The following is a 60948-nucleotide window of genomic DNA, read 5'->3' as shown; positions in this document are numbered from 1 at the left end:
ACTCTTCAATTACTGCATCGCCATCAACATCAACTTTAGTGGCGGCAACTTTGAACAAATGGGCACCCGAGAACGGCAGTGCATCTTGCGAGCGACTTTTAAAGAAATATCGTACACGCGCAGGTTAAAAATCACGTACGTGCCACTTAATCGCTGCGGAGTGCGTTTACAGCAAAGTCTTTTCGGGGTGTGCCGATTCAAAGCACGGTCTCGGCTAGTTAAAACCAGTCCTTTAAGCTTTTAAGCGGTCCACAGTGACCTTAATGGAGAGGGTAGCCGTATCGCGAAATCATGGGGGTCCGGGAGGAGGGGTTCAATTCTCCCCCACCCCCCTCGAAATGTTTACATTTTGAATGAATATGTATATATGCACACGTACAAATACACGCACCAACACATCTAAAAGGAGGTCGCACCTTCCCCCCTCCCCCCGAAAAAAAATTTCTAGCTGTAACCCAGCACTGCGCCCTTAAAACTTCTGTTAATCACAAGATGCCTAGCATAAATCAATGCAGGACACCACCTGTCAACCCAGCTCCATTGCCACGCCCCCCCTCACCCTTTTTAGAGGTTCCTAGCTACAGCACACCACAGGGACCTAAAGTTTGCTTGCTCCTTCAGCAAAACAAATAGCAAGCAAATTATTTTGCTGTAAGTGTACAGACCACAGTCCAATGTGGTCTTGAGCAGTCTCAAGGTGCCAGCTGGTCAAGGTGATACCTTGAGCACAAGTATAGGTGCTACAGGAAGAAAGTAAATAATGCAGGCAGACATTTTTTTTAAGAAAGTGAGCCGCTGCTCAGGCACCTTTATTACAAATTGCTCGTGTAAAAAAAAAAAACATCACACAAGTTCTTTGCAAAAGTTAGTGACAAGTCACTCGAGAAACTTTCTCGGCAAAAAAGTTAATTTGCAAGTGTTGGTTACAAGTGGAACAGAAGATACTCACAAAATGGAAGGAGGCTCTAGCAGCATTACTAGAGGTTCATATCTTTTTTTTTTTTTGGTCAACGTGCATTGCCACAACCGATGCTAGTTGATAATGATGACGATGCAAAACCGGCAGCTTCTCAAGCCACTCCACGGCACAAATGGACGTGCTTGTGAAGCACATAGAAAAAAGAATGCGCTGACCAGGCGTGAACTAGAAAGTTCGGGCATGTGCTAACCTGATGCCAAACCTCGTTTGGCATACGAGCCTTAGCAGACTGCTTGACAAGAGCCCGAAAAGCCGCGCGAAACAATGGCGCAGTTAGTGGCTGACTGATCACAGCCTGATGAGAGCGGTCGGACAACCGTATTGGCACGAATATAACACTTTTCTTTTTGTTCTTCTGCAGAAAGCTGTTATTTGGTGGGCCTGGCACCCATTCCATTTCACCCGTTCTTTATAATGGAGGCCAACTGCAACCGAATTCGTGACTGCGTAACAAAGCCTAGTTTCAGGTAATACACTAGTACCTAGGAGCATCGTGCAGCACTTTATTTTCCATCGATTTGTACTTCGAAATATTACATTAATAGACCGACTTGGTTTTATGGTGAGAGTAACCAACCCTTCGTTGTCCAAGAAAAAAAAGATGCGCACGCACAAAGTGTAGTGCACGAATTGGAAGACGCGACGAACAGTGCGAGGGAGTTCAACGAAATGTGTTCACCTGCGTGGTTCGATACGTTTACACACTCTAGCTACTCTGGCGTGTGCCCATTCGTTAAGATCTCACGGCCAAGTGAGGGCTTCGTACAATCTACGCTATTGCATCAATCAACGCCAGTGGCCTTACATTATGAGCCTACAAACGCGACCACATCATGTACTGTCAGTTTGTAACATAATCCTTATATATTACATTATACAATGTTTAAATTCTCAACAAGTCACATTTGTGCAAATACGGTACATTTCCGATATCGAAATGGCAGTGTATGAAAACGCACAGCACGAATGAAAATGACGTTTGCATGCGCACTGTGGGAAAGAATGTGCCAATGTGGAAGCAGCAACACCTCGCAAACGCGCGTAGCGAACGCGCCACCAATGGAAGTACAAAACCACAATGTTCTGGCACTATTTCTTCGAAAGAGCCACTTTGGGGGGCAAGATTTGCGTGAATCATCAAAACGTCCGTCAAGGCAACATGGCAAACAACAGGTGAGCAGTGTTTGTCGAAACTTTGGAAGCCACCGCACACGTCAAACTGCCCCCAGCGACATCTGATCATCCACTCTTGGTACACTTTCAAACTACTTTCAAACTAACGAGAGCACTTGCCACCACTGCTTACAGATCAAAGGTACCTGCTGAAACATTGCACTATTTCAGCTCCCCAAAAGTATGTGCTGATGCATCTCTGAACTTTAGTAGTGCTCTTGACAATTTAGACACAACTTTCAGTGACGTTCAGCTTTGAGATATGGCATAGGTTCAATAACAACACACAACTGCAAAGCCTTCAAGTACACACACCGTGTTTACCTCCAGAGCACTCCTCGGAAATGTGTCCCAGGCAGAAAGAACCCTCCACTCACAGCGTTCCAAATGAATGTCACATGTGCCCCATGACAATCGCCGAGGAGCGTTTATGAGACGTCTAGTTAAAGGGATACCAAAGGGAGATATTAAGTTGAGTTAGACTGAAACATTATGTTTGTGTAATAACCAGTTCGCTATTCCTGGCGAGAACAGAGCGTTTATGAGTGAGAAAACGTCAAAATTGAGAAATTGGAGGAGCACTCTCTCGCATCCTCCATGGGTGCCTCATTAAAATGACATCAGATCCTCAATCTTGATTACTTAATTACTACTACGGCTTAAAATGAAAATTACATAAATTTTGACAATATTTAAACGTGCAGTAAACCACTGTTGTGTCTATATATTGCAGCCACAGAGCTCTCGGACGCTCGCTGACTCACAGAAACAGGCAGCCGAGATGGTAACATCAAGCCCTCCGTTCGGCATGGACGATTCAAATGGAGCAACGGCACCAGGGTCTTTCAGTGACTGCTTTCGATGCAAAAAATTTGGTTTGTTGGTATGTAGAAAGCGCTGATGGACTTAAATGCAGAAAAATAATCAGTCTAACCTAACTTAATATTTTGCTTTAGTATCCCTTTAAGCCAAGAGATGGCATTGCAATTATTTGATGTGGCTTCACAACAGGCACGTGATACAATGAGAATGGGGATCACGTGACAATACGGTCACCTGTGCAGCGGCTTCAAAACGTTTTTTTGGCAAAAGCTGGATGCGTGTTAAGAAACGCGGAGATGCCAAGTGGGTCCGGAAGGCGCTTTATGAGGAGGGAGGGCCGCAGTTCAATACACACTCGAGGACGTAATCACACCTTCGCCCAAACCACACCGAAAAACACGTGCACGGGCTCATCCAGCATCGGAACACTTCTTCCAATCGAGAATCATAAGCTCTCCTTCCCCGCCTTACACACAAATGGCTGGAAGCAGCACAACCCTTTGGCACTGGTCAACGGTCCTCGAGATAAAGACGCAAACAAGGGGAATTGCATTGTTGATACATAAAAACAACTCTGAGCAAAGAACAGCGTGGTCTTCAAGACGGAAAAACCAACAGGCTAACCGTCGAGGCTCGCACCGCTCACTACAATCGCGGCCTTGCCGACTCCGTTGCCGCTTCCGCACTCGTCTCAACGTAACTTGTATAAACACTCGCGCAGCTGAAGACAGCCCGCCACAGACCGGTTGCATGATAAAACGATATGAAACACTACAAAATTCGTTAATGTACAAAGGGGAAGAACCCTTCTGGCACATTCCGTCTACGTGGGCAAGTGTGCGTGCGTTTGTTCAAACATCGCATAGCGTTTTCTAAATCGCACACACATGCCAGGCACGTATCACAAACAGTGGAAAGCAGACCTTCTCTGAGATAACGCAACAATTCGAGGCAGACATCACGCACCACGGTAGAGGCGGGTATCCACGTGGCAGCAAACTGGGGCAGTGCACTGCCTGAGCTATACAAATGTGATGCTAATGCTAACGAGATTTAAACGCAAAAAGAAAAACACGCGCTTTATGAACAGCGAGCATTTTCAAAATAGCGGCTACCATGATCTTTGCATTGCCAGGCAAAAAAATAAAGGATAGAAATACATGTAGAAATGCTATGTAAATTGCACCAGCTCAATCAAGAACCCATCTTTGGCATGTACAACTGAGTGGTCTATAAACCTTTCTCACTCGTTGGCCCATAACACAAACTGCACATTACTCGCTAACCTTGAGTACCAATCGATAACCTTGAGCACCGATTACCTTGGGCAAGAGCAAAACATTCCAGTTTGCAAATACAAGAACTCAATTCCACAAGAAGCAACTCATGTCACCTGCCACTAGACAAGATGACAGAGATGCCCCACAAGGTGTCCTGCCGTTCTCGTCCAAGATGTATAGGCCCCGCCTTCAAAGTCCATCTTTCTCGCAGGCAGACTGCTTCCAAGAAATAGAACGACGGTCCACGCATCTCTCTATCTCTCTATCACACATTCCTCAAAGCCCTGCCCACTCTATGCTTTGCGGTTAGCTGAAAGCACTGAACAGTAGACTGCGGACTACGACCTGTGCACTGCGATCCGCGGAATGCAGTCTGTTAAGTGCAATCACTGCACTCTACCGAAACTGTGAAACAACGTAACTTTTTTTCCCCCAGCCCTTGCATAGGATGTGCACACACACACACGCACATATGCACAGTCCGCCATCTTGGATTGTCCTTCCTTACTACAGGAATTGTACGAAGTGGTCCGCACATCACTCCAGAGGTCTTAGTTTGGCAGATCCAAGTTTGCTTCTTAGAAGCCCGAACGATGAACAGTCACCGGCACATAGTGCCGTACGACTGCTGTAGCGCACCCTCCGCACGCGTGCGGCCTCGGACGGTGCGTGGCGGAACTCACGTCGTTACGGAGCAGAACGTCTTCCCACTGAGTGCCGTTAGCGAGACACGGCGACACTAGGAGTAGAAGCTCTGTAGAACTCTGCTGATGCCGTCTGTCCGCGGAGTGGCTAGCCGGTCCGCCACGATGCTCAGGTAGATGTTGCTGACGATACGGCGCACCTCTTGCAACCGGTCACGCCGACGCTGCAGGAACTTGCTGCGCGGTAACGTCCGGTCCGGAAGGTCTGCAGGAGCGTCTAGGTGACGACTGCTTCTGGAAGGATAATAAACAAATGACACTGAAACTCACAAGCGTGCACGTGACAGCGGCTCTTTGCAAACCGCTGCTTCACATGCTAGAATCTGGCACTTACGCAATTCAAAGAGGGTGTTTCGCGTTCTTTTATTTTACATAAGTGCCATAATATTACATAAGTGATTAGACAAGTAAGCTGGATTAGAATGATGAAAAGTTCTGCTAGTTAGTAGAGATTTATTGTAGAAATGAAATTCCATGTGCAGACACAGACACAAGAGGGGGAAAACAGACAAGTGCCGTCTACCGATGGGACGTTCGCACTGTGGTGGAAAAGAAGGCAGCCACAAAACTTATAGTAAGCGCATGCTTAAGACTGGCAGCGCCTCTTATTATTCTGAGGCACATGTAAATCTATGTGGAAGATAACTGTTTAAATGGATACTGAACAAAACATGAAAAAAGTGGCGAAAGCGTCGAAATTCCACTCGGAAGATGCAGCTGTTACGATAAACAGAGTTTATTTCGCATATAAAAGCAGCTCAACTTTCACACTCAACGTGAACAACCACAGACGCTTGTCACATACAGCCAGCCAAGTTGTTGCATGCTTGGTGAATGACAAGCAAGCAATGAAAACATAAAAGCATGAGGGAAGTAAGGAAATGGTGTGTTGGCTGGGTGACCACTGCGGCAAGTCCGTCTGAAAGGTGCTTGCTCGACGCCAACGTTGCTACATACTGCAGCCATCAGCTTTAAGCCTGAGCCTGGCTAAACCTGCAAATTCCTCCTACGCAAGCCTCATTCTAAGAAACACTGTTGTTTTGCTTATTGCCCCATTGACATGCACATGCCATGGTTGGGAATCAAACCCATGACCTTGGAAAGGGGGGGGGATGGGTTAAGCAGCATGTAGTCGCTAAGCCAACCAAATGAGTAACAAGAGGTTAAGGATAGATAATGCAGAAGTTCAGGGGAACATGGAACTTTGAAGAGATGAAAAATTCTTGAACACGGGATGTCACTGCAGCCACATTTCCACAAGCGGTCTTGTCTTCTTCAAAGCAGCAACAGCGGAGCCGTTTCAACAAGCAGTATTTCCTTCAAGACAGCAACTGTGAAGCCATCGTTTCGACAAATGGTCTTGTCTTCTTCAAGGAAGCAACTATGGAGCCACTTCGACAAGCGGTCTCGCTTCTTCAAAGCAGCAACTGTGGAGCCCTTCCGACAAGCGGTCTTGCTTCTTAAAAGCAGAAACTGTGGAGCCATTTCGACAAGCGGTCTTGCTTCTTAAAAGCATCAACTGTGGAGCCCTTCCGACAAGCGGTCTTGCTTCTTAAAAGCAGCAACTGTGGAGCCGTTTCGACAAGCGGTCTTGCTTCTTAAAAGCAGCAACTGTGGAGCCGTTTCTACAAGCGGTCTTGTCTTCCTCAAAGCAGCAACTAAGGAGCCAATGTTTTGACACGCAGTCTTGTCTTCTTCAAAGCAGCAACTGTTGCTGCCTTCCTTGGAGAAGACAACACCGCTTGTTGAAACACTGGCTCCAGCGACACCCCTTGTTCAAAGATTTTTCATCTCTTCAAGAGGCTCACGAAGACAGATTGTGCACGAGAAAGGAAACAGCCATAGGAAACAAAGCACAAAGAACGGCAAGCAGGAACTACACCGCAGAGGAAACTGTAGATGGAGGATTATGATAGGTGCTGGGAGTTGATAAATAGTGAGAATGGCAAGCAGGAACTACATTGCAGAGGATGACAGAGATGAAGCCGTGTGGATGCTCTCGAAAAGTTAATAAGGAGAAAAGGCGAGGAAAACTTGAAAGGATTAATGAGAGGGAAGCAAAAGGGAGAAAGGGGGAGGTGTAGACGGAATCATGCTTTCTCACAGGCTACTCCGGCTGCTCGAAGAATTCCGGTTGAGTTCCCAAGCCGTGGGAGAGTCTCGGGCAGATGTTGAGCTGCGCACGGAGCCCGTCCCGTTGATGATCTGCCAACTGGCAAGGCAAGAAGAAAGGGGGGGAAAGGGGCCCGGACAAGCGGCAAACCAGTTTAAGGAATGCTGACTGTCAATGAACGAGACTGTACAGAATGGCAGAAAGAACAAGAAAAGCTAAAAAGACACATTGCAATAAAGGACAAATGATATGAATTCCAATAGAAAGGTCAGGAGACCAGGCACATGGTGTGGCTGACCTAGTACTAGCTCCTCTTCATCAATTTCCATTTCAGGTTCAGATAGATAAACTAGCGTGCATTTGGTGAATGATCAATCACATAAAATTTGAGCGACGGCTGTTGCTTGAGGCAATCCAGTGCACACATTTGCATCCTTGCCTGCAGTTTCCCTCCCCCCCCCCCCCCCCCGTCTCTATTCTCTGTTTTCTTTCCATGATTATGACATATGCATACAAGCCACGTCGAGTAAGATGACAAAAAAGTGTGAACACTATGTTTAACTTGCAAATTAGCAAATTAAACATAAGAAAAAGGGGGGGGGGGGTTGACAATGACACCTGGACAAAAGCTTCTTTTCGCAAATGTGCCATCACTTGAAACGCAAGCAAATGCACCCAAACTGCCCATTATCAAGAAACAGCAACCTGATGCTAGACGATGCAAATATTTTTTCTTAATGAAGAATGTAGCGTACAACTGCCTATGAAGATTTGCTAGATAAGGTGCATTAAAATGAACATATCTAAGCATTTTTTTTTTTCACATTCCTCTTTTACGTATTGTCACGACTGATAGTGCAAGAACTATGCCAGCTCCAACTATGGCTCATTCTCAAATTTGCTACTGTACCGTATTTACTCGAATCTAACGCGCACCTTTTTTCAGTAAAACGAGTCCAAAAATCGCATGCGCGTTAGAATCGAGTGCCGAAAAAAAAAAAAAAAAAGAAACTCGGTTATCATATTGCCATCGGCATTTCAAAATGGCCGCCTCCTACGCGCCTCGGCCATTGTTTCAGTTCGTACGTGTGCTGAGGCAGCGGCTGAGGAGCTCGTCATCCCGTTCTGCGTTCGCATCGACGGCATGGAAGTGCCGACTCCAAATACTCGACGAGTGCACCACGATGCCGCATTTAAAAGAAAAGTTATGGCATGTGCAGAGACGGACGGAAATCGGACCACATCGCGGTCGTTCGGAGTTCCCAAAACGTGCGTGTGAGACTGGCACAAACAGAAGCAGAAGGTTTTTTACAGCAAAGCTTCACGAAAAGGTTTCAGCGGTCCAAAGCAGGGCAGGCTTTCCGAAATCGAAGAGCGTTTACAGCGACAAGGTGTTGTCCGACAGTGACGAGGACTGATCCATTACGCGACTCATATCACCGCCGTAGTGGTGACAGTCTAGCGCCAAGGCCCGCTGTTTGACTTTGTGTTTGTTTGTTTTGTTTGGTTGCGACTTTGTGTTTGTTTGTGTTCTATTTTTTGAAACTTTAGTTCTTTAAAACCCAAATACTTGTTCTTCGGAATGTGCAAAGGTTGACTCCTTCGGACTTTTTTTTTGTTCTTTTCTCTCATGAAAAATGGGTGCGCGTTACAATCGATGTTTTACTCTTTTTCTTTTTTTCGGTCGCCGAAAACGGGTGCACGTTACAATCGAGGGCGCGGTAGAATAGAGTAAATGCGGTAATTCGAAGGGAAAAGCCTGGTTGGTCAGTATGTGCAACTAGTTAATCACATTAGCGTAGTTAATTGGGTATAAACAGACAGAACAAATAAAGAAAAGTATTAGACAAACACTAGATTCGTCTGACAAAATCTAGAACAACACATGCACATGCATCTACACACACACACACGCACACACACACACACACAAAAGAGAACTGGAATCATTGCACTTGAAAGTATAACAATTAAAAGTGAAAATGTGTTGTCGGTTTGAACTATTCATTAGGATACACCCATGAAATACTTTTCTTGGACTTTTTGTTCACCACTAAGAAAGTAATAATCAACTGATTTAATTACTTCCGAAGGTTCTACATGCCAAAAAGACGTTATGATAATGAGACGCACCGTAATGGGGGACTCCGGATTAATTTTGACCACCTGAGGTTTTTAACATGGACCTAAATACAAGTACACGGATGTTCTTGCATTTTTACCTACATCAATCAATCTTCACACAGCACTTCAAATGCTGCCGCCTGTGTGCTTTGATGCATCTGGTGCAGGATGTGGCGAAAGTGATCACATCACTGAAAGTGGCAGCTCGAAAATACCGCCAGCGGTAACCTACGATGCACGGCTACAATGGACGGTAACGTCAAATTCCTTACCTGCCGGCACTGACAGAAGAGGAGCTCTCGGACCGATGTCGCAATGATGTGGGCACCGCCATGGGGCTGCTAGGGGGCACGGAACCCCGGCCATTGGTCACGGTACTGGCCGCACTTTCGCTGCTGTTGGTCATCGTAGGAGGTGTGGCGGCCCCATTCCTACCGGGGCATACGTAGTTCCTGCAGACCATACAACACAACAAAACGGGTTACAGCAAACGTTTCGGTAATACTGCCATCAGTCTGGGGTTCACATCCCAATTTTTAGTTCTTGTATATTTTCATTTATGGCTGTACAAGAAAAGCACTCATTTTTTAGGTACACAGCGATTTCGTCTACTCTAATGCCACTCCAGTCCAGGGTGATTGAATGAATGAACGAATGAAAGCAGTACAGTGGTTATAACAGGCGGGCGACCCTTATTAACACCAAGCTAAATGTTTCATGCCACTTCACATTTAAATGTTGTAGTATGTGCCAATAGAAGCAACAGAATTCAATAGAAAATATTAAAGTTGGGCCAGCTAGTAATTCGTTCACACAGGAAAAAAAAATTTAAAAAAAGAGAAATATAGGGTCAAGAAAGACATGGGCAAAATGAGCACGGAAATCAACAAAAATTTTTTATTTGCGCTAAATTTGTCACAGTGATGAGACATTTAAACTGCAACAATAAGCTGAAGGCTTTCGCTTGAGATGTTGAGAAAACAATAAACATGTTACGCGCGCAGTGAAACGTCAAGAAATGAGTGATCGGCAACCTCCATTCCGATTGTGACAGAAATAGCGCAACTTTTACAAGAAAGCACATTAGTTGCACATAAGCAGAATGCTCCCTCAGACAATCGTTGAATTCACAGTGCTTGAAAGTGATGAGAAGGTCAATCAACTTGCCCATTGCTCAGGGGGTACTCGTCACCGGAGTCTACAGGCACCGGAAAGTAGAGCGGCGGCACGTCCTGGCTCCATCCGCTCGTCGAGCTGCTGCAGCTGCTGTTGAGGCTCGTGTTGCTACCACGCATCTCCTCTTCTGTTGGCAAAAAAATAAACAAGTAACACTGCACTCCCATATCTGAATAAGAGGCTAGCTGGAAACATGCATGGCAGCAGAGTGATCCAAGCTAATAGTAAATTGAATACACTCAAACCTCGATATAACGAACACGGATATAACGAATTATCGGTTATAACGAAGGAAATGAAGAATAGTCTTCTCAAAGCTACAGTGTTACAAATAAACGTTTATAACGAATTTTCGGATATAACGAAGTTATTTTCGTGACAGATGTGACTTTGTTATAATGAGGTTTGAGTGTATCAATACTACTAGTATCAACAGTGTTTTTAAAATTTTGTAGTGTTAAAAAAAAGCTATAGTCAGTTACAAACTAAGAGTACAAGCTCTACCCCCAAAACTGCAGTGCGCCTGCCATTCATCTGTGCGAGTTATACTAGGTGGTTTCCGTCGTAACAATGTGTACTTTTTCCTGCTAATGTAAATACTACTGCACATATTAATGATTTAAAATTCTGTCATCCCTACTTCAATTATTACGTTTCCCCATGAAGTGATGTCAGAATCTTTGCTGAAATTGGCCAGGAAGTTCAAGTTCTCCAACCGAAAGCCAGCGACACGAACGTGCGTCTGTAGGGCAAAATAACCTAACTGAAATTTGCGAAACGTGCTTGACATCACGAAAACCAGCAAATGTGATTGGATCTGGTATCAGCGCAAATTCCCTCTAGGTGTGACAGCGATGGCTATGGGCGGAGTTTACATTTATTCTTAGATTGCAACAGACTATACACATATACGTATTATGACGGACTTGCTTTAGCGAGATTCACCTACACAACACAGATGTGTCATGCGACGAAGCAGACTAACACCGGTGTCACACGATGCACTGCTGATCGCGATTAAGTCTGATCCTGATAAAACTGCTTAAGAGTGATTGGCTCCCTTCTGCAGCTCGCATAAAGAAGCCAATCACGATCGAGAAATTCGATCCAGATCCAGATCAGGCTCGATCGCGATCAAAAGTGACTGTTTGACACCGGTGTAACAGAGAGAACTGCTGTGCCATGAAACGTACCATATGAGACCTCTAATACCAGACTGCTAATATATATTGAAGCATTTTGTGCAGCCTTTCAGATTCAAAATATCTGTGTTCGACTACAGCATCACCAGTAGTACTACAGTAGTTTGCTAGTGACAGTGCCATCAGTAGTTTTGCTATTCTTGACAAGTGACAATATTTTGTGACACCTGACCATTCCCCCCCTTCTAGTGAAGAAAACATAGATCAGCGACGAATTGAAGTTGCTCTACACTTACCAAGAAATATGCTTTCAAGGTTGCTCTCCGACGTGTTCCTCCGTTCCCTCTGCATTTTTCTGCGAGATTTACGAAAGCAGACAGTAAGACATGAGACCTTGCACAAACCAGAGCACCAAAAATCTCCCCCGAAGTCAAGCACTTACAGTGAGAGTACGGAGAACTCTTCTGTGTCGAGGTGCTTGAGCATGTTGAAACAAAAATAGAAGATCTGCAAAGGATTGATGACAACAGCGGGTCTTGATATTGCGCCAATTGTGCGCTAACAGAACAGGCAACTAAAAAACAGATTGTGTTGCCTAAACACAGTCAACAGATGCCAACCAGGAAAATTTGCCAACTTCCAAACTATTTTTGCATTGGTACACATTGCGTCATTAAAAATTAAATTCTGTGGTTTTACCAGCCAAAGCCACGATACTAGTATCATTATGAGGCGAGCCATAATGGGGGTCTCTAGATTAACTTTGACCACCTCAGTTTTGTTTGAACGTGCACCAAAATCTAAGTAGTACACAGGGCGTTTTTACATTTTGCCTCCACTGAAATGTGATCGGCATGACCAACATACAGGAATGTGCACTTGTACTTAGAAGCTCAACTCTACGGCCTACTTGCACAACCTACCACGGCAGGCAAGTTTTCTTGCTGTACAAGTTCAGCACCTCCATTATCAAGTAAAAATTTTGCTGAAAGATACTGGTGTGTTTTTTCTGTTCATGTGTGTTGTATTTGTTAGTGCCACACTGCTCTCTTTCATGAAGCAATGGACTGCCTCAACTTTTGCACTGCTAAACTTCAGAACTGCAAGCCAGGTACAATGCAGTACTATTATCGCCAGCACCCCCACCCCGTATCTCAATTGGTTGCTACAAAATTGACAAACACTTGATGCAGAAAACTTCCAGCCAAGCGAACACGTCACATATGGTAATAAGTAAAGAAAGGAGCACAGTGGTGCTTGAGGACGACTCACCTCTTCTCCTTTGCTTAGCCGGTCACGCAAATCGTGGCTGCAATAAAAGAAAAAAAAAGAAAGAGAGATGCTGAGTAATGCTCATGTTGGAAGTCATGCTGCTGTAACATCACCCAACAATTCTGTCAAAGCTCAGTTCCTCCTGTTTCGTGTAACAAGAACCAATTAGAAAAAGTTCTCTGTTAACAGAATGCTTTCCAGTTGGTACTTTACACATTCCAGAGGTAACGAAAATTTCTGTGTGAGCCTAGCGAGGAATTCCACAAAAGCACAATTTTAAAAACAAAATGAGAAATGTTTTGTTTTTTTTACACAAGCCAAAATTTTCGGCAGGCAGGTAGCTTCCAAACTCAGGAGCGCTTGCCCTATCAGGAAAACATGAGCAAGCAAAGCTTGGCTAGTGCATGCCTGACTTATCACTTTTCTTTCTTTCCATCGCCCTGCGCAACGCTCCCAGCTAACCTTTTCCTTCATCCATGCTGAGAATCCGACCTTCATGCACGTGTTTAGCAGTGTGACACATCAGTTGCTACAAGCAACAACAGGCATGCATTTATATCCAGGCAACAATGAAACATGTCAACACGAAATGACAAGTGACCTCAGCCAAAAGATCAGACTGCCACATCCGAAACGGCGGCTGATCGCCAACAGTCGAGATTAGAAAAAAGCGCGTACAAATATGCACATAACCAGCGCACCTTCGAGGGCCGCATTTCTGTACACTCGCTGGTTTTTCGCACACGATGCCGTCACTGAAATCTGTGAGTTATAAAAGTTTCGCATAAAAAGGAAGACAAGCCATTTTGGTTGATGCAGTGCACATGGGAGGAAGAATAATTAAGAAGCACAGGACAGTGCCTGCCCCGTGTTTCTTGATTCTTCATCCTCGTTTCGCGTATGCACCATCAACCTAAGATGAGCGCGTACCAACTAGCTCACGTCTCCACTGTCATGAAGAAAAGCCAGGGCATGGCAGCCACGTACCAGAAGAGGAACCAGTCGTAGGCAACCGTGAGGTAGGCCATCTCGAGGGGCGACAGGTTCGGGTGGATCTTGTTGTCCGCCCAGAGCGAGAGCCGCAGCAGCGAGATGAACAGGGGCGTCCGGTCCCAGCCGGAGATGCAGTGTACCAGGAGACCCGACGTGCCTGTATTGTTGCGACACGCGATACACCGCAGCTTTCAGGGGCTGCACACACTGCACTGCACACAATCAACCTGCACGTCTGACAAACGACGCACGCATTCACGCAGAACACTATCCACACCCTACCCTCCGCCAAAAGGAAATTTATGAGTGGCACGAGCAACGAGCGACTCTTGTTTCTCTTCTAAGCACTTCCAGTCGAGCACTCACTTCCAATTTTCCAAATATTCAGAAAATTTGTTTTAGAAAATAAAACTGGAATTAAATGAATGGTTCTGGTTCATGAGTTATATTGGATACATATGATATGGGAGCATAACTTTACTTGAGGTAAGGGCCGATTAACTGTCAGGATAATTAATGAAAATAACCAAATGAGTTCATCGAAAGAGCAAACGCTTTTCCTGTGAGCAGCTGAGATCGTTGCGACACCTGACGGAGATCTCAAACACACGCTTCTTTCTACGTGGCCTCTTTGAGATTCGCTTTGGTAGCGCGCTAAACACAAGCTTATGGTAGCCGCTAAACACAAGCTTAACTCAAGGAATACTTCAGGGCACATGAACAGCAATGTGCGAGTGGGCAAGATTTTTAGGGTCACCTGCCGATTTTCCCGCAGGGTCGCCTGCAGGGTCGCCTGCAGATAAGGGTCCTCTGCAGATTTTTTTATTCATTCATTACGACAGTCCGCTAATGAACCCTTCAGGAATACCCCATTTAGAACCTTGTTCGTCCTACTTGTTAGTCCCGTCACATGCGCTGATAGTCTATGTAGTGTCTACATGCACCAACTGGCCTATGCCAGGACTCTTGCTAATGCACGATTTTCATGTCGCGCTTGATTCTAGTGCAAGTGTCATGTTTCAAAGAATTTTCCTGGAACGACGGGGCTTCTAAGCAGAGACTGAACATGGCAAGCGCGCAACACAGCCTCTACTAAAGCTGCGAGCAATGCAGCCAATACACTCGTCGTGTCCCATGACGGACACACAAAGGTTTGGCAGCACTGCATGCAAGTGTGGAATTTAATTGCATGCAGCACAATAGCGCACCGTTTCAAAAGACCTGAAGCCGAGCTCACCGTCAAAAGTGTATTTCAGGAGCAGTTTAAGGTAATTTCTTGTGAGCATCACGACGTCCCACGTCTGAAAGTGAATGAAAGAAAAAAAAACATAAGTCAATGCGTAACAGAATTAACTGACACAGTGGCAATAAAACATAAAAGCAGAAAGTGACTACAAGAAACTTAAGAAAAAAATCCATTGATTTAGCCATGAGGAATACCTGCACGACGTATACTACACTTTTTTGTACTTCCCACTTTCTTGAAGACAGCGCGTAAAATCTCTTCCAAAATATGACAACTTTGTTCATTCAGTTCACAAACTACAAGCGTTACAAACGTCAATACTCACAAAATCTTAATTTAAGGGGGAAAAAACTTCATATTGAGCACATGCACCAAGTGCCGAGTCATCTGCCTGACAATACTAAAAGCACAGCTTCTCAATATCTTTAATTAGGCAAGAACCTGTAATGAAAAGAAAAAAAAAAGAAAAGAAAACCACTTGCCTTGTACATTGTCCAGTCAATATTGAGCTGAGAGGTGATGGCGTCATCAGGAATGTTCAGGGGGGCATTCACAAAATGCTGCAAAGCAAAGCGGTGAACAAACGCGCCGTATAAAAACGCATAAGTACATACTTCATTTTTTGAAGCTAGTAACACTACCTTGCTTCTACCAATTTTTAAAAAAAAAGAACCACAATGAATGCTTATGATTCCTGGTTGAGAAAGTCACCGCACAAGAAAAAAAAATTCGGAAGCCCATGCCCAACCGGGAAAATGGGGGCAAGCGAAACTTTGCGTCTGCACGCCTGATGTACACTGAAACCTCGATATAACGAACACGAATATAACGAATTATTGGTTATAACGAAGTAAATGAAGAATAGTCTTGTCATAGCTACAGTGTTAAGAATAAACGTTTATAACGAATTTTCAGATATAACGAAGTTATTTTCATGGCAGATGTGACTTTGTTATAATGAGGCTTGAGTGTACTACATTTTCATGGTGAAACTTGTGACGCACAAAAAAGACATGGACAATGCGCATCGTCCAGTCGTCACTTTTTTTGTCCGTGTCTTTTTTGTGTGCCACAAGGTTGACCATGTATCACCGCCGAGAAGCCCATTCCTACGTCCTTTCTAGAACTACTTTTCTTTCTTTCGAATTGCGCAATGCTCCCTCCTAACTGTTTCCTTCTTCCATGCCGGGAATTGGACCTTCAGCCACATGCTCAGCAGCGCAACACTTGACCACATTCATGCATTCGCGTCCAGGCAACAGTGAAATGTGGCGATGCGAAATGACAAATGACCTCGATAAAAGACCAGATAGCTGTATCGGAAACGGCCGATTGCCGACAAGTCCACAATCGAGAGAGCATCAATTATTGGAAAACGGCGCGTCCAAATACATGCATGTGACCGGCGCACCTTCGAGGGCCACATTTCTGTACGCTCGACGGCGCCGGGTTTATCGAATACACCGCCGCCAGTGAAATTAGTGACTTATAAAAGCTCCGCTTAAAATTCGCGAGATGTTACAAACGACGGAAACGAAAGATCTCAAAATACCTGATCCCAGTCGTAGATGAGTCCCTCCCCACTGTAATCATTGTCTCGGTAATGCTTGAAGAACTCGCAACCTGAAAAAATATTCAGAAATTTGATTCTCAAGTCATTGAAGACACCAATTAGTACTACTACTCGCAAACAGCTAATGTGGATTTTTTTAAAATATTAACGATAAAGCTAGGCATAATGCTTGATAACATACCTGGGTAGGGAAGGTTGTAGATGGTGAACCCGTTGTACCTGTTTTCTTTGTCAACCTTTTCAGAAGACGTTACTCTGCAAAGAGATAAAGTTCACAGGGAAAACAGAAACCATTCAGATCACTTAGAACAACAGAGAGCTGAGCTAGTTGACAAGTATTCATTCTAAAAAGACAGGGCGTGCAAACACGGACACAAGAAAGAAGTCAGGACACCACAATCGCCGACTAACAGCTGAAGAGACGCACAACGGCGGAAAAGAAAGAAGGCACGAAAACTTATCCGCGCATGCCCATGCAATAGGCGAACCTATCAATCCGGCACGCGAGGAGGTCTACCAAGGAAGAGGCGAACCTATCAATCCGGCACGCGAGGAGGTCTACCAAGGAAGATAACTGTTAATGCAAGATTCAGATCACCTTTTTCTGGGAAGAATGATGCTGAGCAAATGCTATTTGACAGGTGTCTTTAAAATATTGCATCACAGCTTACTTGAGTTATGGTGCTTTATTTGGCAAACAGTACTGCATGCAGTGTATGTACAGTCACCATCAAAAGTTTAAGGACACGAGACACAAGAAAGGGCCTTGAATTCATATTTCTGGCCTGCTCTAAAACACACGAACACATGCTGCGCAGTTCGCCCGAATATAGTCACAAACTGCTGGGAAATTAAAAGTTTTCTCAGACCTAGTGGTCTCTAAACTTCTGATGCCAACTGTACGTGCATAGCAAATTGCTATATTGCAGTTTATGTAGGCATGTAAATTATCGTGCATCGAAAACTATAATGCTGCCCCAGTGGTTTAGTGATTATGGTGCTCAGCTGCCGAGCTGGAGGATGCGGGTTCAATCCTGGCAGCGGGGGTCGCATTTTGACGGAGGCGAAATGCTGGAGGCCTGTGTACTGTGAAATTATCCGCAGCCCTCCACTATGGCATTTCTCATAGCCTGAGTCACTTCGGGACATTAACAGCCATAAAGTCACCAACTAATCAAGAGCATAGTTAAGTTTCAAACATGGTGTTTAAAGTTACTATGCCTGCTTGCAATGGTTTTGTTAGAGACCAGTTGTAACAAAAATAGTTGTGCGCAATTTGTAAATTTCAGCAAGAACTGTTACATTTTTAGTCAAAAAAACATTTGGTTCCACAAGAAAGTGAAACGAAAAGCAAGAGCACCGAACACAATGTGCTTATATTTTGCATAAATTGCAGAAATTTGTAATAAATAATGCCACAGTTAAATACCGAACATACCAAAAAGATAGCTTACTAAATACTTTGCCCAAATCGAACACTCAATTTATTTAAAATTTCTAAGCTAGCCATCCATGCTTCAGCTCTGCGAGTGCACGTAACTTCAGCCCACTCACTTGAGGAAGAACTTGACCTTCTTGTTCTCGACCATGAAGTCGCAAATATGGTCGACAGAGAGTAGTCTCAGTAGCCGGATGTCCTCCATGCGCAATGTACTGAACAACGGCCAGTGGCTAAAGAAAAAAAGAGAGAAAGAAAAAATTGGAGGTGACCATTAATCCTTGACTAGTAGGTGTATGGTAGGGGCACTAGCACCTCGGCATTCATATGTCCTGGCGTATTCCTTGGGTTAAAGGGACACAAAACGAAACAATGAATCGGTTTAGTATGATAAATTGTACTCTGAGAAGTCTAATATCATTATTTTCATCATCACAGGTTTATCAATAGAGGAGGAAATCAAGATCAAAGTATCAAGTTTAAATTTCGCGCTGAAGTCACCGCATGTGACCTCAGGGATTTCAAAGCATATTTTTCGGATTTTGGCGACATTGACTCAACAAAAATTTTTGAAACTTGGTATGTTAAGTCTATGGCCCTCTCAAAAGACAACATGTTTCATTTTAACTGCTTAGGAACTAAGTAGGATCTAGTAGATGCTGTCAAAACCTATGACATCACGAAGTTTGGTGCGGGAATTCCAAGGTGGCATCGCCAACCACGTTTTCTTTTTGCGCATTTCCTCCCTTGCCAAGCATCTTCTAGCAGCAAGCGTGGTGCTTTTGGAATTGTCAAAGAGTAATTTACTAATACGAGAAAAATCGTTTTTCTCTTTAGTGTCCTTTTAACTTTTTGTTTAGTCACACTGCGGAAGCAGATCTCAGAGGCCATTTAGAGAGAAGCACATGGTCCAGGTCTGCTCCACCTGTTGTTGAAACGACCCCAGCAGCTCACAAGAAGAAAACCTCTGCTCTTTCAATGAACTCCTTCAATTAATTTTCATTAATTATCCTGACAGTTAGTTGGCCCTTATCTTGTTAACACGCTCAGATATCATATGTATCCAATGTAACTCTTACCTTGCACCAGAACCATTGACTTCATACCAGTTTTATTTTTAGAAAACTTTATGAATATTCGCGAAACCGGAAGTAAGAGCCTGACCGAAAGTGCTTAGAAGGGAAAGGAGAACGTCACTTGTTGCTCGTGCCGCAATGGGAACCAGCAGACCCAAACTTTCTCAAAGGCTTCCAACACTGGTTGCATTATTGAGAGGTATCTTTAATTAATGGCTTAAATAATGAAACGGTAACAATAAGAGCACCCTTTCCCACTTAAGCTAGATATTACGAACAAAAAGAAAGCAGTGCTAAGTTCGAGAAAACACAGCACCTTAAAAGGACAGCAGAGAAAATATAATCTGTCATATACTGTATAAAAAAGAAAAAGGAAAAACGAGTGGCAATTACTGCATTGGAGCTCTCGCACCCAGTCACCAAGACGTCAAAGATCGTAGATTTTGAAAGCAACTGCTAGGGTGCATATAATTATTCATCAGTAATACTGGATCAAATTGTGGTCTCAGAGACCAGAAAACCCAACGTGGCTAACTTAAGGGTGTTTTATTAACCAATGCATCGTGCCGACGTAACGGTGTCAAGGTTTTGGCAAGAAATTTTTTAAAAACCGATCTTTGACTTCAGCCTCCCTTCTGATAACGAACCTACGATAGTGAAATTAATGAGATCAGAATTCTCAGACAATACTAATCAGTTTAATAAATGGTTCTAGCATTTCCATTTGGCAGGCTGCAACAACCGCAGACAACGCCGAGGCACATTAGATGGTCCTGCTTCAAGGGACACTAAAGGCAAATAAAAATTTATGTTAGAGTGAAAGCCCAATGTATGACAATTTCTAAAACGGCAATATTATCAACAGCAGTGCCCTACTTACCGAGAAATTAAGCTAAATGTATCACATGACGAGCGCCACGAGTGGGACATTTTCGAAGTGATCCCGATGACGTAGGGAAGTCGGCCTACAATAAATCACTAGTAATCAAACTAGCAGCAGTAAAAAAAGAACATTCCGAGCATCAAAAGACGTAATAAAATGCTGTTTGTTCGTTTCCGCTTGATTCATGGAAAACAAAACCTCCGTGGCGTTGCCATGGGGAACGGCGCGCGTGGTTCAAAGGTTCCGTTTTCGCCGAGCTGTGCCTCGCCCGTCTCAGTGGTAGTTTCGGGATTGCGTACTGCCGTGCGTGTTTTGCGCGCTCGTGAAAATCGCTCTGACAGAAAGTTCGACAAAATGCCGCATGCGTGTGATATTGCCGGATGCCCGAATGGTGCACAACGCCAGTGCTGCAGCAAGGAAACCGGTGTGTCTTTTCACTGGGTGCCGCGGAATGAACCCTTACGCTCGAAGTGGTTTAGTGTCATGCCATTGCGCCAGTGTGCTAAACAGTCGAAACCTCTGCGTGTGTGCTCGCTGCACTTTCGTACTGAGGATTACGAGACCAACCGCAACTTGGTGACGGCTTTGAATGTGCCCATCCGAGCAAGTCTTTGCCGCAGCGCCGTTGTTGCTACTGTGGGTCCCGCTACTTCCGCTCGGCTGCTACTAGTGTCGGCGGCCGCGCAGTAAAAGCGGGCAACGTTGGGCATGGCAGCAGTGACGTATGAGAGTCATATTTTCAGGCGTGAGATTTGAAGCGCGCTAACGCGATGCGGACCACTAAAAACGTGATTTTAGTTCAAAATAAGCACTTCCTTTGCACAAAAGCGGCGCTACGAGGTTCCTGGACCGCTATTTCAACAATCAACGTCGACTTAATATTTGCCTTTAGTGTCCCTTTCAGCGTCACAATTTTTTTTCTTCCCTTCTCACTCACCCAGCAGTGGCTGGCGGAGCATTGTCCTTCGCCAGGTCGATGAAGTTCTCGTCCTCCGTGAGACTGTCAGCTGCCGCAACGGTGGCATTGGCTTCCGTGTCCGCGTAGTCTGACGGCAGCCCTACAAACATTGCAAGGCCAAAGAAACAGTAGCAGCGAAAGCTGTCAGGACCATTCACACAGAAGAACTAAGCTGAAGAGCAGATACAAACAAAGAAAGAAATATAAACAGCTTGAAACTGCAACCTGTTCCTAACAATAATATTAATAATAATAATAATAATAATAATAATAATAATAATAATAATAATAATAATAATAATAATTGTTGGGGTTTAACGCCCCAAAACCAAGTTACGATTATGAGGGATGTCGTAGTGGAGGGCTCCGGAAATTTCAACCACCTGGGGTTCTTTAACGTGCACCTAAATCTAAGTACACGGCCTCTAGCATTTTCGCCTCCATCGAAAATGCGGGTGCAGCGGCCAACCTGCTCCTAACCCCTTCCAGATGAGACCTAGATATTCCATTGCAAGAAAAATAATGTCATGATACATTGATTTATGTTTTATAGTAATTAATCTTCACAAAATTTTATTTACATATCTACTTATTCAGAAGTCCTTCGTGTTCTGTTTTTGGATAAATAAAATTAAATATCAGCCTAAAAACATAGCTCAATTTCGTTTTTGGTTATATTCGTTTCAAGCACAGAGAAATGATATTTTTGATGTGACTCGCGGAAAGCGGCATGTCGAACGGCGATCATAGGCAGCAGTAAACTGCAAAATGAAGTTAAATGAAGACACATTTATTGCGTAGGAGATTCAATTCATCCAAACCTCGGTGTATCTTGCTCTTTCTTTAAGCCACCTAATGGGCTTAAATAAATTGCAATGATCCCTTTCAACAAAACGAAAGGGCCACATGTGGGTGTGTGAGCATTCAAGACGTTTAATATAAATGATATTCTGTTATATTTGGTTCCTCCTTCTGGCGTTAAATGACCTTGTGACTTTGCAAAATGAAATGAGCTAAATTTGTGCTAAAAATGCAGCAGTTAACAATTCACAAACAAGTGTGCACACAGTCTCACTGTGGAGATGTTTTGAAAATTATGACTGCTGAAAAGTTTGAGCCAATGAAAGCAGACGAAGCTAAATAAAAAAAGCCAGAGGAACGCCTGAAGACATACAGAAGGGCTAGACAAACCTGTCCATTATCTATAATTCCCATGGCAACTAAATAATTGGAGCGCCACAGCTCCTTCTAGTGACTTTAGTCAAGAACTGTACGTCTCAAAATTTTTACCCTGTCCAAAGCATCGCACTAGGTCTGCTTGCGCCGTAGCAACACAGGGTAAAACGCTTGTTTACAGAAAATTTATGCAACAGACTTTGACCCACGCATTGAAGCCAGCTTACCTAAAGAGTGCGGCTGCAAGGGCTCCGTGTTGTTGGACGCTCGCGTGTTTCCATTGTCCACGTTTCTCCGGTTCTCCGTAGACCGCTTATCTGGAAACGCACAGCAATACGCAACAAGAAGCGAAGCTCTCGAGATTGCTACGGCGAGCAACATTGAAAGAAACGAGAACACTCTCCATTGTCTTCAGCTCTGGCTTCTCTGTTATCAATTTCTCTCTTTGTGATGGTAAAGTATGCATACAGTGGAACCTCGTTAATGCGTACCTGCCGGGAACGCCGCATAACTACGCACTAAACGGTAGTACGCATTAACCACCAAGTAAAAATTTGCATCTCCTCGCATACGCCATCGCCGCCAGCAAAGAAATAAATACAGTGCTACAGCAAATATTGCCTAAAGTACCCGCTGCAAAGCCTTTTCTTTCTTTTTCCCAAACTGGAGAAAAGATTCTGGTACTCTCGCACGACCGTCTGATAGTGCCGATAGCACGCGGTGGCGACGCCAAGGAGCATTTTGGAAAGAACGGACAGTATCGGCTTTCCGCGATATATGTGAGTGCGTCTGTACTGCGATCTGCTACTAAACGAAAACTGACACAGTTCCAGTGAAACGCGGTACGGCTGCGTGGAGCCGATCGTCTCCTGGCTAGTTGCGTGCAGCGCGTCGCCTTCTCGGCTCACGGCCTTACTGCCGGGCCGCTTGCTGTACAGCACGCGCGCATTTGTCGTGGGAGTGTTCTTCGTACCCACTTCGCTCCAGACCGTGCACAGATGCGGCGATGAGCACAGATGAGTTTGTTCGGTTAACGCGGCGATGACGAACTTCCTGCAAGCGATGCACACTCCGCGACGCTCTAGCGGTCCTGGCAGCGGACGGAAGCGCGTTTCGGTGGTCGCCCAATAAAAACGTGCAGTATGGTTACAACAGCGCTACGCTTGCTGTACCGTACGCGTGCGTTTAGCATGATAGCGTCTATGCAAAGAGGTTTCTCGTCGCCCACGACGAGCAACGCTCAACTCCGCAACAGCGAGCTGCTTTCGTTTCTACAAAGCGGCGCGCGCTTTGAACACGGTCCCGCACAACGAGGCGGCAGCGATCGGCGGCCCAGCGCGTTCAGGTTGTCGCCTATTAAAAGCGTGCAGTAGGCTTAAAGCAGTGCTGCGCCGCACGCGTGCCCGAACAGATATCTGAAGATACTTATTGTGATAAGGTTGTCGGCTATAAGTCATGCTGGCGCGTTCGTCGGTGGCCGCCGCCTCACCTTCGTTCTTTCCCGATGCTTACCCGCAAAGGCATCGCCGCAATCGCGCGGAAGTCGGAATCGGTGATCGACCGATCTACGCACTTCTCGAAAAGACTGAAAACCTTTGGCGGCACATTGTGGCGTCGGGAAGTTCAGTGGCGCAGTAAAATTTTATGGCACAAGACGTTATCGCGGTACGCAGGGTACGCACTAACCGGTAGGCGTAGGGTGAAACACTACGGCTTAAGCGGTCAGCGAATGTATTAGGCTCTATGAGACTCGGTCGGGGATTCGTCGCAACTACGTTTTAACCGTTAGTACGCTTAAAGCGGGTACGTATTAACGAGGTTAGACTGTACAAGATAAGATAGCACCTGACCATGTGGGAATGCCCCCTTTGAAGATAACGGTTTTTATTTACCCACTTTCAAGATTGTGCTACGTGCGGTACTTCTAGACTGACACAGACACATTACAACCCAAATGTTTACACCTGCTTTTAGCTCATGAGACTTGTCACGACTAACAATGATGAAAATAATGAAAACCAGCAGAAGGTTGTGTCAAAGAAACGAGCCCTCAAAAATTCCCTTAGTTCATTCAATGATGACAATAGTGTGAGTAATGACAAAAAGCATAACTTAACTCTCTTACGATGTCAAAATGCTTTGATATATCATCCATTTTGATGAAATAAGTGGAGAGGTGCAGAAGCTTACAAAACAAAATCGTTACCCATGGATCTGTGCATACATTTTTCACAGAAACAGACCTGGCATGTCTTCATGGACAGCATAGCTTAATGCTTCGTAGCTTAGTATCGGATCTGCTGGATGTCATTGCCAACTCTACTGTAGGTGCGTACATTTGCCCGTTTCTCTCTCCGACTGTTCAGTGAACTTCTCATTATACCTCCTATCATATTCTATATCGTGCCATTACTTCCTGTGTAAGGTCAAACCTTTGTTCCAATGTGGTTTAGTTGCAGCTGTACTATTGTAAACTTCTAAATAGGACCAACTGCACGATAACGAAATTAATAAGAATAAATGTACGTGCGCGTCAGCCGACACTATCTCGTACTCCCCAATTCTCTAATCCATCCACATTGTCGAACCACCAAAATTCATATAAGAAGCCAAGGCCTCGTATAATACAGCTAGACGTCACTATTACCGAGTCACAGTAAGGCGTCTGTACAAACTCACGGCGTCTAAATAAGCAAGTCCCGCTCCGCATATTCGTAGCATGACAGCATTAAATTAAGCCCTGGATATTGAGTCAGCTATACAACAAAGCCACAACAGTTACGCACCAGAAAAGAGGAAGTCAAAACCAGAGCGGCTGTAGATCTCGGCACCACCTGCCAGTGTTGCCGACCTGCAGATGTGCTGAAAACCGAGAAAAACAGAACACTTAACATTAGGGATGAAATTAATCAAGCGAAAAAACAATTAAAACAAGCTCAGCAATAACAGAAAAGCCTGCCTAAGAGTAGCCGAAAACAGGGAGAAATATTTCATCCAAACAATACATGTTACGATTCAGCTCGTTCTAATCGTCATTAACAGCAGCATATTAAGTAACAGAAAAACTGCTGCCGGTATTGCAACAACGAAAGCTGTTTACAGTTAACTAGGCATCAAATAATGTAGCGAATCGTAGTAGTTTCTTTTTTACAGAAGCCGAATTGCTTGGTAAACAAAAGTTCCTAAATTAGAAAAAAAAATTCAGTGGCAATTTAGCGGTGAACATGAAAGAAATGTGTTGGCATTGCCCTCAATTACTTCTAATAACCATCAATTACCTTGAATGTGAATAATAGTGAACATGGGTCAGCAGTGTTTGCATTATGATAGTTAATATGGCAGGCAAGCCACATGCGCACTGTCAGCTTTACGCAAGCTTATGCATTAATTTGTTTTCCCGAATTCACCTATGCTAATGGTGACACATTAACCCATTAAGGGGGGACACTGTACTTGAGAGAGAAATGCTAAATTTTTTCATATATTTAAAAACAAACTTAACAGTATGATTCAGTTTTTAATGCTGATTTTGAAAATGTAATTATTTTTTTCCTATGTCAATTAGTTTTTGAGATATCTTAAAATTAATTACCCATTGTTTCCAGGTACGGTACACAAAAAAATTTTATTAGAGAGCTACTATTGACACATGCCTTGATACTAATGAACATAAGGCACACAGGGGTCGGAATGCTTTTTTGATCTGATGATCTTTAGCTAGGTTGTAGCACCTTGATTTTCAGTGTTGCAGACACACCCACTTTATGCTCCAATTTTGTGCCAAATATAAAATGTTTGAAGATATTATTCAAAAATTCACAACTACCCCTGTGTGCACTACAGATAGAGCTACATGTCACAACAAAAATGACAGTCCTAGCTGCTCTGAAGGCAGAGATATCTTTCTGGCAAGTTTGCAACCGCAGCAAAATTTGAATCCTGAGAAATCGTGAAAAAACACAACAAGTCCATTTTGAGCAAACTCTAGCATGGAATAGTCGTGTATTTACAATAATTTACAATTTCAGCATTCTCGGTAGGCACCAGGCAGGTAGTCCTTCTGCTTTGAGTCCCCTAAATGCCTTTTTTTCAACGCCCGCTGCATGTTTTCTGCAGAGGCACGCTTGCGAGCTGATGCTGTTGATCTGCGACGGTCTTTTTCTGCCATGCGTTTTTTAGCCGAAGGTCCAGGTCCAGACACATTCATTGTAGCGAAGATCTCATTCAGCGCTGTTTGGTGATTGCCAGTGGTCTTCATAGCGCGCGTAGCAAGAATGTTCACAACGAACGGGTTACACGTTTTTCCGCTGTTCACGCGCGGCGAGCTCCACACCGGCGCGTTATCACCGCAGATCTCGCACGACGTAACAATCTTTACGGCGAGGCCGTATTCGCGCTCACCTATGCGCAGACACATCGCCGTCGCACCCTTTGCACTTCACGTTTGACTGCAGAGCGTTTAGAGCGTCGAGGCTCACCAGAGCGAAGCGCGTCTCCATCACGTCCGAGCCAGCCGCGGCGTCGTCCGTGGCAGTGTCGTTTGCACAAGCGAGAAGACCCGATTTTCGCGTGATGGCCGGCGTTTATGCTAGGTTCCGGAGTTTTACTTCCGCGTTTTTCTCGATCTTCAACAGATCAGCGGGCTCCAACATGACGGTGTCGCGCCGAAACGTCTGTCGAACGTGGTCGCTGTCAGAGCCGCTTTCACCCGCTAGGCCTAACCCACAGTCAGCGTCTTCGGGGGCGCTTGGCACGGGAGGCAAACTACCGTCGACATCTTCTGAAGGTGATCGGCGCTTCTTTTGAAAGTTGTACACTTTCCGTTTCTTTGTCCGCCCACCGAATTTGTACTTCGTAGCGAACTTTGGCTTCGAGTTCGGCATGGTTGCGCGTTTCAGCCGCGTTGTCCGACGCGAACTCCCGCGGCCCGAGCAGACGACTGTGGAAATCTGCCAATGGCGTGCGCGCTCACTGTCACGTGCACTGGTAGACCAATAGGACCGCGCATCGGGACTAGCTTTTCGCGGGCTTTTTCTGAGTGGCCGCTTGGCGTATGCAGTAGTGGTGGCGCGAAAAATAAAAAAGAAACGCGGCTCTTTCGAACGGGACCAAGATGGCCGCGAGCAGAAACGTAGAATGGCAGCTGCGCGTCCTGCAAAAAAGCCCATTTTTGCGCGTCCATCGAGAAATATTCGCGTCACATGCATGATATAAAACGCTACTGCGGCTAAAATATCAATCCAGGACGCGTGAAAATTTGCCAGATTATGCATCAGTCACTGTAAAATCCGAAAATAACATTTTCAAAAAAACGATTTTTTCGCGATTTTTCGGTTTCTAAGACCCGTGTCCCCCCTTAACAGTTTTGATGTTTTGAGGAGTTGTTTCCTTGAAACAGTTATTTATTTAAAAGTTGGTATTGAACATTTCTCTCTTAAAAAGCATGCTTTTGGTGTTGCAAAAAAAAACTGAAGCACATATGAAGGCCAATTCAATTAATGGTGTTTACAGCTAATTACTCATGAAAAAGAGGCCAGCTACCTGCTAATAACTAACAACAAAAGCAAAACAAGCACATAGAAATTTTTAGCGTTCTGAGAATGGTTTCATCATTCTGACAATTTTAATTTCTAACAAAGAAGAGCCCTTCTATCAAGCGGACTAGCTACACTCTTCCGAAACAGTTTGGGGACAGTTTGGCAAGAACAAGTTGTGCTCATTCGAAATGAGGAAGGGGTTAGCAAACACAAGTTTACCTTTCCTTCATACAAAATGACAGGGACCGGAAAACGTGTGCGACACCTTGCGATCCGAGCCTTCTGAATCTGCTCCCGCAAGTCCTGCACATCCGGAAGTGACGTCAGTCCACCAGCCAGCCTGCAAAAAACACGACAACACGACATCACTAATGTGTCGCACGGACAAGCTGCAAGCTGTAGCCGTTCACAGAAAGGTTAGCGAACTTGCTTCTATATTCGTTCGTCACCGCTAAAAAGAGGTGACCTCTACAGCGCAAAAGAAGACAATGAAAAGAACGCCCGCGACAGGACGGCCTCTTCTTTGTTCCTACGTATTCATTGTCTTCAACTTCAGCGTGTTTCATGAACACCATCAAGATGAACCAAGTCACCCAAATCAAGGCATAGGCGATTTTATTTTTAGGTCTGGCAATCCCATGTCCCCAATTTCCCAAAGGGTGGATGCACTCCCAAATGGCTTAAATCTTTGCTCCGCTGAGCACCAGGCCAGAAGTTTAAGTAGAATGGAAGACAGGGAGAGTTGGTTGAAATGCATGGTGCTTGAACAGTGCAAAGGACAAGACCAAGGAAGAAAAGACAGCGCTGTATGTGTCTTTTCTTTCTTGGTCCTGTCTTTTGCGCTGTTGTTCAAACACCGTGCCACAAGCCTGTTTGTGCCAATTTTACCAGCAGGTACCCTGCTGCAATGATCCTCTGCCACTTATGGGAGCGGTGAACACTCGACCATTTTACCAAGGCTGTGGCGGAACAAACTACCCCAAGAGACCCTTGCAGATCATTACGCAATCATCGTTCTAGATAAGTACCCACACACAACTGGCTACACAAACAGCTATTCCTATGAAGCACAAGTTACATCACCATGCTATATAGGTGAAGCTGCCTTTACCTAACGTTTCACTGTTCCGATAGGTGGACAATAAAAGCTGGGTTTTTATCACAACTTACCCAAAAATGCCATTTATGCGACAACTCATTTTGCAAAGAACAATGTAGAGATGACCTGAGGCGCGTACAGTAAACAATGACACAATCACCCTTAAGATTGGCGTATGCAGGGCTTGCGAAGAAAACTGGCCCGATGCCAAGGAAAACAAAGACGATATCTCAGCTGTGAAGGCACTCAAGCTACTTGTTCCGAGAGAGTACAATCCCAGTCAAGAAATAACGGAGTCCGAGTAGTTTGTGCAACTTTAAACCAATTCAGGTCAGGCCAATTCAGGGCAATGGAGTCTAGGCGCTCTGGAACTAGAGGTAATGAGTTTTGTTTCTAAAAAGGCAGTCAGAAAGACGTCAGCGATGCAAGCAGCAGCACTGCGTGACACACGAGCGTTGCACTACATGGTGAGACACATGGTGCAGTTAAGTATCAATTTTAAGCACAACCATTAGCTTAATGCAAACTAGGTTTACCCTATTAAAATGTTATACATCAAAAATGCATAAACACTCTTGCACAATAACCACACAACTGATATGAACAAAACGTCCCTCACGTGTGAGATTATGTCTGATTTCAACGAAAGAAGAAAAAGCTGAATTTCAATTTAGCGTCTCATACTTTCAACAACGATTTCCGAAAATTAGTTAGTCGAGAAATGAAAGTTTTAGGGGTGCAGTTTATGAGTTCAATACTCTGCACCAAAAACAAGAAATTGCATGTCTGTGAGCCGGCATTCAATACAGAATATAAGGCACCATAACTCCAATGTGCAAGTATGTTCCAATGCTTAGAAGTACGTTGCTAAAAAAAGTCTCACGATCAAGGGCAGTGTTCGTCACACATCAATTCCACCCAATTTACCGATTAAGTTTAGTTCACACAATGACAATACGATTATCAATTGCCGAATTGGAGAGCCGATATCTAGATACTCAAATTTACGTTCTAGGGCCACTAGTACTATTTTTCCTTTGCAACAAACCGCAACATATCCAGTGCAGTTTTTCCTGTCATTCCCACGATTAGATAGGAGCTCTCAAAATAAGGTCATCGTTTTAGACCGCATGCATAAAGAACAAACGTACCTGGGAGAGGTGTCGTTGTTTTGGCTGCCAATCGGATGCTCCAGGAGAATAATCCTGTTGGGATAAGTGCTGCTCATGGAACCCTGCTCATTTTCAATAACCTGTCAAGGGAGAAAAGGATGTCACCGAAACAATTTAGTCGCGATCCATACTTTTGTAAAACACAAAAAGTAAAAAAAATTACTCATTTGAATTGAACTCACTGTAGGAACGAGCTCTTCTTACAGAAATGCAAAATGATAAATTATTCTACGAAAACTCGATCGTCGTCAATTCTGAGAACACGGGTTCATTGTTAGCAGACGCAAGTCGTTTCTTTTTGCACCTTTTATGAATTATCAAGCCCTTCTCGCGGCAATAGTGGATCTTTTGGTATTGTGAAAAAAGTAATTTAATAATGCATGAGAGACCACTTTTATTTGAAGTGGTCTAAAACCAAAGCAGCATATGATACCGAAACAACCAAAAGAGCAGTGAGACAACAAAACCTTACTACAGTACTTCATTTGTCAATGTCAAGAGCAAAACCAATGAGATTTTTTTTTATATGAATGTAATAAAGGTAAATAAGTAAAGCATTTATTACTATAACGAGGGTTCGAGTATTAGAGACAATTATCACACGGTATTACGGTATCATCTGGCTAGTACTAGAATCCCTAATCAGTCTCCATTCATCTGTCTAAAATTCTTGCTCACAAAAACGCTGTTCTCAATAATAACAATGCCCAAGGCATTTTCCGGCTTGCGTCTATAACTCATGCTCGGCCTAATGTTTACCTTCAGTGTTCCTTTAAAAATCAATATACACACACCCAGCTTTTGCAAACTAAGAAAATTTCAAGCGTACGACTCCTGGAGACTAGTTACCAATTACTTTGAATAAAGGTATTAAACTGTCACTTCGTATTACTTCTAGTCTTGAGTGCCCCTTTTAAGCATCAACAAAAGAAGAGGAACAGATAAAGGGCTTCATTTCTTCGTTAGACACACCTAACCAAGCTAAGGAAGGTGTAGGGAGACATTATTTGTGTTCTTTTAACTACAGTGTAATAATTACGAAATAAATCAAAAGAAATTAAAGTGGACGAAAAGACAACTTCCCACCGGTAGGAACCAAACCTACGACCTTCGGATAACGCTTCCGATGCTCTTCCAATTGGAGCTACGGCGACGGTCATCCTCCCGTCCACATAACTGGGTATTTCTGTGCATGTAATCGTGGGAGTGTTAGCCAGCACCGCCTATAGCCATGATGGCGAGTGTGGAACGCTCTTTTTTGCCAGCTGGCATCACGTAGCATGTGATTTTTGGATACCAATAAACACTCGCACACTACCTTAAGGCATCAAGTTTGCCAGAACGAGACCCTTGCTATTAATGAATGAAAGAAGGGGAATGAATCAGGGGCACCTTTTCGTTATCGGAACACAGATGCTAATTGTGAAACACAGATGCACGTTCTCCATTTCGAAAGCGAAACAATGTTTGAGTGCACGACCTACGACCTACGAAAGTGAGTGAGCACTTACCTTGAACACATAGTCCTTGGCGAAAAGGTCTTCGCACTTCTGCTGGATGTCAGCGTTCCGGCGAGCCTGCGAATGACAAAGAAGAACAATGGGTTACGAGTCAAAACTGCACGTGTCACGTTGAAAGCCACCCGCTGTGCAAAACAACCCCAACAGACGCGCTCGCGATGAAGAAACAACGTAGCAATCACTCACATGGGACCCCTGATTAAACTGTCAGGGCAAAAAAAACAGCAAAGCACCACTTGATTTATCACCTCTCGGACATAATCACTTCAAAAGGCATTTATAATGATCCTCTGCACGGCTGAACTCCTATACTTACTATTCATTTCAGCTAACGATTGCAAAAAACTGGTTAAGTTCACTGAATCGAAGTTTTGCTGTTTATCTTGCTGGTTATTTTAAAATACAGTAGGCAATGACTGAGACCATGCAATCTGACCAAACTTGAGCACAAGTACAAAATTAACCTTTACACTAAATCATGCAAACAAAGAGAATACCATATGATCCTTATGTTATAGTGACTAATGTAGCACAAAATAAAAAGTGTTCATTTCTACCACCGCTACATGTTTTTCATATACATGCAATCAATGTGTGTTTAAGCTCAGCACTTCCAGAGACTTCCTCTGATGTGCTCAGGTTCTGTGTGTGTATAACTGTTAGGATAAATTTTTATTTTCTATATGTATTCATTGTTCTGTTACTGTCGCTTTTAATCATGCTGCTTCAAGTTTAAATCGAGCTCACAATTATATATACGTCTATGTTCATTGAAAATTTGATTCTGCAGTACCAGACTTCGTATCCAATTAATGAAATTTAAGTAGAAATAATTAGTATTGATTAACAAGGAATGGGAGCAGCCAATTAACATTAATTACAAGAAATTCAAATCAAGATCTGCTGCAGCGCAGCTTAGCGTGAAAGCTTGGACATGTTGGTACAGCATTTTATTCTCCAGAATTAATTGCCATTTTTTTAACAGACAGTCATACTTTCTTCCAGTTCACAATGCTCACATACTTTCATACTCAGCACTGTCAAATATACCACATGCCAACTCACTGATGCTGCTGAGTGCAGTTAATTATACTAGAAAAAGGTGACACAATTGATGGTACATTTTCAAATGTTATTAATTTCTAAGAACAGCACACATCTACTGATTAAGGAAATGCAGAGAGCCAGCATGTTTGAAGATAACAAGTAGTGATAATAGTTATCTCACAGCCACGTTGCAAGATAAGATGTATAATTATGTGCTGGACTTGCCGACTGAAAACGTGTTGTTGTGTTAGTGTCGTGTTAGCAATTATTATCATTTGTCATGTTTTATCTGGCACTGCTGCATGGAGATAATAGTGTCAAATTTTTCTTTAACTTGATTAGATAGGTGACCAGTGGATAAACAAGCCCCCTGCATCGCTATGTAATCAATGAAGGGCACAAATTAGGACAAACAGACGAACACTGGACGAGCATCTGTGTTTGCCCTAACTAGCACAAACACAGGTGTCTGTCTTTGTCAGACGCTTTGTCCTAATGAATATCAACACATATGTGTTTGTCCAAGCACGAATACATCTGCATTTGTCCACATTAGGAAAAACACAGATGTTTGTCTTTGTCAGATGCTTTTTCCTAATTAGGATAAACACATCTGTGTGTGTTCACACGAAAATACATCTGTGTTTGTCCTAATTAGGACAAACGCACATGTTCGTCTTAGCTTAGTCATATGCTTTGCCTGTGCTTGTCCTAATCAGGACAAATGCAGATGTTCGTCGTATGCTTTGTCTGTGTTTGTCCAAACTAGGACAAACACAGACAACGAACAAGGGGCAAGCATCTGTGTTTGTCCTAATTTGGATACCCCATTTTACAGCTGTGTCATGCTGACTAACGCAATCAGAAGTACTCCTGCAAAGGTATGCGATGCATTGCACCCATGGTAACAGCCAGAATGTTATACACTGTGCCGAAGACCGAAAATGTTGTTTGACACGCAAACCTACTCGACTGGCTGCCACTTTCTGAATAGCCGTTGGTCAGTATGATAGCAAAGGTACTGATAAGGGGTGCAGACACGCGGGCAGTGAATCACAAAGTGCCCGCAAGCAAGATAAGTCTTGTGACTATGGGTTCACATGCAGATAATGCTAAACCTGTACAACCTGTTGGCAAAGGCACATTTCTGCAACACACACATCTCAGCTTGTGCAGATTTACTATTATGGCAGAACAGTGCAACATAAGGTACAGTGAAAAGCACAGGACACAACCCCATGCGTTTCACTGTCCCATACTTTGTGGTGTTCTGCCATAATGTTAATGAACCAAATAGCCCACCTAAGACCGCTGAGCTGATTTACAACGTTATATATGCAATGTCACAGGAGGAGTTCAGATTCAGAAAACATTGAGTCAAGCCAGTGTAGTCACAAATTACGAAAGAAAAACTAAACAAAAACAAGAAACACCGACTGTCAAGAAAAAAAGAAAAAGATGCCCACAGTGCGGAGGAACATAGTCAGGATTTTATTAGGGGCATAGGTGAACGCTCTTTAATGTACGCGTGTGTCAGGGGCATAGGCAGAATTTTTTTTGTCTGTGTGTGGAGGAGGGGGGGGATCTAACCTCCCCTCCCTCTCGGCTAGAACTGAAAGTTATTGCGTTGGGTGGTGGGGTAGAGAGGGGGGGGGGATTACAAAAAGTTACTTCTTTCTCCCAGTGTTTTGAACTGTGCTTGTTGCCCTCACGAGTTTCGTAAGGTTCGCAAGCTAGGTGCGCTGCCAAGTCACGTGACAACGCATAAACAGCAGAGGAGTAGGGTACTCCACGAGGGGAGCGAATCGCAAAAAGTGGTTGTTAGCTTATGAAATGATTAAAAGTGGGAGTGGCACTGGTGCACTTCAACGGGCCCTTCGGTACTTTTTTTTATTATTATTATTTCTAGCGCGCGCATGCCGCACGGACCAGAAAAGGAACTCGTTTTGGTCTAAATTAAAACGCCGCCGTGGCTTCCGCAGCGATAACCTACATTCGACAATGGACAACGCGAGCACACCGCCGATTCGGTGAAAACAAGAAAAGAAAAAGCGTGACGCTACAAACAAGAACAAACTCGTAGCACGAGGAAGCGGTCCAATCGAATTCCAGATACGATCGCGAGCGACAGACAGTAAACTTTCGGTCTCAAGCAACTAACGGAAGTAAACACAACACTAGAGAGATGCTAGCGAACGGGCAATCGCGTTTATTCGGCCTACAGTCGCAGCAACTAAAGTTGGTCGACCTCGGGGCAACGTGCCATCGAACTGTAAGGCAAATCGAGGCACGTGCTATTTCAACTACACCGACGTGACGACACCGGCTTGCGGTTTGCGCGACAGTTGGCACGCGACAACGGCAACTTCGAAATCGTTGTTGTCGGGTTTCGGAAAAGAGTAAACACGGGTCATCTACACCTTCGTGATTTCCATTTTTCGCAATGTCCCATATCCGCAATATGCAATTCACGGCAGTGCCAACAACGGCAACTTTGAAATCGTTCGCGACTGGCTGCAACTTCGAAATCGTTGTTGTCAGCTTTCGGAAAGAGAAAACACGAGTCGCACACGGCTTCGTGTCACACCGTGGTTTCCTTTTTCACAGTGTCCGATCTCGCAATATGCAATTCACGGCGGCGCCAACTCGCTCCACGAAACCGCGAAACAAAACGGAACGCGCAAGTCCCGGACCGAGGCACGAGATTTGTCACGAATATGCGGTCGCCTATCAAATGATAGACACACAGGGATTAGTTGGCCACATGGTGAGTCGTGCGCAAGGTTTGGATTTTGATCGGCGGATATGGATTACGAAGAACGCCTACAAGCTGTCACGCGCACGCTGTCACAGTCGCTTTGCGGCGGGGCGACTAGGCGAGTTTGTGACTAAACTTACAAAACCCAGAGCGAGCGAGCGAGGCCGCATATTGAGGTGGCAGTATTCCATTGATAACGTGTCGCTACAGCAGCCTCGTCAGTATATTCACCTGTTCGGAGTTGCTCGTGGTCGAGCTAAAGACGGTTTTGGTGCAGAACTCGAGCAGTCCCTGAAGGTCGGACGTCTTGACGACGTCCATCTGAGATGGCTGGCGCGGTGAACCCATTGTCGCTAAGGTCGGAGCGCCGGCGCGCTTGGAGAACACGGGCCTACGCTCGCCACAACGATGCATACCACGCAACCAGCAGACGCCATGTTGACAATTCCTTGACAAGGGTCATGTGACTCGCTCCGGACGCGTTAGCGGCGGCGCTGGTGATGCGCTGACTTTAACAACATGGCGGCCATCACGTGCTTTGACAGTTACCATTACCAATGTACAAAAGCATAGCCTTTGAGATTCGCAAATAAGACTCAGGGATAACTGTTGATTACTGCTTGCACTTGGTTGCTGTCTGACTGAAACATTACCATTTATAATATTAATAAAAATTATTTTTGAAATATAACGTTTGTACAAGAATACAATTAATTAGCATATTCTCGCGGGAAAATCAGTACCAGGTGGCAGCAGCAGTCAAATCTAAACTTGATTCAAGTTGCGGAGAGAACCGCTGCTCTTTGCGAGCCTTCGATACATTGAGCCTGATAAACCTACGGATTTTCAGTGTCAGCTTGACATCTACCGTTGAATAGTTGGCACACTATCTTTGTCACTTAACGTAACTGCGTTTACCTGCGAAGTAGACTTCGTGTTGCCAAGTCGCACCAAGTTAACGGGATCCCTTATGTTGACATCAGTCGGTGGGTGCTTACGGGACAAGCTGCGTCCCGCGCTATCGCCGTTGTTGTAAGGTTACCACAAAGGAAGACAGGGAAAAAAAAAGAAAAGGGAGCCCGGAAACACTGTTTAATACTCACGGTGAGTGCATGTTCATAGTGGCGTTCGTCCAAACTCCCATACTTCCGTTGCTCACCTGCGCGCCACGATGTCTTTTATCTGATTGTGGAGGTGTTCTTTCTGTCTCACAGATGCGGTGGATAAAGTTTGACACGTCCGCTGATGGGATATTCAGCCGCGAACTGTGTCCCGAAGACAGCGAGTATTTACATTCGCACATCGACACTTTCAAATGCATGTGGCACGAACAGGTGTGTTTTGTTATTGTGCTTGCATGCTTTGTGTGGGTGCGCGCACACTAGCGCATGTTTTGTCAGCTGCGCTGGTTGCCGCTATCTCGTCGCGTATTTTGCTCAGGTGCGGGCTTTTTTTTTTTGTTTGTTTGTTTTTTGCGTAGCACTAGGGGCCCCGGCTTGTCCATCCACCGGCTCATGTCGCATGGTCACGCAGTGGTCAACACAGGCCTAAAACAAGACTAACAATGCTCAAAAACAGTGCAAAATAAACTAACAAGGTCTAAAGTAATGTAAACTACATAAATAACCAAGAATTAATCGCAATAATGTACCTAAAATCGCGAAAAACGCTTCTGAAGCATCTGCCTAATAGCCGCGCAAGAGAGGGCGCCACCGCCTCGACAAGCGCGCGATTGCCGAGGGAATCGCTGGGTTGCCCGTGCTACGCACTCCCTCAGGTTTCACGGTAGTGGAGCTGCATTAAGCGTAGGAATTAGAAATACACCAAGACCTACACAAGAACGACATTAGCGCAGAATTTAGAACTACACCAGGGCCCACCAGTGATGCAAAACTATAGGAAAATTGACAATAGCATAGATAGTATTTCTGAAACTGTCGATAGCTAAAGAATCTATCGATGGTACCACTATCGATAAAATAGCGATACCATTATCGCTAGTGAATTTGATAGTACCATTGGTAGTATTACTGCCGATAATACTATCGATAGTGCTGTGAATAATTATGCTGCTGTTGGCCAGCGATATAGCCAAAACATTTGCGATAGACTAATGTCAACAATACTCAGGTCGTTTAATTTATGAGCAATTTTTTGTCAAAAGAAAAAAATTATTTCCTCAATGAAAATGCCGGAATATGTCCCATCAGTGAATTCATATTCAAGTGTAACCAGTTGCACCTTATAATTAACAAACTTAGTTCTTGGTATTTTTATTTTGAAATCACAAAATGCAATATAAATTTTAAGCCACACAGTTTGGCCACATGTAATGGCATGCATTCCGATATAGCTGAACAGTTTGACTTAATTATCATGTGTTAGCCAAGTCTTCTGGATGCAAACTTCCTTGCCATATCAGCCTGCTCTTGCTCCACCATATACCACGCACTCAGGGAACCAAGTTTATGCTGCAATGAGCTCACGCGGTTGATCTTATAGTATCGATAGTACTACTGAATTTACTTTCGATAGCACTATCAATAGTTTTTTTTGCCATCGATAGTTCTATAGTGACTAAACTATTGTAGTTCTGTATCACTACACACAAGAATGACTTTAGCGTGGAATTTAGAAGTACACCAAGACCTACACGAGAAGTACTTTTAGCGCTGGATTTAGGGCTTTTTTTTTTTACGTTTGCAATCACAGCGTATATACCTAGTGATATAAATGGAAAGTATATCCGACTGTCACGTTTAAGGTAGTCACTGCAGCTTTTTTTATTTGTTTTTTCTGCTTTGCATCACATACGTTCTTTACATCTCTTTCACAGACTCGAAACTATTGGGTACGGATGATTATAAGTCTAAGAGAATACGTGAAAAAACACATCTTCACATATGAATCCCTGGTAAGTTCACATCTCCTCACTCCACGTGCTTTTCTCCTACTGAGTGCGACAAATCTTATGTGTTGCCTAAAAAATTTTTGCCCCCCCCCCCCCCTTCAAGGAAAGACTCGGTGCACCTCTAGAAATCTTCGAGATGTTAATAGAATATACTTACATAAACATCTGCTCCAATTTTACGCAAGGTAAGCGCACACCCTCTTTTTTTTTTTCCTGCCTGAATAAGTCTGTAAAAAATCCTTAAAACTGCATCGGTGTGCCTTTAAAAGAGTATTGACATGACTTTTAAATATTTGTTGCTCTAAATAAAAACACTGGTGTCGAGAACCCTAAAGAGAGTATTGTGGTGCCTGGGAATGCATCGAATAATCTTTAATACCGCTGGCTTAAAAAAACGCCTTCAGTTGCGATATCGAGCGGCCGGCGTCTGAGTGACGTGTCATCGCGGCGTGACGTTGTGGGGAAGACAGCAACTCGCGATGTACTAGCGGCTGATCTGTCATCTGCTCGTGATGCACGTAAACAATGATGAGTAAATTGTCGTCCAGCAACCCCGACAGTTATTTCTGCTGTTTAGGCTTCATGCAGGGCGCATAGTTCGCAAACTCAGTCGAACTGTGCCGGCTCGTCGGGGTAATGTCCGTTGTGGTGTGGCTGGCTTGCAGATGCTCAGTGATGAAAACTTTGAAATCAAAGTAAAATATTTGATGCGTGTTTTCTGACTCCGTTGTGTGGAGAGCGTTAACACTGCATGCCAAGAAAACGAAAAATGTCCGTTTTGCGATGTCTCAAAATCGTGTCAGTGATCCTTAAAGCAATCCTTATTAACAAACTTTTTTTTTCTTCAGATACTTTTGGAAGAGCCAAGGAATTCCTAGTGGCCATTATACACGTTGCGGCTAACAAGGATATGAGGTGCAACATAGGATCGCGACCACTGTGTAAGCGCTACATGTAACCTTTATTTTTTCCAAGAAACTTGCCCGCGTGCATGTAGTTGAAGCTTCGAATTCAGTGGTGAACTTTTCACATTGTTTTCTGTTGCAGCAAATGACCCGTTCTACAACAAATTTACGAGGTACGTCAAGCTTTTACGGTGAATCGTGGTGGTTTCGCTTCTGGTGCACTCTTTTTTTTTCTTTCTGTCTCGATGCTTGGTTGATGAAACAAAATTAATGAGCCATTCCTGGTCTAAATGTTGCTTTTTTTTTTTGCAGTGCATGTCTTTGCTTCACGCATTCAAATGAGCACTTAAAATTCACAGCAGAGTTTTGTCGTATATCAAAGCCATTCAATCTGGGGAAGTGAATAGGAACTTTTGGGACCATGAAATATAGAATTTCAAAATCGTTAGTCCCTCTTTTCATTATTATTCTAAAGCACTATTTGCGTTCTATTGTTCTCATTAATGAAGCTTGTGGCCAGTGTGTCGGAATGGAACGAAAAACGAAAAAAAATAAACTATTTTTTGACCGGAACAAAAATGTAACCAATACGTTATTTATTATATCATTCCGGAGTGAAACCGCAATGTTTTTTAATGGTTTTCAGTTCAAGGTAAAAGTTGGCAATGCGGAACAACAAAGGTCATGCAACTTGAGCGTTAATGCACATCTCAGGGGACAGTATAAGTACGTATTTCAGGCAGGGATTCCAAAGTAAAGACTTGTTGAAATTTTCCGAAAAATGGAAAGAGTGGCAGCCGGAGCCGTTGACGCAAGTGGGCCTTGGTGTGGCAGTCACACATGCCAGCGTAGAGAGAACATTCTCGGCGCTGAAGTTTGTTTCATCTGAACAGCAGGCTCGCATCAGAGACTACACTCGATAACGTGCTTCTTCTGGGATCATGCTCACTCCCTTGATGCAAAGCAATCAGCCTGGTCAGAGAATTCGTAATGCACTTATGAGAAAAACTAATTTTTTTATTGTTACTTTAACTTCAATTTTTTGTACACAAATAAAAACTGCTACGAAAGATCCCTTTTTTTTTTTTCATTCTGGAACAGAAATGGAACGGAACTTTTTTCGGTGGAATGAAAGTGAAAACATTTTGTTCAGACACCCTGCTTGTGGCATTACATTCCATGTCGCAGAAGCTCACCTACAGTTCTGAGAACAGTTTGTTCGCATACTCTGGACTGTCTGGCGAATTATGTGATTGTTTCCAGAGGTGCCGCACAGACTCCTAGAGGCACTGATATACGCGGCATTTTCCATGCATCACACCACACCGCTAACTATGTCGCTTCAGCGATGGTGATCTGAGCGAAAACTGGATGCTCAACAATACAGCCACCTGACTTGGTAATGACAACACGCGTTGACAAGCAATCGTTTTGCCGTAGTGCCGCAACCACGTTGTCGGAGTGCCGGACTTGCCATGCAAGTTGCGGGCACACACCAACACAGCTCAGTGCGTTCGGTAAAAAAAAAAGTAGAGGTTATATTCACATGCCAGCGATGGAACACATCCGAAGGCATCAGACATGCCATTCGCATCGCGTCATTGGAGGGAGTATAGACGCCGGTTGTTCACTGTTGTTACGTCGTAGAGCCCAATGTGCACATGCGGGTTACTTCAAGGCTTATCTGTGGCTTAAATGTGATGGACCGCACCGTGCCAACATCTCAGATAATTTCAGAAAAAGCCTGGCATTCACGGCATCCAGTCCAAAGTAGAAAACCTAATCAGAGTTGCCAGACTTGTTCTTCACACATTAATTTTCACATCCTTCTCTTTTTTCTTTATGTATCAATTGTGCCTCGTGAGGCACTGCAATTCCTACAGAAATTATTGGACATACAAAGGTGCAATTTGTGTACAATTGCTAATAAATTTGTGCTCTTTTCCCTTGCAGAGATCATTATAGAACAGTATTTGGCCAACCTACTAACCCAGTCAGGATGCAGTTACAGGTGCGTTACATGGACAGCCATCTTGGTGCAAGGTAGTGCATGTCTGTCATAGTATGCCGAGACATTATTAATTTGCTGCCCTGATTCTCAACCTCCAGTTCGTGTCAACCTATCTTTAACCCTATCTAATTTCGATAGAGGTGAGCGAGTGCATTGTTAAAGTGCATGTTCCAAGGTCCTTCGGCATTCTCTTCATGAGCATAATGTTGCCTGCTGGTGTTAACTTTCATAACTTTTTTTTGTCTCGCTGATTACTGTAGCTTGAACAGCTAGGATCATCTGCGATCATCACTGAAGGTGGCGAAGGGTACCATACCAAAGGCAAACATAACAAATTTAAGATACTCAGCGCAACTTGGCATTCCCTCAAAAAACACACTAACATTCACACGCTTCCATTAAGAACACACCCCACACACAGCGCCTACATACAGAGCGCTGTGTGTGGGGTGTGTATGTTATGGTTACAGTCGGAACAAGTGTCCGTCTTTCTCCCATTCCATCAGGTGTACGCATCCGCCCCGCTGTACAGCCGTTTCGCTGCGGGCGCCATCGCCGTGCTGAAGCAGTGGATACAGGCCAGTGACTGCTCCCTGAAGGACTACTATCTAAAGTTTCACTCCAACCCTTACTGGTCCTACCCCGACGACTTCTGCCCTCGGAAAACATTCTTCAAGTATGTCGAGCAAAACTGCTACGGGTGGGAGAGCCCCGACCCCGAAGAAGTGAGGGAGGTCATGATTAAGGCACCCGACCGTGCGGCAGAGTTTGTGGACGTCGTCCCATTGCTTCCCAGCGACCTCATGAATTACGAAGATGATGATATGTGAGTTTTTCGTCCATATTTCAGGGGTGGGCATAGTTCATGGAAATTTTCTTTTAATTCTTTATCGATTGAGATGAAACTTGCTGAGCGTATGTACATTTGTGGGCAGATTTCAAATATGCAATTATTTTTCTAGTACAGGTCAAACCCACTTATAACGATACCGTTTTTACAATGTATATTATAGCAATGGGAAGGGTCTGCACCGTCAACTTTTATACATTTTCAGTGGTGAAATAACCCGCTTACCGACTGCAATAACCCACTACAATATACAATACCCTAATGCGACATTTCGGTTATATCAACGAAATCTGGCAGCTGGGTGTTCGTGTCACAAGGCAGTGAAACATGAAATCTTTTACAAAGATGAAAACGAGAAATTTGAGCCATTGCAATTTGAGTAAAAAAGACGAAAAATCGGAATCTGAAGAGCGTCAGCATCCGAAATGTCGGACGTTCTTGTAATACATTAATTTGACTCTACGGGGCTGTTGGCAGCGCCGCGAAAGCATCAGAATCTTCAAGCATGCCCGAAAAACAGACGGGTAACTGTATTCTTCTGTGTCGTCCTTATTACCGATGTGCGTTAACATATCCCATTATAGTTTTCCCACAAAAGCCTGCCATCCCCCATATCTCGCTTATTTTTCACACAACCCATTGGTTTATTGGTTAGAATTATTGGTTATGATAACGTAATTTTCGTGGCACATGACTATTGTTATAAATGGGTTCGAATATATAGTTTCTAAAGTACCGATCATTTTATACACTTTTTGGGCGCAAGGGTTTGCCTAAATGGAGATAGTTACAAACTGAATGAGCACATCAGAATCACCTTGAATGAGTGCTCAATGCAAGAACACAAGAATACATGTGTCATGTAGTGCGATGTGTGAAAGGGAAGTGAGGGTGAGAAGGAAGGAAAGGAGGAGGTGAGAGGAACAGGAACGGGTATGCGCCACAGGAAGTCGGTATGTGCCAAGCAGCTCATATCATAACATAGTCATGCGTAGTGTAGTATAGCAAGGGGGTGGGAAAGGGAAGTGATAATGAGGAGGAGTGATGTAAGGGTCAGGAGGAAGAAAAGAGGAAGGGGCCATAGAAAGCGGGTATGCGCCACATAAAGAAAGATAGACGGATGAAAGAAGAAGGTGGTGGTGGCGCTTTCTTGGCAATCTACACTCCAACCTCATTATAACAATGTCACATCTGCCACGAACATAACTTCATTATATCCGAAAATTCGTTATAAACATTTATTTTTGACACTGTATCTGTGACACTATTCTTCATTTCATTGTTACCGATAATTCGTTATATCGTGTTCGTTATATCAAGGTTTGAGTGTACTGCCACACGATTCATGGCCGATCCCTCCTAGTGGGTTGAGCCATTCCTCTAGGAACCAACCAACCACGTTAAGCCTACATTTTCGAAGGAAGGCCGCCCAGCTCCGCAGCTCCTTCAGGCTAGCTCCGCTGTTTCTTCAGGCTTGGCACCGCTAGTGCAAAGCTGGCCTAATTTTTTTTTTGTCTTGCTTGCGATGCAGGAGTGACAGCTGTAGTGAGCACAGCTCCTACAGCGATGGTCAGCACGGCATCAAGAACTGGAGCGACATAATGTTTGCCGTGAGCGATCACCTCATGTGCAACTGTCCATTCCATGTTGCCCAACTGTGCAGCACCTGCATGGCTAACGTCACGGAGAACTCGGATGGTGAACGTGAGTGTCTTTCCTTCTCTGTGTTCATGCTGCCATATTTTCCGGTCTATGTTTTGCAAACTGTGCGCCTTAAGATGTTTAAATTTCATCTAATGTTAACTATGTTTGTGTACAGACATGAAGACAGCTGAACTTCCATTTAATTTCTAACTTTATAAAGGTAGCTCGAAAGAAAATACAGTCACCAACCGTTTATTCAAACGCTGAAAATCGGACTCTGAAGGGCTAAGCCTAAATATGTTGCCCACTGCTGGAAGAAAGCGGTGCAACCAGTGTCGTGTGGTGTCAAGCAAACGTGTATAGAAACTGCGCCATGCAGGCACTGACACGCGACGAGGCCCCAAAATTGCATCGATGCACCCCACACGTGCAAACCAAAACGCCGTTTAAACTGCCAATATCGCCATCTGTTGGCAACAGGAGTCGACAAGGTAGACACGTGGATCTTAGCTTGCGGAACTTTCCAGCTCGCACGTTAGAAGCTGCATTCTCAAGCATTAAATAAAAGCGCTCGACACAGCCACCGCAAATCAAGCAGTGACAGAAAGCACCGATGCGATGGCTTCGTTAAACCCAAAACACTATACAATCTTTCTCTTATAAATGAATCACTTGTAAGTTAACAGGGGAAAATGGTAGTTCAGAGTCACATTGATACCTGGGCTAACTCTACCAATTTGTCTGGAAGACTCAAATTTTGAGTGATCCTGCCGATTGTACGGGTACGGCCATAAATCTCCCGAAAAACAGCGCTAGCGCCATCGTGAAAAGAAAATATTAATAACTAAGGACATCACTTCTCATATTTTCTGATTGCGAGCGGAATGCTTAGGCCACTTTTGCCGCAATGCACTGGTGTCATGCGGAAAAGCGCATTAAGATTGCCAAGGGGCTGTAGTTGTCACAGGACACTGCAGCAGATTTGGCCCTTAATTGTGCACGCACTGTGTAATTACAATTACCACTACGATCGCTAACGTCTACAAACTTTACTGGCAATCATTTATTTACAACATTGCCGCGGCCCTGGGAAACAGTAATAAGTACATCGGTTTTCTTCTCTCGCGTCCCCCCTTCCACATACGGATCCCCCGAATTTCGAGGTCACCAAGTTGGCAGCTGTGCACATTTGTTTGGCTACATAGGGAACCCGAAAATGCCCTTTGCAGAACCCAGTTCAGAACCCATACTGTAAGCAAAGAGAAATTCGCTTGTGCCTTGAACGGAGCTTCCGTTTTTTGTTGCAGCCGACTTTGACAAAAAAGATAGCGAGGTTGACGATGACTCGGACATCGATAACGCTGCAGATGAGGACTACAACTTCTGGCACACGCCTGAGGTATGCAGTGATTTTTTTTTTCTCTTAAATTGGCACGGGCGTACTTGTTTTGTTTTGTTTTTCACGGTGACCATGCTTCACTGGCTAAAACTAGTCGGACTGCACACACAAAGCAAACTTATTTATTTATTTATTTATTTATTTATTTATTTATTTATTTATTTATTTATTTGAATACCCTCCAGGCCCACAGGGCGTTACAGGGGGGGGTGGGTTGCATTTTCAAAAAATTTTAACAATAATAAAGTCGAACAAAGAAAACAAAAAAGTCAAATACATCTAATTGCATCTTACCCTACGTCTAGTTACAATTTAATGTGATTAATATTAATTGCATCATAAGTACACTTATATGCATCTTTATAGGTGGTGGGATACAATATATTGAAAATAAAGAAGAACAAATAGACAAAAATGCGAAAGGATAAATGAGTACATCTAATTAAAAATGTGAACAGTGATCGCATTCTTAAAAAAAGCTTCATATCCTCTTAGTAGCAACGGAGGCGGTAAGGTGATTCCGGTCATAAAAATTAGCAAGTTCAACAAAAAGGAAAGGCTACTTTGTGAGGACAGTCAACACGCAATGCACATTCTATTCAATGGTTATGTGTATGCTAGAACTTCCACAATTTCTAGCGCTTACGCTGGAGCGCAATCTTCTACACATTCCGTGATAGACCTTTCTATCACGCCCCATCAGATTGGCCGAGGCTCATCTGACGGTCAGACGTGAAAACAGCAACCGGAAAACGCATTGAGGCAAAGAACGGGCACAGAACGTACAGACACACCATTCTCTCCGATAGAACGGATACAGAACGGTCCCTGGACGACTTGAATTGGATCGAAACGCTCCGGCCGGAGAAGCAAGTTAGCCTCCTTTGTGTGTGGTTTAACCAAATACCGTGTCGACAGTTTGCGAAAATGGCCACCAACGCCACCCCCAAACGTCTCGTGAAACTGTAACACCACCTAGCGCCCACTCAAGAAATTAACACAAGTAAACTGTTAAAATCATCATGCTCTTCTATTTCAAGCTCTGAAAAAGATTCCCCCAAATATTGATATTCAGTTACAATAATTCTATATTTCTTCATGCGTTGAAAACATTTTTGAATGCATTATGCCAGTGTTTCTCAGCCATGAATTTTGGGGGACCATTGTGGACTGGTGGAATAGGTGAGACTCCTCTTGTAGTGAGAGCAAGAAAGGTGGGGGGGACGGGTCACAATACAGCATGCAGCGTGAAGTATGTGGCTTTTATTAAGCAGATCTCCACAGAACCCCATTTGTACATTTCCCCAGCAGACAATCAAAATGTGACGCATTATTCAAAGACACATCCCCTTCGCCTATTGGCTGCTGTTCCTTCTCGTTCTCTCATGGCATTGCGTTCCGTTCTATCACAGAACACATACGACAGTGTCCCTGGAACATTTGATGCCACATGTTAAAGGGATGGCTCGGTTCGCTTATTGATCGTATATTGATGACTGACGACTCCACTCACCGCTGTTGTACGGCGAGTGATTTGTTTTGGTGGACGCAAGTGAACCCAATAGAGAGTTCGTTCTGTAACTTATCGTCTTTACTCGGATTATAAGCCAGTCCCAATTCTAAGTCGAGACCCCTAAAGTCCGAAGCTGTGAGTCGATGTCAAGCTGGGTTTCACTACCGAACGTTTGACATATCATAACTTTTGTTCAAATAGGTTTAGAGCAATCCATTCTTGTTCTACTGCATACAGTTCTGATTCCAGTTAATTCCAGATTCCAGATTCCAGTTAATGTGATATATGCTGATTTACTTTGTAACTCTCTCAGCTTAGGGAAGATCTTGCTCCCCAAAGGGCATGTGAAATATTTTATATTTTAAAAACTACATTTTATAGTAGAAAAATAATAGCATTTTAGAAATCAGTGAGAAATATACATAAACTCGGCAATTTCGTAAAAAGGGATCAAGAAATTTTTAAAAAAGTTTTGAAGTGCCATGTCCCCTGCTAAACGAGCTTTCGTAATGAAAGCAGCTTGATGTTGCCAACGTGCGCGAAAGCATCTGCTGTCACCATCTTGCTAACAGGCCGTCTTAAAACGCAACACCACAAAAATTCATTGCAGCGCAACTTTCAGACGACTGCAGTTGTATTAATGTGTCGCATTTGCATACAGCAAGGAGCAGTGCAGTTTTCTAGTACGACTTGCAATGACATCTGTAACTTCTCTCTCATTTTTTCGGACAGGTCTTAGCCATACTGCATGCCGCGGAGAAGAAGTTCAGGGAGAGGATGCTGGACGAAGTCGTGGAAGCTCACACCGGCGACAGTGCGGCAGACGCTGCCGCTTCCCCACGAAAGAACAAGAAATCTCGAAAGACCCCTTGCGTCACCCTCTCCATCAACATCACGCCAACAGGGAAGCGACCGCAACCCGCCTTCATGAAGAACGGCGCAGTTCCACCTCCGCCGAAGTCTCGAGCCGAGGTGATCAACTTCGACGACGAGGACCAAGCCAGCAAGCTCGCCGCAGCCCTGGAACGACTCATGTTGAAGATAGAGGGAAGCGGCGGAGCCACACCCGCTCCGCAGCAACCAGAGAAACCTCAAGAGGCGCCAAAGCCTCCTCAAAAGGCATCAACGTCGCAAGCCAAGTCTCAGACGCAACAGAAGCCAGCACCGCCGAAGAAAGTCCAGGCTGCAGACAAGAAGTCGTTGACCAACGGTGCCACTGCCGCCGTGCCAAAGACAGCGCAGCGGAAGTGTGCCAAGTGCGGCAAGAGCGAAGGCGTAAAGCTCAAAAAGTGCTCACTGTAAGTGATTGCCGCCTTGGGAGTTCGCAAGGGTGCAGTGATGTGCCTTTGTAGTCTTTTCTGTGCCGATTTGAAATGTGCTTGCTTTGTTTAGTTTATGAGCACTGACATGCAAATTAGAGTTGTGCAAATTTCTTCCTGAGATCTCTCTTAGGTAAACAGATGCCACTTGAAAGGTGGGGAAACACTCCCTAGATAACTTGTTGAACTGCACGGTTTGTGCTACAAAGCAGTGCGAAGAAACGGAACACAGAAAAGACAGTACCCACATTTTTAATATCACTCCCGAGATTTTTTTTGCTCGTTACAAAAGCTGGTCTGAAATGCCGAGCATGCCGTTAGCGGCGTCATCACATCATGACACGTGGCAAAATATGTCTACTTTGGGTAGTGTTAAGGCTACTTTATGGCAACATGTCTGAAAACATACAAAACAAGTGCGCTGTGACTGTTTCTGCTGGCTTCGCACTGAAACAAATCATGACATTGCGGTACATCCGTACACTTCACGACACCACGAACTTAGTGGTGCCCAGTGTTAGAAGATAGCCTTTGCCATTTAGGATGTGCTATTTATTGTTAAGTCTGTTCGTGCACTTAAAAGGTGTCATTTATTTACCAACAGGTGCGTCCAGCAGAAGATGGACCCAGTGTATTACTGCTCCAGAGAGTGCCAAAGTAAGTGTTTGGTCACTTTGGCGGTCGGCTCTTGTGGCACGGTTCACCCTTTGAACATTCAGTGTACCGTATTTACTCGAATCTAACGCGCACCTTTTTTTTTGGTAAAACGAGTCCAAAAATCGCATGCGCGTTAGAATCGAGTACCGAAAAAAAAAAAAAAACTCGAGTTATCATATTGCCATCGGCATTTCAAAATGGCCGCCTCCTACGCGCCTCGGCCATTGTTTCAGTTCGTACGTGTGCTGAGGTGTTCGTCATCCCGTTCTGCGTTCGCATCGACGGCATGGAAGTGCCAACTCCAGATACTGAACGAGTGCACCACAATGCCGCATTTAAAAGAAAAGTTATTACATGTGCAGAGACGGACGGAAATCTGGCCGCATCGCGGTCGTTCGGAGTTCCCGAAACGTGCATACGAGACTGCCGCAAACAGAAGCGGAAGATTTTTTACAGCGAAGCTTCACGAAAAGGTTTCAGTGGACCAAAGCAGGGCCGGTTTCCCGAAATCGAAGAGCGTTTACAGCAACAAGGAGTTGTCCGACAGCGACGAGGACTGATTCATTACGCGACTCGTATCACCGCCGTAGTGGTGACAGTTTAGCGGCAAGGCCCGTTGTTTGACTGTGTTTTATTTTTTGAAACTTTAGTTCTTTAAAGCCCAAATACTTGTTCTTCGGAATGGGCGAAGGTTGACTCCTACGGACTTCTTTTTGTTGTTTTCTCTCATGAAAAATGGGTGCGCGTTACAATCAATGTTTTACTTTTTTTTTTTTTTTTTGGTCGCGGAAAATGGGTGCACGTTACAATCGAGGGCGCGGTAGAATCGAGTAAATATGGTAAATCCCAGGGTGAAACGGTTACCGTATTCACTCGTGTGAGGCCTGCAACTTGCTTTGAAGCATGCAGATTTGTGCAAACAGTCATACCTAGCGTTGCACACTCGTCGTGGTCTCTGAGATGACATACAAGGGGCGGTCATAAAGTTTGTATTATAGGCATGAACAAAGAGAGAAAAGAAATGAAATTTGAGTAAAAGTTTATTCTTTCTCTACATAATCGCCTTCCAAAGTGACGCACTTCTGCGAATGATGCATGAGCTGCCACAGGCCATTGCAGTGGAACTCTTCGTTTTGAGAGTTCATGAAGAGCGATGACTTCTTCGTCATCCCAAAAATGTTTCCCGCATAGTGTGCTCTTCATGCAAGGGAAGAGAAATCACTTGGTGCGAGGTTGAGTGAGTATGGTGGTGAGGCAAAACTTCATAAGCAGGCAGCATGCATCACCGTCACCTGTGCTCAGTGAGCCGGACTTTCCCGATAGGTGCTGCCATTTTTGCTTTGTTGCCCAAGCAGTGTTGCACGGTATTGTATAGAACAGAAGTTTTCTATTACGCTAAAACTAGACACACACGTACTCATTTTGATGCCTGTTGTGTATGCCTTTTATAAATCTATCACACTAAAATACAAACTTTGTGAATGCCCCTTGTAGGTGCATAGTTCCAATATCAGAGGTTACACCCATGCACTGGTTAATTTCTGGCTAGTCATTTTACCAGATGACGCTAGTTAGTGCTGTCCCTTCAGTGGTCGCATCATTGCTGTCTCCTGTTAAATGGAAATCATGTCTTATAGATCCTGTGCGCTTTGTTGGTAATTGTAACATGTTACAATGTAATATAACAATGTAAATGAAAGAGTCATGTCGTTAATGTGGTGTTGCAAATATGCATTTATAATGAATTTATGTTGTAACGAAACCACGTGCATGTCATATGCAACTTTGACTAGGTTTGACTCTATTAGTATGGCGGGCCACTAATGATTTATCAAAACAGAGTTCAGCAGCATCTAAACATGATTCAGCAAGTTTACAGGTATCAATAGCAAAGTGAAAATTTTTAACACGAAAGTGTTCTATGTCGGAGTCCACCAAGACTTCAGTGACGTATTTCCCGGAAATGACATCGAAAAAATGTACACAATCAGATGACAAAGAAAAAAAGTTCCGTCTACAGGCATCGAACCCACGACCGCTCGGTCCGCAACAACAGATGCCGGGCACGCTATTCACTGTGCCACGGTCACAGACTCTGGAGGCTTTACAAACGCGCCTTTTATACCTACCACTCTTTTCTCACAGTGCTCTCGGTCGGTGGGATGGTGTTGCCCTCTGGGAGCGCTAAAGTAAAGTAATTCATCATTACAGTGGCCTCCGTGATTAGCACCTGCAATGCGTTACACGTCCGTCCCATTCGGCACGTTTTCAATAAAAGTTCAACTTTGTCAATGCCTTAACACGTGAGGCGGCGACCTTAGCCGAAGCGTCGTAAAAGCGTCGGCCTCGCTCACAGCATCACGCTAATCCAAAACAAAAATAGCTTTGCAACGCGCGCCTGCCCCACCTCGCTGTAACACCGCGTTTCCCGCTTATGCGCTCACCCCAAGAAAAATCACGGCCGGGCTACCGGGGCGGCACGACGCGCTTTGCGTTTCCCTCTAGTCTGGCCGTGGTGTTCAATCACATTTTAACATGCCTTGGGATTGCGACGAAGTTCTGCGTCCAATATGCGACGCTCTCCTGGCTATCACACGACGTTCTCTGATTACGCTTTCACCGTTAACTACTACAGCTACCACAAGGGTTTGCTTAATCATTGAACATTGACGTTAGTCGTCGGGATGAAGATGTACCACCAAGCATCAAAATGGGTGCATCCACGTTAAACGGTGCTATAGCTGCCAGACATCAATGTACATTGTGCAAACTCTCTTATATCAATGTCCAGTAAACATTCAGTTACTTCTGTAAGGGCACGTTTTACTTTCGTATTGTTCCGATTCCTATGACGGAGGGATGAACCATGTTTTTTTTTACCCTGCTTTCCATTCTTTTTGCAGCCGAGGACTGGGATGAGCATCAAACCGTTCACATAGATGACATCGACTGAGCTCCACAAGCACCCGAAGATTTTAATAAAATTTCGTTTTGACGTTTCGTTTCACAATTCTTTTTGTCATTCTCAATTCCTTGTTAGTACCTTGGACTGGGTTGAATGCATTCTGCGGCTGTCCGAACATTTAGTCACCACAGTAGTATCCACACTGCGTCTCTTTTAGAGCACTGTATGTCTTCGTGGAATGCAACAATACAAATGTTAGCCAATCTTTAGCGGCGTAGAAATAGAGTTGGGAAAAAAAGAATGAAGTGCAGCTTGTGGAATTCAGAGATGAGGTGTCACATGCTCGGCACAGGCAGTGGCCGTCTCTTTTTATTTTGTTCACCGCTTTGTTTTGCTGTGTATGTAAGCGTGACTGGGGATTCGGGATTACTCACTCTCCCAACTTTTCTTGTCCTGGCTTATAAGTGTGGGTGCAGTTACTTGCGAGCTATGTATTACTTCCTAGATGGGGAGATTAAATGACCTTGGTAATTTCCAGGCTTGCCTTTTTTTTTTCATGATCGTACGCTTTAGCCGTGCACGCATCGCTCAAGTATATCTCTATGGTTGCAGGCTCGCTCAAGATAGAGGTTCATTCCTGGCCGAGGCGTCAAATTCTTTCTGTACGTGCACGTGCACATAGGACTATAATCACTGGATGCAGTGATTTGCTAATTTATATACATATCCTGTGCCATACCAACAAACTAACCAATAAAATTACGCAGGGCTTTGCGAAGAAAGTGTCTTCTTAAAGTGTGCTGCTCTTAAGCGAGTTTTTTTTTTTTTTTCATTTCAGTGTAGTAACACGAAAGTGAAGCAGTCAATCAATTTAGATAAAGTATTTGGAAATTCTACGGTCATTAATTTCACCATCATAGATTTACTAATTGAAGAAAAAAAGGAGGTTACAGTTACCTTCAATTTTGTGCTGGAATCTGCTCATGAATGTCCACACGGTGTCGCAGACTTCAAATCGTTTTTCGTGTTTTGGCCACAGTGGCTCAAACAAAATTTCCCAAAACTTGGCACATTGTCCCTTCAGAGGTCAATGACTGTTTTTTACCAATTAAGAACTATTTAGCCTCTGGCAGACGCCATGAAAATCTATGACATCACACCGAGTTGGCGCGTAAACATCAAGGTGATGTTGCCATCTGCATTTTCTTTTTATGTTTTTCGCAGCAAGAGTAGTGCTTCTGTTACTGTGAAAGGGTAATTAATATGAGAGAAATTGGTTTTCTTGTTAGTGTCTCTTTAAGTTATGTTATCGGGAAGGTACTTGGTTTCTCAACCGTGCGAAAAATTGGTATGTGCGATCTGCGGTGGCTACCAAGGAGGTTTAAAAAGAATCGCTCGAGTGGAAATTATGCCTCGGGAGTGAAGCCATACCCACCCCAAGATGGTGGCCGAAGCCACCATCTTACTAGGGGCAGGATAAAACATCGGCGTAGGAAGGAAAGGGAGCATTTCTCACGCCCAACGAGTTTAATATGGCAAATTTTTCCAGACAGATGCTGTTCAATCTGTGTCTTTGTTACTGGTTTCTAGAAGAAATGGGCAAATCTTACTGGGGAGCAAGTCATCAATACTCATCTCGATATGTTACTTTCATTGAGAAGAGCTATCTCTTATTTGATAATTAATCTAGCATTTACAAAACACAGTAAAACAGCCTGATTTCTAATAGAGCACCACCCAGAAAGAGCATGTTTCCAAGATTTAGGGTGGGTATGTGCTCGCTTCATATTTGCCGGTAAAGCGTTGCGAGAGCTCACACTTCAGCATTTTTTTTTTTACATCTTTGCTGGTACCAGTACAGCTTGCTCTACCACCGAAGTCTGGCCACAACGAACAAGGTGGCTCGACACAAATGGAACAGGTGCCGCACATTATTCGTCACGATTTTTTTATTTGTAGCAAACAGTTCCACAAGAAAGAAAGCACTCCCACATTCCAATAAAGAAACTTCAGCCCAGTGACAAAATCTGGTTTCAATGTGACCACACGTGCAAAGACTGAAAACAAGCAAACCTCAAACAGAAAAAAAAGACTTTAACCACACGACTACGCTAACTTCTCGGTAAACTTTTCTGTTCCATTTTTTTTCCTCTCAAGGCAGAAAAGACTCATTTTTTTATTCATTGTCCTCGTAGTGTTCCACACGTTTTGCAGTTGTGTAAATTGTAAGTGAGAGAGATTGCAGTGCTGCAGCTGCTGTCTGGGTGACGTAGCCTAGTCGGGCACCTTTCGGGCCTTTCGCAACGTCTCCCAAGACAATTGTGAATTGTCTTGAATAAAGCCTGAATCAATCAATCAATCAACTGCCAGGTTTTATTACCATTTATTGGCAATGCACAAAGGGATACACATGCACGAATATTTCTCGTCCCTCGCTAAAAGCAGTAAACGCAGAGTTTAGAAATTGTTAGTGTGATCTCAAGTCATCAGTGGCACATTGTATCTACATAGTTTTCTGTGCCAGTGATGTTGTCTACCTTGTGTCTAAATCGGTGTCAAGCATTCTGCAGGACACAATATCGAGAAAATGGTAGTGAATACTAGATTGCAACTGTACAGGATATTGCAAAATACGGCCACTGACCGCACTAAATATTTTGATGAGGTCAGCAAAGCACCAGAAAGTACAGTGAAGAGGGTATTTTCGGGAGAGGGTAAGGGGTGTCCAATACCTCCATACTTTTGCACTTTTGTATGCATGCATGTATATATATACACATACAAACTGAAAAACTTCAGGGGGGCACGTGGCGTTGAACCCCCTTCCAAACCCCCCACTGGCTATGCCTATGACAGTGAGTATTAACGTGAGAATGAGTGCGTTGTCACACAGTTTGCAATGTACAAGACTATTAGGGTCACAGTCGTTACAGGAGAGCATTAGTTTATACAATCAAAATCCTACACAAGATCACCCGTTTAGCAACGTGAGGTATGCAACTATCTAAATGATTGTTTGCCTGTACATGGTACAAGCAACGCAGAGCATGAATTAACGTCAGTTCATCGGCATTTGTACACTCAAGACTCGGACAGTAGCATTCAAGATTCAGCCCGTCACATAAGCAATAAAAGCAATAAATATGCACATTATGTGAGACATGACCAAGTTAAATGACATGTCCAACCAAGACAATTTTGGTCATAGACTTACTATATCTATTTCAAACACGATGTCACCAACAGCCACACGGAAGAAAACTTTCATTTTGACAATTGCTGTTTATGCATCTGGTCAACTACACCTGCAGAATGACATTCAAGAATAGCCACTGTTTGAACAGCTAGTTGTGAAAATTTGTTAGCGACAACAGTGCACACTATGGAACAGTGTATTGGGAGACTGCTGCATAAAATCGGGATGCCTTATCACTCTCACTGCTAAATTTCCACTACAAAGTTTCGAGAAAAAGATTTTTCGCTCAGTTCATTTATACTGTTGCAGCGCTGTTATCTACATTTTACATGGGCAACCATCACACTAAACACATTACGCATGCTAAAACTGTAATTCATCTCTAGTACCAGCTGCTCCTTATATCAAAACTCTAAAAGTCACAAAAGGCATGCAGGCTAAGACTGTCGTTAAATAGATGAGTGGAGGGCATTTCATTTTGCCCTAAAGACGCAAACAAGTTGAGTAATGAGATTCGTTTGCCACTGCACAAATGTTGCCACGTCACTGAACTGTTGCAAGAGGTGGCTTTCGAGGACACGAAACTGAATGCTGAAAGTTTGCGCAACTTAAAATTGCACATTTTTGCAGCAAAGCTGTCAAGAGCTCAATCTCCTGCAACAGTTCTTGTGTGGTCATTTTGTGACGTGCTTTTCTGTAGAGGACGTCCGGCACAATGGTACCTTTTCAAGGTTACCTTGACAGTGTCACAACCTTCCGAAATATGAGAAAAAACAAAAAAAGACGGGAAAGGCCACACTCTCGTAGGCCACAGCATCTTCAATTAAATGTGTGTAAAGATGAGAAGGTGAGGGTATGCGTTGTTTTCTAGGACATGCTACTGAAACTCCTATTGCAAGCAGTAGTCAATATAAAATTAGTAGGGGTGTGCGAATATTGGAACCTTCAAATACGAATAATGCAAAAAACTGCCTTTGACTATCGAATATGAGTGTATCATTAAAAAGTTGCAGAAAAGGAAGTCACAATACCTTTTATTACTCTTTTAAAATAAATTAGTGAAAGTGCACTTCGTTAGGTTGCAATAGACTGACGGTAATTCTGGTAATGCACTCATTACAAATTATCATGAAGAAAAATTAACTGCCTGATATATTCCCAATGCAAACACTCCGTATGTGCTGAAACAACACATCTCAATGTGGAAAAAACTCATGGAAGTGAGGTGGCAGAATTCAATGTAAGGCTCATATAAAACTGGTACATATTGGTGATGTTTTACTGTAAAAGTATGAATGCTTAGCTCTCGTAATCATGACTTCGAATATTTGAATTTGTCTGAATATTTGCTTCTTTAACCGTATATTTGGCCTTGGTCAAATGTTCGAGAAAATTCGAATATGCATTTTTCTAAACAAATGTGCTTCGAACAAGAAAAGTATTTCATTCGTATTCGAAATTTCTAATATTCGCACACCCCTAAAAATCAGCATTTCACGAGTCACAAAGTGAGTCAATACATCTTGAAATAGAGTAACGATGTGTGCCCATTTCACTCGTACGCTAGGGTTGTTCAACAAAGTGACACATCTTTCACACTTTACTGTTTGGCAGGTAAGCATAGCTTCAGCAAATGTTGCTGCCAGCACGTCTATTTCACTTTTATGCTCGTAAGTTGGTCACAAATGTTGACACCTCGCCAAAATGTTAACATGTTGAATAACACGTTGACACCACACTAACAAAGAATGGGCGCTGTGCTTCCGCCAATTATGTGCCACAGGTCACGTCTAAGGTGTGACAGTTTTATCCACATTTTTTTTACACAATTGCCACTGACACATAAATGCACGACATTCATATAGCACTAGTGTAGCAAGTCTACAGCACTGGGCGTGTCGTCTTCACCATAATTTGCAAGACAGACTTATAATAGGAAATAAAATTTTGTACACGGTCTGGTAGCGTTTAGGATGAAATTACAGTGCTACAGTTTGCAGCAGCAAACACTATTTACAAAATGCATTACTCAATTTGATGATGCGAGCTTAAAATGGCAATGAAAGTCTGGTCTTTAAAAAAAGCAAAGATTCTATTGTCAATAAAACCAATTTTCACACTCTGGAAAGCCGAGTGTGCAAATCGCGAGACGACCAAAAGTTAAATTGCACAAACACAGAAGGAATGCGATGGGAACTGCATTTCACCACCCGAGGAAGTTGTAAAGATCTGACTTAATTACGGAAGCAATAACAAATAATACATGAGTAACTGAATAAAGCGCTCGTTGGGACACTTGAAACTATTGCCGTCACATAACTAAAACGATATCAGCAAGAGTATTGAAAGTCGGATTGCAATATAAGTTTCAAAACATTGAGTATGTACTCTGTAATATATTCTGGAAACAACAAAGATGCTAAAAAATTGCACAAGTGCGATGTATGGATCATGCGATCCTAAATAAAAGGTGTGCGAAAAGTTAAAATGTAGAAAAGTATTGCAGGAATAAGGATAACATTGGGTGCAGGAATATAAGAAAAACATTGCACATCTTCGTATGAAAAGCCTCAGAATTCTGGCATGCAAAAAAAAAGGATTACATAAAAGTACTACGAGGCTCGCTAAGATGTCTTACAAAAGCATGAGATTAATTTAACTCTACAAAGCCCTCAACGTATAAATTTTGATAAGCTGACTTTATTACATCCAAATTCCAATTTCAGGTGCAGAAAACTTAACACAAAGCCTAGCAAACCAATTAGTAATAATTACTATATTAAACTATTTTTATCTCTGTGTGCTCCATGTGTCTAGAAGTAAAAGTGATCAGGGTGTTTCGATTTTCCTTGATATAGAATAGTGCTTGTGCTTAGGTGGGGTTGAAAACTATTGCTGCAAGTAGGAAAATAAATATTTTGATTCGGACACTGCGCATGCATATTTTTGATGCAACTCAGAAATTCAGTGCAGACTCCACCCGCAAAACTGTACTTGCACCTCTTTGGCTCTGCACTCCTAAACACCGTTTTCTCACAAGATGTCGTTAACGAACAGCTCGTCTCCGGTGCGACGTCACAGAATTCAGTAAATGTACGTGGCACCGGTGCCCTCGCACAAATTGTCTGGACAGTGGCGTATGTGCCATCGTATGCGACGCTCTAGAGATGACTGCAGCCTAGTATTAGTGCATACTTATGTCATACAGTAATTGTCATCTGTCGTACCTGTTTCCTTTTCGTGCTTTAACAACACTCGCCCGATATAATTCCAGGTCACGTATGATGCGAGCGCTATCAGCATGACGTTACATTTCTGATAAAGTAGCGAGTACCGCGTTTTCAAGAAAGGAAATGCAGGCGAGCCAGATTACGGTCACTGTGTGACAGAAACACACCCCAAAAGGTGCAAGTGTTCTTGAACTCTGTAATAACTTTACACCCTTTAAGGTGTATCCTGTCCCCAAACAATATGACTCTTAGGTCTTCCTTGTGTTTCCTTTGTTGAAAACTTTGCGCCTGCTATTTTTTCCACAGGAATGCTGCATCAGGTTGATGCTGCGTGTACCGTTTGTGATCTGGAACTACCGGGAGTACAAATTAAAGCAAGGGCACGCAAGACAGATGACGATTGTTGCGTGAAAGAAAGACACCCACAAGGGTGTAAGTGTCATTGGAGTACTTGATAAAAAGTTTGCACCGTTTGGGGAGTATTTTCATTTTACAACTATAACCGTCACCAGGCTCGCTTGCATTTCCTTTCCTGAAGATACAGCGCCCATCACTCTTTTGTAACCAAAAACGCTATATCATGCTCATAGTGCGCACGCCATTTGGGACATAAAAGTACCATGCACGCGGTGACAATGCAAGGGAATGCACACGAGATGGATGAAGACTGTTGTTGTGGAACAAGAAAGATGCCCCAAACACGCCTTTCTTTTTGCACTGCGTGAAAAAGGTGCCTTTTTGCCCCACAACAATAATCGCCATCTGGCTTGCCTGCGTTTCCTGAAAACTCGGCACTCGCCATCTTCCCATCAAGAATGCTATGTAATGCTGATAAGCGTGCATGCCGTTTGTGATGTGGAAGTACCGGGTGCATGGTGATAGTGCAAAGAAAGGCATGCGTGATAGATTATTATTCTTGTGGGACAAAAAGACACCCTTTTCACTCCCTTTTTTTAGAGTGTAAAACCTGTCCTCACAGCGAGAAAATGGGCGAAAAGAGCAGCTACGTGCTACACCGGAGCACTCTCACACTACAGGGACGAATTAAATCCGAAATATGTGTGTTGCATCGCGTGCTTCTTGAGCCCCTGCTGCTGGCTGAAAGTGCGCGGGCAAACCTCGCACCGGAAGGGTCTCTCGCCCGTGTGAGTTCGCATGTGGGTTGCCATGTTGTGCTTCAGCGCAAAGGTCATGGGGCACAGGTGGCACTTGAATGGCTTCTCGCCGGTATGGATCATCTGGTGCCGCTTCAGGTGCCAGCGGCTGGAGCTGGTGTAGTGGCACACCTCGCACCGGAAAGGACGGTGCCGCTGCTGCGTCACGCTCGAGAACGACGCCCGCATTCTCGCCATCGCCTCGGCCCGGCCGGCGGAGTGACCGACCGTGGAGTAAGATGACCGCAGATGAGAGACTGAAATGTCAGAAGAACGCAAGTTAGGTTAAGATGGAAGTTCAAGAGTGTTGCCTGTTGGGCAAGTTACGCTCGAAGAAAGCCACTAGAAGCCACCTCTGTGTCACTGTCTCTGCCTCTCAGTTTTTTCTATTTTCACCTTCTAGTGGCTTTCCTCAAATGTAGGCAGGAAGTGTTCTGGTAAGGTTGACATTATGACTGCTTATTTTAAAATAGGTAAAACTTTATGAAAGAAAACAACATTAGGGATGTGCGGATATTCAAGCATTTCGAATATTCGAACGAATATTACAGTACTCCAATTTGCTTCGACGCGAATTTAAATTACTCGAAATTTTGAAGTATTCGAAATGAACAAATAGGCGTGTATTAAACCACATGTAACCCCATGTAAAGGTGGTTTCGCTGCAGCGTAGAAGTGCTTTGCCGTGAAAACACCTATCCAAAAAAATCCACAATGCAGCAAAGCCCCACTTCGAGGTTAAATGAACATTATACTTTCACATAGATTAATCATTTTTTAAGTTTAAAAGATTGTTATACGGCCTTATATGTTCTAGGTATAGTAAATTTTAAAACTTAAAAGTATTTTACTGGTTATCATTGGTATCCTACTCAGATTCAAATCCTGCTCCTATTAAAAGTTGCTTCCACTTCACTTCGAATCAAAGTGAATGAAATTCGCACATGCCTTGTTCCAATTTCAAGGATTATTGTGCAGGTTAGTTGGGTCATGACAAATATGCTCCTTTTTCTTTATAATATGTGATATATACTATGTGAACTATTCAATTCAAAATGATTCGACCAAATCACTATTCGCTTCGAACATAAAATTTACCATCCGTACATCCCTAACTAACATCATTACGTTTATCCCATGAATCTACAAAGGAAATCGATAAGGCCATTCCAGAAAGACAGCTGCCATGTTGATTGAAAATTTGTTCTGGTCTAGGGTTCGAAACCAGGACCACTGCTTTTCTGGGCTGGTAGCTCTTATCACCTGAGCTAACCAAGAAGCTACCAGGTTACCTGGTTAGCTCAGTCGACTGCAGCATCAGATCGTTATGGTTTCCTGGTTGTGGGCTTCCACGGAAGTAATTTTTTCATGGGTAAAACTTCTGTACTAGTATTAATCAATCTCATGAATTTAAGCAAAGCTCACAAAGTGAACATGTGCACGTTACGACATCCTGATATCTCTTCTCGGAGCGTTAAAGAGCTCTGACCTTGGTACAGTCAAACTCAACACAACGAACACAGACAAAAATAGTTATATATCACGTGCAACACTATCATAGTTGGGTCTGACTCTATTTAAATATGTTAAGGCTGCCTGGTTCTTGCTAATTTCTAATACCAGAATGAAAGCCTAAGTCAAGATCCCACTACTGGTAGTAGTGTGCGCCTTTCTCGTTTAAGTTTGATAGCACACACAACCTTGTAACTGGGCGAAATGGCAAACACACACACTGCACCACGGTAAGAAAAAATACAGATGTTAGAATACAGGAAGTAACATTAAACAAGCAGGACAATTTATCCACAGTACGGCAGATGGGAATATACACATAGCTCAACAGTGACAAAAAACTTTAAAAAATTTCAAAATTTCCACATTTTGAGATAGCACCCGAGTGTTTACATCAAGGCATCGGCACTCACTTTGGAAACAGTTACAGTGTAACAAACAATGCAATAAGCTTTTCCGAAATTCACAACGTCATTGCATT

At 43.7% G+C, this 60948-nt stretch overlaps 2 protein-coding genes across 2 annotated transcripts; one reads left to right on the top strand and one right to left on the bottom strand.

The window, feature by feature from the left end:
* Window positions 1-829: 829 nt before the first annotated feature.
* Window positions 830-35716, bottom strand: LOC119407251 (myotubularin-related protein 14). Its single transcript, XM_037674130.2, has 20 exons — window positions 35493-35716; window positions 31448-31513; window positions 29916-30016; window positions 27885-28005; window positions 24915-24990; window positions 22356-22445; window positions 20932-21052; window positions 18152-18268; window positions 16779-16852; window positions 16577-16647; window positions 15507-15584; window positions 15016-15079; window positions 13773-13935; window positions 12786-12822; window positions 11956-12020; window positions 11810-11868; window positions 10363-10498; window positions 9468-9647; window positions 7063-7170; window positions 830-5192 (listed from the first exon to the last, which is right to left on the bottom strand). Exons 1-20 carry the CDS (start codon window positions 35673-35675, stop codon window positions 4994-4996), a joined length of 2109 nt encoding a protein of 702 aa, XP_037530058.1. The 5' UTR covers window positions 35676-35716; the 3' UTR covers window positions 830-4993.
* Window positions 35717-36045: 329 nt separating this feature from the next.
* Window positions 36046-51895, top strand: LOC119407249 (uncharacterized). The gene is made up of 13 exons (XM_037674125.2): window positions 36046-36365; window positions 36476-36595; window positions 38098-38175; window positions 38276-38357; window positions 39021-39113; window positions 39220-39250; window positions 41031-41088; window positions 41595-41914; window positions 43470-43642; window positions 44890-44981; window positions 47227-47792; window positions 48418-48470; window positions 51374-51895. Exons 2-13 carry the CDS (start codon window positions 36476-36478, stop codon window positions 51421-51423), a joined length of 1716 nt encoding a protein of 571 aa, XP_037530053.1. The 5' UTR covers window positions 36046-36365; the 3' UTR covers window positions 51424-51895.
* The last annotated feature ends 9053 nt before the right edge of the window (window positions 51896-60948 follow it).

Source organism: Rhipicephalus sanguineus, chromosome 10 (genome assembly GCF_013339695.2).
Source record: "Rhipicephalus sanguineus isolate Rsan-2018 chromosome 10, BIME_Rsan_1.4, whole genome shotgun sequence".
In the NCBI taxonomy this organism is placed as follows: Eukaryota; Metazoa; Arthropoda; class Arachnida; order Ixodida; family Ixodidae; genus Rhipicephalus; species Rhipicephalus sanguineus.
This window is presented reverse-complemented; position numbering and strand designations above follow the sequence as displayed.

Excerpts from the sequence above, each read along its gene's own strand:
- LOC119407249 (XM_037674125.2), top strand. The coding sequence starts at position 36,476 with ATGCGGTGGATAAAGTTTGACACGTCCGCTGATGGGATATTCAGCCGC. Across the intron at positions 41,089-41,594 it reads CAGTCAGGATGCAGTTACAG|GTGTACGCATCCGCCCCGCT; the intron begins GTGCGTTACATG and ends CCATTCCATCAG. Across the intron at positions 47,793-48,417 it reads AAGCTCAAAAAGTGCTCACT|GTGCGTCCAGCAGAAGATGG; the intron begins GTAAGTGATTGC and ends ATTTACCAACAG.
- LOC119407251 (XM_037674130.2), bottom strand. The coding sequence starts at position 35,675 with ATGCATCGTTGTGGCGAGCGTAGGCCCGTGTTCTCCAAGCGCGCCGGC. Across the intron at positions 15,585-16,576 it reads TCATCTACGACTGGGATCAG|CATTTTGTGAATGCCCCCCT; the intron begins GTATTTTGAGAT and ends TTTGCTTTGCAG. Across the intron at positions 12,823-13,772 it reads TACGACTGGTTCCTCTTCTG|CCACGATTTGCGTGACCGGC; the intron begins GTACGTGGCTGC and ends CTTTTATTGCAG.